Source organism: Azolla caroliniana, unplaced genomic scaffold (assembly GCF_043228905.1).
Source record: "Azolla caroliniana isolate FFs.n. ecotype wild unplaced genomic scaffold, voAzoCaro1.0.p SCAF_7, whole genome shotgun sequence".
NCBI classification, from domain to species: domain Eukaryota; kingdom Viridiplantae; phylum Streptophyta; class Polypodiopsida; order Salviniales; family Salviniaceae; genus Azolla; species Azolla caroliniana.
This window is the reverse complement of record NW_028230442.1, coordinates 7993634-8062741: the sequence shown is the minus strand read 5'-3', so window position 1 is coordinate 8062741 and position 69108 is coordinate 7993634. Positions and strand designations below refer to the sequence as shown.

Sequence of the window (69108 nt, the reverse complement as noted above, 5' to 3'; positions counted from 1 at the left end):
TACATAACGCCCTTCAGCATACGCACATACAGAGGCATATTGATGCTCATACATGGATATGCATACGCATACCGCATACCATATGCATACCGAGGGTTATGGATACTCATACCTGTGTATGCATACTCATACATGGTCTATGCATACTCATGCTCTTTGGATACTCATACATGGTCTATGCATACTCATACTCATAGCACATGCAGAATATTGCATACCACATACAGCATATACATACACACGCATACCACATGCACATTATACACAATGCGTGTGTGTATTGATATGTGTTATGTATAGATAGGATACACATGTATGTAATTTCATGCTCTGAGGTGTTGAATTGTCGATGCATCCATCAGTCAGATGGTTTATTTTCTTTTTTCTTTTGTTTATCAGAGAGAGAGGCACCTGACGGTAGAACAGGACCTGAAGAAGAGGGTCTTGAAATTGGAGTTTTGGTTACAAGAAGCTCGGGCCCAAACACGGAAGCTTCAAAAGGTAATTAAATGCTTAAACATGCTAAACCAGCCCGGGTGTTTTTCAGAATTTAATGGTTCATTAGGTTTTTGAACTAGGATAGAGATTGATATTGTCTAATAATCCATACTCCTTATGCAAGGTATAAATCCTAAATCCTAAGCCCATATGTTTTTCTTTTGTGTTTGATTGCTTATCAGATTGTGGAGAAAAGAGAGAAGGAGATTAAAGATCTTAAAGTTGAGATAGGAAGAAGTAATTCAACATCTCCTAGTGGTATGGCACAGAAGAATGGAGGAAAAGGAGCCATATGGTTAAACCCAAAGTTCAGACTATTAGCTTCTTTATCAGCTGCACTTCTACTCTTTTGTGCGAAAAGGTAGTTTTTATATACATCTTCTACATATACATCTACATATAAATAATTATATATATATATAGATAGATAGATAGATAGATATCCATACATACTCTTGTGTTTTCTTCTTCTGTTCTTTTCTATAGTTTTTTGTTACAAAGATTAAGAGAAACGATATGTAGGGGTAGTAGGTAGATAGGTAGATAGATACTTTAGAGTTATATATGTAATGAAAAAAAACAGTCTCAAAATCTATTTGAGAAGTTGCTACTTGATGAAGACTACAGAATGGCTGTTCTTTAGTTTTCTTTTCTGTCTTCTTCTATAGTTTTTTTGTTACTGGATGAATTGTCTCTGTTATTAGAGACACACTGAAGATGTTTTTATGGATGTATAGCAGCTCATTTTCACTATTGTTTCTCTATATATGTATAGTGCAAAAGCGTTCAACATCAAGCAATATTGTGTCAAAAATTTGATATATAATACAGGCACAATTGTTGTGTTTTTGGATAAATTAAGTACTGAAGCTTGGCCAATCTCCAAAACTCTGATAAATTCTGATTATTTTATGCTTAATTTTCTCTTCATCCTTCATAAAAGTACTTGATGAATTTCCACAATTCAGATGATTAGTTGCTAAAGTGGGAGTTTCCACAACTTTCCCTTGTGACACATTGGCTTTGTGAAGATGCCTCAATTAATTACCCAAGAATCTATGAAGGCACCATGAAAAAAGAGTGTAATGTATCCCAACTTCCAAACCCGAAATCCTAATAGCCCGAAGTGTTATGCCCAACAAACAAGCTTGTGGTTTTGGAAATAGTCAATTGAGAGTTATATTGTATAGTTTATTTAGTCAAGAAATGCTCCATGGTGCTTCTCCCATTTCAATACAAAAACATAGGTCATTGCTCAAACAAATTCTCTAATTTTAGGAAAACATTGTGGCTCTTCCTCATAAAACCTATATTTTGAGGATAAAAGTAAACCCTAAACTCACATAATTTCCCTATTTTTTATCTGCTCACATTATACTATAGATTCTTTATTTCTAACTAAAATAAGACATTGTTTATGCTCATTTGACATACATATGTAATGCAAGAAAAGGTAGGTGACCATACTTAACTAAAAAGAGGCACTAGATTCAATTAGATCAACATCCATCTTGGACATTAATTAAATTGGCTTGCTAATATAAGCTTTATCATTTTTCTCATGCTTCAAACTTGCTCCCTTCACCTCCCTTCTGTTCCCTTGTCTCTTTTGTCACTAACAATTGGATTTGTTTCGTCCACCCTTTTTCCCAAATCCATTCTCCTTCTCATTCGGTTGGATTGTTGACATAAGAAAATGGTTCAAAAGATGGGGTGTGGATGATCTTTTTGAGCTTTTGGGTGATACTATGTATTTTGTAATGATAGAGCAAAGGTTAGTGGAATTATTAAGGATGAAGTGGGAAGATTCTAAGAGAACAAAGCTAGAATACTACATTGCAAATGTCAACCTTAAATATTGGTCTCAATATAAGGCAAGAATGCCTATTGATTGTATCCAACCTTATCTCATTACCAATATTAGTGGTACAGAGCCCTCACACTACTTTGCACTTGATCTCACAAGTTGGCCCGTCACAATAGAGACATGCAGTGGTATCAACGCAGAGTACTAGTCAACGGTTAGTAGCAAATTCGATCAATCTCCATTGGGGAGCTAGAATCTATAGCGGGAGTTGAAGATGAAGTGGAGGATGACATGGGAGTTGGGGCCGTCAACCACGGTAGGTGATTTCGTGTAGTGGCTAACCAAGGTGGATGGATTCGATGAGGACGTTGTCGAGGTTTTCCTCGCGGATGCGTGGAATGAGGCGGGGCCTCGGGGGTCTTGTACCGAAGAGCAAGAGACAAAGGAGAAGGGAAGGGACCCACTACGTGTGGGCGTAGATTCACAGGGGGCACGACCCTTCGACACAAAGACGCGAGTGGGACACCGACGCAGAGAGACACGAATGTACGTTTATATATATTAACAAGGACAAACAACAAGAAGCACGAAGTCGGTTACAACCGAACAGGTCGGCGAACAGATGTCGATGCCTGTTCGTAAACGCTCAGAAGGAAAGGAGTAGGTTGGAGGTGCTGCTGGAAGCACTCGGGCATTCCTTAGAGCAGCGCGAGCCTCCCGAAACCTGCACCGAAAGAAGCTACGGAGTATGGAAGAGAGAGAAGCCTTCCGCCGACAACCCGATAACACTTCGTCCTCTCTAACCGCGATCCCTTTCCTCTTCCCTGTCTCCCTCCTTTTATAGGCAAGAAAGGAGCCATTTTCCATTAACTTCCTACCTACCGAATCTACCTACCTAGGATCTTCTATGTACCTAATTCTCTCTTTGTACAACATAAGACGTACGTGCATGAAGAGCCGGTTCCTACGCTCCGGTGCACCGATTCCGCTTGTGGACGGTTTTCTTCACGACAACGTTCCTCTTGCCGGAACTCAAAGAGACGGTTGTCGCAGTGCATAGCTTAGCCTCATTTAAAGATGTGGGCTCAAGAAAGTTAAGCAAAAGATTTTTTATCTCACGTTGTAATCCTTGATGGAATTGATCGAGGAGGGCTTGTTCGTCCCAATCGACATCGCATGTGAGTTGACAAAATTTAGATGCATAGATTGATGCTGCATGTTCTCCTTGTTGTAACACATATAGTTTGTTGAGTGTGGCTCGTCGTTTGTCGGTCTCCTCAAAAGTTGCCTCAAATTCGGTAAGAAATGCTTGGAAGTAAGTCAAGAGGGGTGAAGAGGTCTCCACCAGAGGAGCAAACCAAGCTTGGGCTTGTCCTATTAGCAACGTGTCGATGAGCCCAACTCGTCAAAAGTCATCAAAATAACGTCGAGGTTGAAGGCAAATAATAAGGCGAATCTAGTTGATGGTGCCTCTTAACTATGACCTTGTTCCATTGAATTTATCTACCAAGTTGACATTGGGGTCTATGGCAGAAAAGTCAACAATTGGGTGAGATATGACCGTTGTGGCCGCCTAAAGTTCTTAGACAGAGTTTTGCAAGTTTGCATTCTCATGTTTGAGTTGTTGTAGGGTCGCCAAAATTTGCTCAAGGTTACTAGATGAATCTGACATGATAGTGTATTGAGAAAGAAGAAAAAGGACGGAGATCAATCTGTTACGAATGAACAATTGGAAGATAGGGAGATGGGGAAGTTGATGACAACGAGTGAGAATATCTATTCCATGATTGGTGCTGATCTCCTTGATGTTAACAAGAGAGATAAACCCTTTTTATACATGAAGTGATGCATGCTAATTATGCTCATACTTGCATGTCAAGTCATACATATTGAGTCTTACATACAAGTTACCCTTTATACAAAGATTAAAGTATAAAGTTTGCCTAGGAGAAATATATATATATATATATATATATATATACAAGGTTCGAGTTGATGTTCATGATAGTTTGAGGCTTGGGAGGTGTATTCACCTTCGTAGTTGGACTGGAGTGTCTTCACTCGGTGTCCTGATCGGTTTTCCACTTCGGCTAACCACCGAGAGAAGACCTTGAGTGCTTCATCTTTGGACTTAATTGAGTAAGCCCCAACCTTCTGTGTACAATCATCTACGAACGTGATGAAGTATCGAGAGCCTCCTAGTGATCGTTCGGGCATTGGCCCATATATGTTCGTCTGGACCAGTTCTAGGGGTTGTTGTATCGTCTCGTCGTGGAGAGAGTGCGGACTTCGGGTTGTTTCTCGTAACGACGATGCTCGCAGAAGTCCATCTTCTATTGGAGTTTTGAGAGGCAACCAATCGCCATCAGCCGGTTCAATCTGACTTGGGACATATGGTTGAGTCAACCATGTCATAAGTTTGAATAAGACGATTCAACTACATTCACTATGCCCTTTGGATTTATTGCCATTAGCGGATACAGGTTATTGTACTTGCATCTGCACCCGATGTTCATGTTTCCTCGACTGATTATCCATGACGACTCACTACTGAGACTGGTTCGGTACCTGGCTTCGGCTAGCATGCCAATGGAGATAAGACTCCTTAGCTCGGGTACGTGTTGGACTCGGTGCAGGGTGATAGTATTGTCGTTCCGCAATTGAATGGGGACCTCGTCGATCCCTACGATTACGCACTCTTGCCCATTGCCAAGTCAGACTTTGCCGCTGGCTCCGGCTAAAGTCTAAAAACCATTCGATGTCGGGGGTTGTTACCCCGTACGAGATGTACGGAGAGTCAAGTGTTATGAGCGAGGGTCGAATGTTATCTATCATGAGGTTGTGTATGTGTAGGGGGTATAAATGTCGTTGTGAGTCTATACGTATGTGAACACATGCACACGTGTGTGCATGTGGATGGATACGAGGAGGTGTGAGTAACTGTCCAGTATGAATGCTCAATGGGGCTTACACCCCAATGTATCTACCCCCTCTTGTACTATTTAACCCCTTATGGGGAATGAATGAAACATGAATAACCATTTCTTTCTCTCTCTCTCTCTCTCTCTCTCTCTCTTTGACATATTTCTCTCTCTCTCTCTCTCCCCTTACGTTGAACCCCCTTGGGAGGGGGGTGGAGCCATTCTAGGCATCCCCCCCCCACCCCGCAATGCTTCTCAATGCACATGATCTCTCTCGCCATCAATCCCATACTCTCCATCATCATCATAACCACCATGTCTATCTTTATCATGATTATCATCGTCCTTAACCCTGACCCTAAAACCACTAAGGCGACCCCCCTTTGGAGACGGAGTCAAAGAATGATACGCGGATGTGCAAGCCATAGCGATTAAGTGCAAGAAATGGCAAAACGTGAAAATGACGGTGAAGATGTTGGAAGAAGTCTATGGAGGAATGCATGAATGGCAACAATGTTTGTGTGAGGTTGCGATTACTGTCCATGTGCGTGTTTCCGAAAGCGGTTAGCAACAATGTGCATGTTCTCAAAAGCGTGGTGCAAGATGCACGGCTGGACAAACAACAACGCAGAGGGAACTGGTGCTAGCACGACCGGAAAGAGAAGCCCACCAGGAGACTGCGGAGAAAGTCGTAGTGTGTGGAGCGGAGACCGGCAAGATGTGCTGAGAATGCACGGGCAATGGTTCCAAAAGAAACAGCGCGGAGAGAGTTGGAACCGGAATCGGAACAAGAACCAGAGTTGGTTAACACCGAAGGACCAAAGAAGACAGAGAAGAGATGCAAACGCAAACCAGACATTGACGACCAAAGAACCAACAGCACCGGACGGACGACGGCCAGAATAGCAACGATGATCAGAAGGTTGCAGAGGCGGCCGAGACACAACCGAACCGTAGCCAGAACGGAGATGAAGATGGCCAGATACACACTAGACAAAGGCGGACAACGGACGGGCTAGACAACAAAGGGACGACCAAACATGCCAAAGGGACACACGACATAGCCAGAAACGGAGAAGTCAGATGAGACGACGTGATGCAGAAAACCACAGACGAGGGCTAGAGAAAAACACATAAACACGATGGAATGGTCCGAATAGAAGAAACGGAAAATAAAAACTGGAATGAACCGGATGGATACAACCGGAAAGACATGGCCGTTCGTGCCGAAAAACAACGAAGATGGAGACGACCGGACAATAGTTCGAGCGGTCGGATAGGCCGGAGAGTGACCGGACAGGAGCAACCGGAGCGACCGAAGTGGTTGGAGAGCGGCCAAAAGGGCCGGAAATCGGTGGAAATATCCGGACAGTGGCTGGAGTAGCCGAAGCGGCCAGAGGGCTGGTCAAGGCCGGGGAAGCAAACATGCCGTCGGGATGACGGACGGGACGCACGACTGGAAATGACGGCTCGTAAGCCAAAAAGACACGACCGAAGAGCAGTCGGAGTGGCCGAACGACGCAAGGACGAAAGCGGCCGGGCTGAGCGACGACTGAAATAACGACAAGACATGGCTGGAACTGTCGCGGTCGGACAAGCGTCCGAACAGAGGCCGGATGAAGATGGACAAGAGATAAAGATAAGCGATGGCAACCGAAACACCGAACAACGACAGAATACAGATGATAGAGATGGAGAGAAAGGCGGCCGGGACAGCTGCCAAACAAGCCAGATAGAGCGCTAGAGAGATGGCCGTAAGGGCTAGATTGACGGATGGCGATGGAGCAATGGCCGAAGTTGCAATGGCCAGACAACAAACAATCAGTGGCCAAGAATAACCAGCAACTGGATCCAACCAGATTGCGACGGCAGAACAGGCGTGGCTGTAAGAATGGCCGAAAATCCTAAAGCAGCGGCGAAGGCCGGACAACCAACGGCCATACTTCCTCGGTTGATTATCCATGACGACTCACTACTGAGACTGGTTCGGTACCTGGCTTCGGCTAGCATGCCAATGGAGATAAGACTCCTTAGCTCGGGTACGTGTTGGACTCGGTGCAGGGTGATAGTATTGTCGTTTCGCAATTGAATGGGGACCTCGTCGATCCCTACGATTACACACTCTTGCCCATTGCCAAGTCAGACTTTGCCGCTGGCTCCGACTAAAGTCTAAAAACCATTCGATGTCGGGGGTCACGTGAAATGTGGCGCTGGAGTCAGGCAACCACGTTCGCACGTCTTGGGCGCTGTAGAGGAGTTCTTCGGTCGAGGCGTTTTCCAAGGAGAGGATTTCTCCGGACTGGGATTCAACAACATTGACTTCATTGTCGGTAGAGAGCGGTTTGAATCGGATTGTCCTTGTGTTCGATCGAATCGTCGATTGTTCTCCTTTCTTTTAATAGACCAGTAGCCGGAAAGTTTCTAGCCGTCCTTTCTACAATGTGTGCAAAAGGCGTTTGACCAATTATTCCTCGACTTTGATTGATGTTGATCTTCCCTCTTCCTCGGTTGACTGGTACTTCAGTTGGTTCCTTTTGCTATCTTGATTGAGTGGTGGGCTTTTACCGATTCATCGATGGTGAGACCCATTGATTTTTGTCGAATATCCTCAGTGAGGACTTGTCCAATTGTTTCGTCCAGATTCAAATTTGGACAACTGTTGGCGAACGTAAGACAGGATACCTCCCAACTCGCCGGCAAGCTCGAAAGGAGGGCAAGGGCTTTAACTTCTTCTTTGAAGTTAATCCCTTGGGAGCTCAAACAACACCCAGCTGAAGGCGTTGATGTGGGAGGTCGTCGGATCCGTAACTCTCATCTTCATATTGAATAACTCTCGAACCAATGAGTTTGGATGAGGAGTTTTTCTCGTACATGGCCTAAAGTTTCTCCTACAAAGAGAATGTTGTTGTCTCCTTTGCCATGTTAAAATAGACATTTTCACCCAGGTGTATTCGGACGATCGATCGTACTATTTCGTCAATCAATTGTCATTTTGTCAACCACGGAGGCCGAATATCGAGGAGTGGCTATCGCGACATGCGAAGCCATATGGCTCAAGAGGCTATTTAAGGATCGACAGATGGAGGTGTCTGATCCGACGACGATCTATTGCGACAACCTCAACATCATCCAGTTGACGAAAAACCCCGTCTTCCACGCCCGAACCAAGCACATTGAGGTGCACTATCATTTTGTTTGCAATTGAGTCCGTTCTAGTGAAGTGGAACTTGTGTATGTTCTGACGAATTGGCAAACTTCCGATATCTTCACGAAACCACTTGGCTTAGACAAGTTGCGGCAATTCTTGGGAGCGCTTGGTTTGCAGCACCTTGACATGCTGATCTTGAGGGGGAGAAGGAGTGGAAGGGTAGAAGAAGACGAAGGGAGTGGAAGAAGAAGTCTGGAAATCCGAATCGGATGAAGAATTCGACTTTGGGACGACTGAAGAAGCTGAGGACACATCTAGGGGGAGCGGCCAAAGGAGCGAGCCTAAGCTGAAGACGACCGAACAAGGGGGAGGTAATGTCAAGAAGGGCAGGAAGGCTAGGACCAATACATGGTTAGATGTGGTTAAGGGCTTTGAAGAAGACGAATCAGAGACAACTGATTAGGAGGAAAGAATGATTGGGATGAGACGGATCCTGTGAAGGCCAGGCAGACAAGAAGGTGGTCGAAGCCGACACCGATACGGAAGAATTGACGGATCAAGGGGCGTGAGTGCCGAGACAACAACGAAGCTAGGAAGAGCTTGGAGAACAGACAAACCGACCATAATGGTCGAGGAGCGAGAAACCGGAGGGGCCAAATAGTGTTGGACCATAGGGGTCAAAATGTGAAAACGGGCCAATCGAGGAGCGCGAGTGAGGCGTGAAGACGCCAGGAGAAGCCGGAAGTAGGGGCTGGCAAAGTCGGACACCATGATCCGAACTCAAGTTGAGCTTGAGAGGGAGTGTTGAGCAGACAAGCTCAACATGATCCAGATCGACTAAATAAGCCAGAGGTGGATCAATGTCCAGAATAGGGAGCTAAATCCGTATGTAACCGGTAGGACGTTAGAGGCCTACGATCCTAGCCTAGTAGATAGGCATATTTTTAGGAGCTAATGTCAGAGCTCAATTATGAGCATTGAAGTACTTGTCAGTACTTCTGTCAGTCCTTTTAAGGACTTGTATAAAAGTGCTATCTGAACACATTCTATGTACAGAGTTTTTTACAAAGCTTTTTGAAATAGAGATTCATTGTCTTGCTCTCTGTGTATCTCCATTGTTTCTCTGTTTCTATCCGGCCGAGCCGATTGTGATATGTTACAGCTTCTACATATTTTCCTTTTCAATTAACTAATATCAAACCTATGCATGCACAATACTTTTGAGGTTCAAGTATTTAATTATGAGTTTACAAATACTCAATGAGGAAACCATGAATCTTGGTGGGAAAATCACATAACTCCTTTTGACCACTCACCATACTAAAAAGGTAGAACAACCCTCCAAATACGCAATCGACAATGAGAACACACACCCTATGTCATGTTCTAGGTTCCCAATAACAATCCCACCAACTATCTTACCCTAGCAATTGTTTCCTTGTAGAGCCTTGGGTCAAATGGGCAAGGAGTCCCACAATATCTAGGTAACAAGATCTATGATAACGAAGATAGTAAACATGAGGATCAAGTGTTACACGTCACATAGAAATAGATTACACCACACAAGTCACATATCAAAGGGGGAGTCATGCAATATCTAGGTCATAGGAACTATGACAAGGAAGATAATGAACACAATGATGAAGTGATCTCATATCATGCAATCTAGGTCATGGTGCTTTAATTGCAAAGACCCCCCACATCGCTAGGTTGTGTCTCACCAAATAGGACTATAGAAGGGCCAATAGATCATTTATGTCATATGGAAACATTGTGCAAGACTTAGTTAGTTGCTTAGTTCCAACGAGAGAGTAAATGCCGTAGTTGTGGTCATTGCCACTCAATACTTTATTACGTTGAAAAGAACGAGGCAAGGGTAAATTTGTTGTCTATTATACCATCTAAAGTAGGCACAGTCTTGAGATCTAAAACAACTCAAAACTTTAAAGGACATTAGAATTTAGTAGGGCACTCAGAAAGGTACATATGAACAATGGCAAAGCAGAGTTCATTGTGGTGAGAAAACACTTATCATAGAATAATAAATAAATAAATTAGACATGTTGCCCATGGCATGATTTACTTCAACAAGTACATTTGATTGTAAATTAACCACAAGAATAACAAGATTCTTATTACTGTTCTATTGTTATTACTGTGATATTTGCTCAATTGACAATATATATATATGTCAGACATTTACAGTAATGAGAGGGAAGTTAATGGATCCACGATTTGGTGGCCTGTACCCTGCTCATGCAGCGCATATAATTGCGAAAGTGGCATATGGTTGTGTGCAAGCTCAGAGCTATGATAGACCTTCAATTAGTGACATTCTCCATGACCTTGAGCTTGCCAATCGCCTTAGCAACCATGATGATGCCTCCCCATCTTGGTCATGTATAGGATCATCCTCGAGTGCATTTGTATAACGTTCAGAAGTAACAAATAAAAAATTGAATAAGACCATATTGTATTGTTAATTGCCAATATGGTTGTGAGAAAACCTCATTTAAATATTTATATATATTTGGTCTCATATTTGAAATGATGGTTTGGGTAACTATTAACTGAATCAGTAATTACTATACTGTGTTACTGTGCAACATAAATTGAACCATACTGTTCCTTTGCTGTGATGCCTGCTGTTCTTGGCATATTCTGAAGTAGATTACAGAATAATCATGTCAGATAATTCAAACATAATATATTACATGAATCAATCAATTTAAACAGAGTTCATATATAAATACAACATATATTATGAGTTCTAATGGTCTACCATTGAGTTCTTAGTGCACAAATGCTTAATCTTTGAGATATCCAGTTTTGCTCAAAATGTCCATCTGTATAAGAAGATGCTTATTTTGCATGTAGTTCTAAGGTACCCATTATGAAATGTACATTTGGATTAAACATGTTGTACAACACTTTCACATACTTGATTAACATATAACATATAAATAAAAAGGAAAAACAATGAAAAGCTCTACTGCAAAAAGCTACTACAAATTGTGACCAAGTAGAAGGAGATAATCTAACTCCATTTTCCATTAGTGAAATCTACACCATTGATCCAGAGGAGAGTACACAATGTACTTGCAGGTTGATTTTTGTACACTGTCAGTTTAATCTATAGACAAGCCACAATTTGTTTAGCAAAATGAAAGAGCTATAAATTTAGAGCATACATAAACCATGTCTGCTTGTACTTATTTAACCTTTGATCCAGGTTCCAAAATGTTGGAATTCTTCTTAACTCATCATCACATAATAACTGCCAATCAAACACACCTGCTTTCATGGAATAAAACAATAACCAGAATCAAGCACATAGTAAATTTCGTCCTGCTTCAAATAGCCGCCTGTTTTAGAAACGTAGTTCTCAAATTTCAGGAACATCAAAGAAAATTATTGCTGAATTTGATTTTTCACGTTTTACATTTTCTTCACTATCATGTTCTAATAGTAGTTTTCCATCCATCAGGAAGTTTCCATCTTTTGTGCCAATGTATAGACACCCTCATAAGGGAAAATTCAAAATTATCATTCAACGGTTCATCAGCTGGACCATCCATTGTAAGAGGAAGCCAAAAATATCTTGAATCCCTCAAATCATGAGAATTCCACCTATCTGCCATGAACAAATATGTATCTTGCAACCCAGGCAAGGGAAGAACAAAGGTACCTTAAGAAAAAAGGGTAGTTTGTCTACAATGTTCGTTACCTCCAATATATGACCACAACTCCTTATATTGGTTCTATAGATGAAATGACCATGATGTATATCAATCATGGTGTATTTATAGATCAATCCTATATACTCGAACATGAATATTCATAAATTTCCTTATCAGGAACAATGTCCATCATTCCGCAAGTGACAAGATACTGAAATGAGATTCATTCCAGAATCCGCATGGTGGCTGCATGCAATTTTGGGTGTTGGTTGAGTGACCTATCTCAGAGCATGAAACACGCAATGGCCTTCACATAGAGTACATAGTAACTAATCTATCTCAGAAGCAAAAACATGAATGCCCTTCATAATATACATAATCAAACCTATTTGAGAAGCAAACACAAATATTGCACATAGTAAGTTGTCCAAGTCGTATTGTATTTCTCCATAGTAGATGCTCCGTATCAAGAATAAACAAGAATGAAAGCCATTCCATAGCGACATTCTTTCTGATGAAGGAAACATGAATGTTGTTCAAAATTTAAATGCAGTACATTCATTAGTTGAGCAAACATAACACCATCCAATAGTGTGTAGATAGATCCTGTACACTATTTATTCCAAAGAATTCATTTAGGATCAAAGTGATACAATTCCTCTTCGAGCAAACACTAATGATGTTTAATAGTGTCATTCTCTACCATCTATATTGACCATTTATTTTCTGGGAAGTAAGTTTACAATGTGGTGTTTGTTTGAGGAAAAATATGTCCAAAAGAATAGAAGTCAAGAAAGAGATCAAGCCATTGATTTAAGTAAACATAATGTGGTGTTTGTTTGAGGAAAAATATGTCCAAAAGAATAGACGTCAAGAAAGAGATCGAGCCATTGATTTAAGTTCTACTCACTGTTGCATGATAGACATGAAGTTTGCATTTGGGAGAGATCTTCTTGAGCAAAAGCTCAACCATTTCAAAGAACTGCACCGGGGCTTCTTTCTTCTCGACAAGGATAGCATGTTCGAGATCTTCATAACTACCTCCATCTCTTGCAACAAAAGCCACCAAGGCGGATTGCAGAGGGGGCAGACCAGGATTATAAGCCACAGATTCCACATAAGACCCACTATATATCTTTCCGTGCTTGGTGAGGAGGGCGACCCCCGCCGGTGAATTCGTATAAGGAGCATGAGATCCATTTGCAGCATTGAGGGCTGCATTCCTTAGGTCTTTGAGTTTGGGTTCATTCGCCGTTGTGATTTGTTCCTTATCATGGGAATTATGATGGGTTTGAAGGTCATTCCTAGCATTATCGAAAGAAGTTCCTTCGGAACATTTATTTGGCCTCATGAGTTGTTCGTTGTGATGGGTATAATCTGCATGAGACCCATCACAAGGAACACCATCGCCAACATGAGATCCATTGGAGGCATCCACATGGAGGGTAGAATCTCTAGGATCTTCTTCAAATTCGGTGGGTCTGTTCACACTCATTAGATGTCCCTTCTCGTGGGTAGCATTATCAACAAGAAGATCACCGGTAGGATCAACTCTTGGATAGTGGCATTCAGGTTTGTCCCCACTCAAAAATTCCCCATTCTCATGGGTATCATCTTGAGCATCACCATCACCATCATCATGGCATGCAATTTTCAACCCATTTGCATGCGGCTCGAGAAGAAGAGGGAAATCGCCTTCAAGAACATCACTAGGTCCAAATCGATGCGGCAAGAAATAAGCAAGTGTTTGTGGCTGAGGGTTATTCACACGGGCGGGGACGGGATCATCAGCAATTAGGATACGAAGCTCAGGGGCTCCCCTAAGTTCTTGAAGGAATTGTCGACAGTGTCCACAAGGGGCGGCCGATACAGCCAAAACCCTAAGTTGTTGTTCGCCATGTTGGGCAGCGTTGATGACAAGAAATTGCTCCGCGTGAACAGAGTTATTAAGTGGGAGGCCCGGGAACTCGAGGTTTACACCTCGAAAGACACGTCCACTCGCACCCAAGGCGACCGCTCCTACGAAGAAACCAGAGATAAGGGGTCGCGCTAGGGTTCTTGTCGGCCACACCAAATTGTTTAATAAGGTGTCCATTGATTGCCCTGATTTGGTTTGCATATCTTCCAGATCTTTTGATTCGATAACAAAGGATGAGGGCGATGAGAGTTTCATCTCCATGGCTGATTTGGCTTGCATATCTTCAAGATCTTTTGATTCGATAACAAAGGATGAGGGTGATGAGTGTTTCATCTCCATGGCTGGTTTTGCTTTAACTCGCCTCTTGCGAACTAACTGTTTTAGATTGGTCGAAGTGTTTATCATTTGGTAGGCTGATACAAAAGTTGATCAATGGTAGAAATAACCTTTTTTTTTAGTAGCGGCACAATTTTTTTGCCATCATTATTCGAAGGCGTGGAGGGGAGTGAGAGAAAGAAAAACATGTAGAGGCCAAAATCAACCTAGGAGAAAAGTCACAATTAGAGAGAGCGTGCAAGCTCAATTGGTTAGAATATTTTGCCAATAACATTAAAAAGTCATCAATTAAAAACCTAATTGGGCTACATAGAGAGAGACACCCCCATTGGCCATGCCACAATTCCTTGTTCTCATTTGTTTTGAGGGTCCATGGAGAATCATGCAGGGAGGTTAGTTTTGTTGAAACATATGTGTGCACCTAATAAACGTTTGGCTATATTGTAGGAGGCGGGTACAATGGATGACAATGGTGGGGAACGTTTTCTTAACTGCAATATATGCAAATGACATCATATATATATATATATATATATATAACGTCCACAAGAGACCAATTGCAATCTTAGATAGGCCTAGCCCATGGCGAGGATCGAACCTGGTTCCTATAGAAAAGAAAGAAAGAAAGATATATTAACATCTTTTAAGAGGCCAAAATGGCCTATAACACCAAATAAGAGATTACATCGTAAGTGTTGTCTCGTCTTTGAGAACAAATCAAAATAAACTAAATATTACACTGTAAATATAAAAGTAAATAATATGAAAAGAAAAGAAATATAAGAGAGAGAGAGAGTCCATTGTTTATGAGACAATTTCTTTTTTCTAGGTGGAGGGCAAAATGGAGCATAATGCCCTAGTCATGTGCCAATGCCACTTTTATGCATCCTTTTTGTGGGTATAATATACTGCTATATATAGAAAAATGGAAAAAAGCGAAATGGGTGTAGGTTGGTTTAGAAAGATTCTTCAAAGAATAGTGACACACACCTATTGACATAGATTGGGTATGAAATCTTCAACGGGTTCTTTAAATCATGACTTGTCATAGTTCCCAACCACATATATTCTGAATTTCCAATAAATAAATGGTTGCTTTGGTTTTCCAATGGCCTAGCCCAAGACTTAGTTACAATTTAAATATTGTTTCATTAATCATAATTAATCCCCATGTTTAGCCCTCAGCGCTAATTTATTACATGTGACAAGTCTTTTTTGCAAATGCTACTATACTGCAATACAAGAGCCTTGGATCTCTTGAGTTACACAGTAAGTAGAGAAGGAAGTGTCCTTGAGAGTTTACCCATGACAGGACCATTAATGTCGATAGTTTTCTAGTGGGACTTCTGGGGGAGAAACATTTGGAATCTGGGTACCCTAGAGCAAAAGAAATTGAGATAATCTGTAGGACTTTCCTGTCCTAACACACCCTTCTGCTCCAATGAATTAGCTATATCATTTTGTACATCATCTCCATGGTTAAACGCTGGCAATACAAGATATTCTGGACAGCTTCGCTCTCTAGCACACCTCAGGCTCACTATCTTTTGTGTGACCTCCATTGGAATGAGCTGAATTGCACCAGAATCTCGATGTGAGCTCCACGAAGTCGAGCTCCCGATGAAGCACTGATTTTCCATGTAGATGAACACTATTTACTTATCATGATTTGCTAAAGAATATTTCAATAGAAAACAAGAATAAGAAACTAAAAATTTTTAAAACGAGGTTTTTGTCGCGGATGTTAGGTGATGACCAACACATGATATGAGTTATAGATAATATAGGACAGAAAAGACAGACATGTAGAAACAATCGCAATGGCAAGGAAGTTGATATTAGATTCAGATAGAACCCAATACACTCAATAACTAGTTTTGGCCTTCTGGAGAACTAAAGTATGCAAAAGATGGGCCATGATTGTTAAGAAATATAAACTCTAATATATAGATGTCTAACATCATGTCGTTGTGATATCCTCTCCTTTATTGCCAACTTCTAGATGGAGGGGGATTATGGGGTGAAAATCATGAACCAAGTCGGAAACACATTGCAAAGGTGGTTGCCGAGGTTCCAAGTATTTGGGGTTTATGATGTAGAATAACCCTTCCATGCCTAGGTTTATGTCATAGGCCCAAGACTCTTTGAGAGTGTAAGTTTAGTGTACCTCAAAATGTTTCTAAGGACAAAGAGGCTACAACAAGTTAGCACTTGAGTGGCACACACAACTCAATACAAACCCATACATGCTACATACAATTGTATCTGCACCCACACACAGATATATCCATTGTCACACGCACACGCACACAATTAATTAACAATATGACAAAATGCTTTTTATTCTATAAATTGAATACAATGATTCATCAAAGGTGTGATTACATTCAGTGTGCACAGATTGCTAGATCAAATCATTAACTCAATATACCCAATAACTTATATCAGCCCAATACACTCAACGTACACAAGTCGCTAGATATAGATTGAACTCAATACACACAACAATTGATATCAATCTTCTAAAGGACAACTAAGGTGGGCATGAAAGATTGTCACCTCTCTATGCAGAACATGCAACAAACTTTATCTATGCATCCAAGGCACCTTGCCTTTGTTATTTTACCCCCTATATGTATATCCCAAGTATGCAAAAGGTAGAGCATGAAAGACTGCCACCTCTCTATGCAAAACATGTACAAACATTGTCTATGCATCCAACTAAGCCTCTACTATGTATGTCCCTTTCAAACTTTGGAGGGTCTAAAGATTTACAATGGTAATCTCTCTCTCTCTCTCTCTGGGCTTGCTTCTTAATACGAGACATTTAGCTTATACTTAACAATTGAGAGGTTTATGGAGGTGGAGAATTGAAGGGGATTGTGAAGGGGGTCTTAATTCATGAACATACATTTGTTTTTGGTCTATCTTGGTCTGAGCTTCATATTCAAAAGTTTGATAGGAAAAAAAGAGTCATCAAAGAACAACTTTTTCGAGATGTTAAAATCTTAGAGCAATGCTACTCCTGAGTCATGCACCTTGATAATTTGTTCATATACGAAATCTCATTTGGTCTCAACTACTTTGCTAGAGAGAGGACATAAAGAAGACAAAAAAAAGAAGGAAATGTCTATGAATGATGAGCCTTTGGAAAAAGAAGGATCAATAGACAACATGAAACATTAGTAGGGGACTCTTTAGACGCATGAAAAATTACGGCCCGTTGAAGCTCTACTTACCCTAATTAGCCTATATAGCCTAATCACCTCTTTCCTCTTTCTCTCTCTCTCTTTCATCTCTCTGTCTCCTCTCTATCTCTCCTCTCTCTCTCTCTTTCTCCTCTCTGTAATTTCTAGATAGTGCACATCATATCACGATAGTGCAAAAAAACAAATCTACATCTAGACAAAATCAAAGAATTCACATAATAAAGTGAAGAATGGCATAACAACAAATGAAATGGAAGGGTCTTTGAGAAAGAACGATAACAGAGTACTAACCTCTCAGGAAGAGTAACTTCTTGATCCTTTTGATGGGATCTCAATATGTAGATGGCCATTGCAAGCTCTTATCTTCAGCTCTATGGCATAAAAATATTGACGAAATAAATATGAATTCCAACGGATTCTTAGAAATGTGTATAGAAACCAAAGAGATGAACTACCTTGATGATGACGATGGGTTACGTTGTTTCTTTATATCTTCACTAACAGACGAGAATTGGTGTTGTTTAGAGCTACGAAATTTGAGGATTCCTTTTCTTTGAGGCTCTGTGTCAACAATGCCATGTCTTCTTCCTCTGTCCATCTGTTTATGAATAAGATACAGAGAAAGAGAGGGAGGGGGATTGTATTGTATTGTAAACAAAAGATATGGTAGAGGAAGACAGAGATTGAAGAAGAAGAAAAATTATACAGAGAGAGAGAGAGAGAGATCAGTAGAGGAACAGAGAAAAAGCAGGGATGAGAAGGGTCTCTTTTCGCGCGCTTTTGTTTTAATAGAAGGCGGGAAAATGCTGGGGGTGTCCAAATGAAGGTAGAGGTGATGAGGCTATATGTATGTATATAGGCTTAATTAGGGTAAGTAGAGCTTCAACCGTCACAAACAAGAAAAGAAACGTTCATTCCTTTTTTAACTTGAGAGGGTTTGCCCAATTAAGGTGATGAAACCCTAGTTAGTTTTCAAGCATCTAAAGAGACCCTAATCTCCAAGTGTTCGAAGAGACCCTATTTCCAAGCGTCTGAAGAGTTTCTTGTTGATGCTTTACATGGCCTCCTAAGAGATGTATGTTGTTTACTGATCAGTCGGTCACTTTATGTAAAGGATCCTTCTTTTTCCAAGGCTCATCCGGCAAACTCATGTCCAGATCCGGCTAGAACGAATTCAGGTGAGCTAATCGGTTGCACCCTTCCATTGTTCGTAGTCAATTCTGGATAGAACCTCCCAAGGCCAACACAGATGGCATCAACATGCGGCTCATCAGAGATGAGTCTAAGGAAGTTCAATGGATCGAACTTCAACTTCTGGAAGGAGCATATGCAGGACTATCTATATAGTCAAGGGTCAGATCGATCCAATCGAGACTGAAAACGCTTTAGAAGGATACAAGCTGAATGAGTGGTAGAAGCTTGACAGAATCGTCCGCGTCACAATTCGGATGCACTTGTCGGAGACAGAATACTTCACATTGCAATCGTGTTTGACTGCCTTTCGGATACCTATGAAAAGAAGGTTGCCGCCACAAGGATATATTTGATTCGACACATTTACAACCTTTAGATGAAAGACTCTCACTCGGTCCAAACACACCTAAACGAGTGGGACGATGATGGAGGATTAGCTAAAAGTTATGCTTTTAATGAGCAGTCTCCCCCCTTCGTGGGAAACTTTCGTTACAACAATGTGCAAAGCGTCGATTGCCACCATGAAATACTTCAAAGTCACATCATACATGGGTCAATCCTGACAGAAGCTGCTCGGAGGAAATCGTTTACAAACGATTCAACCATTGACGCCTACGTAGTACAAGGTTCGACTGATCGATCGAACAACCGAGGAAGAAGTTCTTCCTGATCGCTGAGCAATACGTGAAGCCGGAGCAAGTCCCAGGATAATCGAACATGCAATTATTGCAAGAAACCCAAACACATCAAGGCCGGTTGTGGCGCCCTCAAAGCAAAGAATGATAAACCTCAACGAGTTGATCAGAAGGGTGGCCAGCATGAGGAGGTCAACTACGTCGGCTCATCAGCCGAAGTATTGACAAACAACCCAAACATCCTCTTCATAAAGAACTCAATTGAATCAGAAGTTATGCTTACGACTGAAGAGTCGAGCACATGGCTCTTGGATTCAGGCGCATCCTACCACGTGACCCCTCATTGATCGCAGTTTCAACAATATTCAGCCTGGCACAATTGGCATTGTAGAGCTCAACCTTCCAAGTGGCTCTACATTAGTACTACACAATGTCTGACACGTCCTAGAGCTCTCCAGACCACTTATTTCGGTTGGACAAGTTGACGAAGACGACATTCGTGTTGGCTTCTCTCCAGGAGGGTGGACACTCCACAAAGGGAACCTCCTGCTTGCTCAAGGTCCGAAAGTACATTCCTTCTACCCCCTATATGTCACACTCAAAGAGCATGACTTGTTCCTTGTCGACATTCTTATGTCATCACTATGACATGGACGACTCAAACACCTCCTCAAGGTCGGCATAACACATCTATCTAGAGTCGGATACATCCCCAAGCTATCATTCTCCGACCACCAGTTCTGTGAGCATTACCAATACGACAAATAGAAAGTCACCTCACACCCGACTAGAGAGTTGAGAGAGTCGAGTCCCCTCAACTTGGTCCATTCAGACGTTTGTGCCCCGATACCACATCAGTCTCTCAACAGGTCTAGCAATGGGCCCGGTTTCGGCTTAAACCGAACCAAACTGTTAAACCATGGTTTAAAGGTTTATAAGTTCCAAAATAATTAAATGGTTTGGTTTGGCTTTAATTAATAATAAACGGTTCGGTTTCAATTCAGTTTGGTTTTGAAACTAGGGTTTATAGGTTTTTGGGCTATCTTTTTTTATCCATTAAATGTTTATGTAATTTAATGGTTTAATTAATGTTTTCCATTGATTTAATTCACTTAACATAAATGTCTTAACTTAATGGTTTAACTTAATTGTTTATTTAATCTAATGGCTCAATTAATCTTATTTATTTATTTTAACATAAATGCTTATTTAATTTTGTGTATTTTTATTTAATTAATTTTTTAATTAGCTCGACTTAAATGTGGTTAGGTTTAAACTCTTTATTAAATGGTTCGGTTTGGTTTTAACTTTTCCCTAAAATGTTTTGGTTTAAATGGTTTAGTTAACCTTTTTTTAAAATGGTTTGGTTTAAATGTTCGAATGTTCATAAATGGTTTGGTTTGGTTTTTGTTTTATATAAAGGGTTAGGTTTGGTTTCAAGGCACCGAAACCGAACTGGGCCCATTGCTAAATAGGTCCTCATACTTCATCACGTTCATTGACGACTCGACAAGAAAAGTGTGGGTGTATCTAATAAGAACCAAAGATCGGGTGCTCACAATCTTTCAACAGTGGCTTGCAATGGTCGAAAACCAATCAAGTCGAACGCTAAAATGCTTAAGATCGGATAATGGTGGAGAATTCCAATCGGACGAATTCGTAAAATATTGCCGACAACACGACATCAGATGAGAGTCGACAACTTCATATAGTTTGGAACAAAAAGACATTGCAGAAAGAATGAATTGGATAATTCAGGAGCGAATTGTCGCCATGATGTAACATGTCGGACTAACGAATGGTTTCTAGATCAAGGTGCCACTCATTGTAGTGGACATAATCAACATGTCACCGAGTAGGCCCCGAGGACTTCAAATCCCTGCAGAGCTTTGGACCGATTCACACTTTTGCCTAAGGATGATCGCCGAAAGCTTGAGCCACGATCCCAGAAATGTATTTTCCTTGGTTATGGATCAAAAGGAGAATTCAGCTACCGAATCTGGGATTCAGAAAATAGACAAATCATCCGAAGTTCGGACGTCGTTTTCAATGAGTCGAAAATGCACAAGCTGGCTGAAAGGCCGATTGAAGTAAGAAGAGTCACATTTTCAAACGCCTTGACTCTGTCATGATATGGCAAGACTCAAACCCATGACCCTATGTTACATGGGTCGAGCTCTTGACCATTACACTATCTATTATAATACATAGGATATTATTTTTATTTACGTTTTACTATAGAAAATTAATGTATATTTCAGATTTCTCTGGAACATTCTAGAAGCTTCAGGATTACTCTTGAGAACACTATAAAAGGAGGCACAAGGCATTATTTCAAACCAAATCGGTTCAACGTCAGTCTTAGGCCTCTTAGCCTTCATTTTATATTCTTATCACATAATATATCGTTGTCATCATCATTTTCTCTCCCTCGATCTCTCACTCACTCTCTCTCTCTCTCTCTCTCTCTCTCTCTCCTTCTCTCGAGTGTTCTACACCCTCTATTCCTCTTAGTACTAATATTCCTCTCTTAGTACTAATTTCTTCTCTGTCTCAGTACTATTCCTGACAGACTCCTCCTGATGGCCCAACACTCCACACTCGAGCAGCAACACGGCAAGGCGCCTCCTCCCCAAGACCCGCTAACTCAGAGAGCAGCCTATGTTGCGATCCACATAGTGGATCAATTACCCAAGAGATGATCCTCAACGATGATCCAACGAGCCTAGTCGTCCCTAGACAGTCTGAATGATTGTCTCAACCACCGGAGAGATACTCTCCCATAATCTTCTTCACGGACGCCGGCAAGCCCACGTCATACGAAGAAGCTGACGGGATTCAATCCTTATGATTCGTGAGAAAGACCAACTAGGAAATATGCAACAATTTGGAAAAACAAAAAATGCACATAGAATACACAGTGTTTACGTGGAAACCCTAAACAAGGAAAAAACCATGGGAGAACATATCTTCCACTATACACAAAAGAGTACAAAGAACGGTTACAACTCTTCTCTGAATCTCAGAGAATAACCACTTAGGGTTCTTGGCAAGTTCGTTAAACTCTGTTGCCGCTCTCTCTCACGCACTCACTAACCTCTCTCTCTATAACTATATTTTGCTACAAGAACTCTACACTTTTAGTTCTGCTACACTCTGCTCTACATCTAAAGTTGTGCCTTAAGTGTATTTATACTTATACACCTTATGGGCTATTTACAAATGTAGTCCCTACTACTCTCACTTCAATTATTATACTAATATTAATAGCAGGGTTTTTTCTCCAAAAAAATATTCTTCATTAGTAGAAATTCTACATACATGACAAAATGATTAGTTTGACAACGTTGTAGCCATGATAGGCCAATAAACAAACTCAAAGACTCAAAGTAGAAAACATATAGGAATCTTCTTTCCATCTCATGTGCTCCTTGGCATAAAAGATGAACTGTAGTTTCTCATTGTTTATCCATGTAGTTTTCCATCTAATAATAATAGTACTTGATCAACCGACAAATTGACTAGTCGACTTTAGTGTCGACTGTCTAGTCGGCATGATTAGTCCGCCTTGTCGTCGACACTCTGGTCGGCCCGACTAGTCGGTCTTGTCTTCGACTTGGATCGTTTGTAGTCGACTCTTTATGACATCGATTGTTGGTTCTCAACCACTCCTTGTTTTCGATTGTCGGCTCTCGGTCCAACTCGTCGGCTCCTCCCATAGGAGGGACATATTCCTAACAGAAACATCGACATGCGCCGATTCCGCCACCTGGCACTTAACGATGGCGTCAGAGATTAACTCCATCTAGCACAAAAAAATATGGGACTTAGTCGAACTACCGAACAACCGACGTGCTCTTCTGTGCAAATGGGTCTATCGACTCAAAGAGACGTCGTATTCTGTTTGTCCCAAGTATAAGGCCATATTAGTCGTGAAGGTTTTTTGATAGCAATATGGCGTCGACTTTGATGACATTTTTTCACTAGTGATGAAAATAACCACCTTTAGATTCCTACTCATCGTAATGGCAGCGGAGGACTTGGAGCTTATATAGTTAGATGTGAAGACGACCTTCCTCCATGGCGACCTAGAAGAGGAAATTTACATGGAGCAACCGAAAGGCTTCGTTGCAGTTGGCCAAGAGCATCTAGTCTGTCGACTTAGAAAGAGTCTTTATGGCCTAAATTAGGCACCCCGACAGTGGTATAAGAAGTTCGACGATTTTATCCAATCAATCAGCTTCTCAAAGAGCGATGAGGATAACTACCTCTTCACGAAAACAACTCAAGATGGGTCTCCTATCTTCCTCATCTTATATGTGGATGACATGCTACTCTCTGCCTGTCATGCCTGCGAGCTTGTCGATCTTGTTCGGCAACTGTAGTTGAAGTTCGCAATGAAGGACCTAGGTTCCCCTCAACACATACTCAAAATGAAGATCAGTCGGCTCCGGAATCAACTCTCAAGCCGACTACATCAAACGTGTATTGGGGCGCTTCAACATGCAATCGGCCAAATATGCTTCGACCACACTCCCATCAACCTTCGGCTATCTCAGTGAGACTGTCTGACATCTAGTCAGGGGGGAAGATATGAAATTGGTACCGTATGCACCGGCAATTGGCTCCTTGATGTATGCGATGGTTGCGACACAGCCTGACATTGCTCACGCAATAGGAGTCATCAACAAATTCATGCACACCCAGGCCAATCGCATTGGAATACAGTCAAGAATGTACTCGGATACCTAGTGGGCACACAAGACCTTGGCATCCTCTTCAGTTCGAACAATAACCTAGGCGTAGTCGGTTACACCAACTCAGACTTTGTCGGTTGTGTGGATATTCAAAAGTCAACAACCGAATATTGCTTCAAATTCGGCAATGGAGCAATTTCGTGGAAGTCGAAACTTCAAGAGTGAACGACGACTTCAAAGACCGAGGTTGAATACGTAGCCGCGTCCAATGTGGTGAAAGAGGCTCTATGGGTCGGTCGGTCGGTGTGTACGTTTCGACAAGTCGACCCCGATTCGGCTCCAATTTTCTAAAGTGACAGTCAGGGTGTTGTTGCTTTGTCGAAGAATCCGATTCATCACAAAGCCTCCAAGAATACCCACATTCAGTATCACTTTGTTCGAGATTGTGTAACTTTAGGGAATCTCGGCCTTGAGAAGATCTCCACGATCGACAACGTGTCATACAGGGTGACCAAGTGTCTCAGTTACTTGGTCACCAGATGGACTTAAGGAGTATTCAATCTGATCGAGTTGGCCAACAGAGATAGCTTCGAGCACTCGGTCTTGACAACTGAATCAGCTTCTGCACTTGAACCAACTGATTCAGTCTGTGTTTTTCTCTCGATCGTCATCGATTCGGCTACATGTTGATCCACTCAAGCATCTCTTTGTATAACCTGAACATCTTATTTTATATTACAGGTTTCTCCATAATGTATACACTCGTTACGGGGGGGTGTCGAATACGGGTGTATAATGGTCGTTTTCACACAGTCTCGTGGACAAACTAGGTTTAGGACAACTCTGTAAATATGTCAAAGGGTAGTTTCCCTAGCCCAATTAGTATATAATTGGCTTTGTAACCTAACCTAAGGTGGCTGTCTCCATTTTATTGTAACTCTAAGTTCCATATCGTGTGTTATTGTTGTCTCTCTCTCTCTCTCTCTCTCTCTCTCCTTGATCTTCCTCTACCATGCTAACTTGGTGATCTTCTAAGCATAGATGTTCTTGTTTCCGCACTGACGGTCTCAAACGCCAACAAAAGCTTGACCTGAAATCAGGAAAATGCATTCGCGTGGCGTACTCACTTGAGCAAAAGGGGTAACAAGTGATTCAACCCCTCCACCCGAAAGGTTTGTGTGAGTCGGGATGTTGTATTTGACAAAACAACATATGGTATGAACCCATCTCAGCTCCATCCGAACCGATTGAGGAAGCGGTGGACATACACTCGGAGGATGACATTCGGCCAAGTTTGATACTGTTAATAACTAGGTAATTAAGCAAGGGTTAATTAGTACCTAATTATGTGATTAAGTTAAGCGGAAGATTATGTGTATGTGTGTGTATGTGTGTGTGTGTGTGTGTGTGTGTGTGTGTGTGTGTGTGTGTGTGTGTGAGAGAGAGAGAGAGAGAGAGAGAGATACACTTATGAACAACAGAAGATGGGGGATGAGTAACTATATTAAATTAGCATTATCATCATCAAATACAAAAATACCCACAATGAGGTATATATAGATCTCATGTGCAAGTGTGCACATGTGTGAGGAGAATATAGGTACAATGGTGTAAGTCCTGTATTAAATGTACTTGGGAGTGGAGGATCTAGAATATCTCACTTAAGTACAAGGTCTTATTTAAGGCGTTATAGTCAACACTTCTAACTAGATTCTATCTAGGTAACTACGAAGTTACATGGTTGACTAAATAACTAAACTAAGTTGAGCTTGATCTCTCAATAGATACCAAAGGAAAGTGTTATCTCAACCATGTCGAGTGGACCACAAGAGCCTCTGAGCAACCAAAGCACATTTCGAACAAGTACTGCATCGAATAGAGGAAAGGCTAAGCTGCCAAAATATGAGGTTGACCACTCCAACGAGAGTGATGCGGATGGCTCGACACACTTAGTCAAGCATGACTTTGGTGTCCCTATCATGAGGACACCCAAAGTAAAGAAAGCTCTTGTATCAACAAATGAGAAACTCTAATGCTCGAGTAGAGAAAAGAACTTAGTCACTTGGTTCGGCTACAACGGTTACATGGCAATACTATTATGCCTTTATGATGAAAATAGCAACCGTACGTGAGCCATAAAGCTTTGTTGAAGCTGCTCAAAATCCATGATGGATAGAAGCGATGAACGAGGAAATGCAAGCCCTCAGCAAGAACAAAACCTGGGACCTTGTTCCACCCTCACCTCGAAAGAAAGCATAGGCTACCAATGGATGTACAAGGTGACATACAATGCCCACGATACGGTCAATCGGTACAAAGCCTAACTTGTAGCAAAAGTCTACGCATAGACACATGGTGTCGAATATGAGGAGACATTTGCTCCCATGGCAAAGATGACAACTATTTGGACTATACTTGCACTTGCAACGATGAAAGGATGGCATCTCCATCAAATGGACGTGAAGAATGTGTTCCTTAAGGCGAGCTAGAAAAGGAGGTCTACATGGTACAACCACCCGGATTCAAGTCGAGCACACATCCACATGTGGTATGCCGACTCAAAGAACCTCTCTACAGCCTTAAGCAAGCGCCATGAGCTTGGCATTCGAAGATAACACAATATATTCACTGAATAGGCTTTCAGATGTTCAAAGTTCGACAATTCCTTAGTCATCTGAAGCGACTCAAGTGGTCAAATATTCATCATCATCTATGTCAATGACTTGGTGATTGGAGGAGAACATTTAACCGACATCAACAACATCAAGATCCTCCTCTCCGGCAATTTCGAGATGAAGGACATGAAAGAGCTTCATTATTTCCTGGGTGTTGAAGTGATTCGGACTCCTAACGACATCATGATCTCCCAATGATACTACATCCTAAACCTATTATTCAAGTTCAAATGACCGAATGCAAGCATGTGTTGACCCATCTCGATCAAAAATTGAAATTGGATGTTGACTACGACACCTCAAAATGTGAGCCGACAAGCTATCGACAACTAGTAGGAAGCCTAATCTACCTCAATATCACCCAACCCGATCTCAACTAGATCCGGTCCGCCTCCTTAGTCAATTCATGCAAATGTCACACGATATTCATATTCTAGATTGTGCTAAGCGAGTATTACGATAATTGAGTGGCACTATGGATTACGACATTCTCTACACGTCAGCGATGCTGATTTGGCTCAAAGGGTACACCGATGTGGACTAGGCCAACTACAATGTGGACCAACACTCCACCTCGGGGTTCGCGGTCTCTCTTAGAAGTGGAGCCATATCATGGAGCAGTAAGAAGTAGTTGGTTGTTGCATTGTCAAGCACATAGGCTGAATATTGGGGGGCCGACCATTGTTGCATGTGAAGCCGTATGGCTTAAGATGATCTTGAAAGATCTAGATGTTTCAATCAACGATCCAATCTTGATTTACTGTGACAATCTCATCAATATCCACCTTGCTCGAAACCCGGTCTCCCATGCTCAGACAAAGCACATGGATGTGCACTACCACTTCATCCGGGAACGTGTCATTGCGAGGGATGTCGACCTTCAACATTTCAGTACGAATCTTCAAACGATGTCGACCTAGTGTGTGAACACACTCTAAAGATATAGAAGTGTGTGAACACACCACCTTATTGAGTTAAGTTAAGTTTCCCCCTTTTCCGGAGAGGTGGTTTTAGTGAGAGAATGTAGAGAGAGGGTGATCTTATAAGCACCCTCCTCTCTCTCTTTGTAATGTTGGTGGTCATTCTTGTTCTTGTGAATATACAATTTAAGTTGTTTTTTTTTACCTCATCGATACATTCTGAGAATCAAGGTATTGTTACAACATTAAGATGCTTTAAAAACCACTGGGGTGACATAAAATGTCTTTACAATACATGATCTCTATTTTGAATATTCATAGCAAATCCCTAAGGCTTAACCATGTTGTCATCTTGGAGGCATTGTTTGCAAATACAAATACACGAATGAAATGCAATCATTGTGCCCACAAAAGTGGTTTTCACTCTTAAATTCCCCAAATGAAACCCAAATCACATTTACCCATTGAAAACAATATTAGACTAGATTGTCATAGGTTATTGTCATATATCGACTATACATCATGATGTATTGAGTCTATACTTACATGTGTAATATGGTAGTCTACGGGACCATATATATAGCTGAATGGGATAAGGTGTTTTTAAGCCTATGTGATTGTAGTTGCGAATAACAATCAACGTGAAACCAAACGGCTTAACGGTTTAAATTGTTCGGTTTAGGGTTTATGACCAAGAATGTCATGAAATATGTTCGGCAAAAGTTGAGTATTACATCAGAGTGAACCTGTAAGATAGATCAACCAAATTCGAATAGGGATTTACCACATATGTGTAATAAATTGAAAAAAATCATATGGTTTAACATGATACATGTTTACAGAGTTCGCGAAATGTGTCTTGATAATAAAAGAAATTTGTTTCCCCAACATCCATGTCCGAGCTCATGTGATTCTTCTTCCCATTCCATTCCATGGGAGTGGATCATGGTGATGATGATGATGATGATCTCCTGCATTATTCCTGCTGCTGTGACAACAACAATCTTAGGGATTTCATGAACCTGCAGTCAGTCGTCGGTGGGAAATCTCCTCCTGTTTGTTTGTTTGTTTGTTTGTTGTTACTGCTGCCATGGAAGCTGCCGTCTCCACTTCTCCTCCTCCTCCTTCTGCAGACGCCGTGGAAGCCTCGACTCCGTCTATATACTTCTGGCGCCTCTTCTCTCTCTATATTCACAACCTTGTCTCTGCACCATCCTCCTCTGCCGAAGTCACGAGTTCCATTGTTGAGCCACACATCTTGCCTCTACTCCATCGCTTCGGCTTCATCTCTCGCTGCAGAGACGTTCCTTCCCTCCGTTCCATTCTCCTCACGCTTAGAGATTCCGGTTTTGAGCTTCCTCTCCGTACCACCAGATTCTTTCTCTCTTCCGATCTCATCCTCCACTCTCTCTTACCGTCTGATCTTTCTCCGGATTTGGAAGATGTGGAGAATAAAATGATGTCCTCCGAGCTTTTAGCTGTTCGTTCTGCCTTTGAATTCGCTAAAGAATCATTGGAACATAGCTTTCACCTCCTCAGAAACGCCATAGATGAAGCTATGAAGAAGCTTTTTGCCTGTAATATACGCTGTAACAATCATGAGATGGATCAGAATTCCTGTATACAGGCGAAGGTTTGTGTGTTGGAACAAGAGATTTGCTGGAATATTTGCGATGAAAAACATCTCTTAGAGGTATGGTGATTAAGCGTTGATGATGCAATACTCGAATGGGAGAATTATACATCATTTCTCTGCAAGTTTTCCAGAAATCAGATGTGTTTTATATATTCTTCTTGGCTAACTGGGGTTTTGCTGCATTTACTGCACATTTAATGTTAGAAAAGCAAAACTCTTTGAGGCGTGGCTATAAATTACGTTTATATGATTTCCTATAATTCTGGAATCGGAGACCTTTCCTCTGGAAGTTCTTCATGGGATACGATCCTGGAGAATGATGGTGTACTTACATCTTTGAGTATTCTTCTTCATCTGAGATGTGTTGTTGCATCTCCTGCACATTTGATCTATTCTTCCTGATACGCTAGATTTGTCTGCACGTTATTTGTCAAATCAAGACAAGTCCTTTATTTATTGAGATAATGTTGCAAAACCTGCACGTTTGAGAGGAACAGAAGCTTTCTTGATCCATTGAATAGACTTTTAGAGATACGTTGGAGAATTTTCTGCACCGTCATTCATAAAATCATGCTGAGCTCATTTTCTTCTTGATCTTTTGAGATCAAATGTTGCATATCCTGCACGTTCACTGTGGGAAAAAAACTCTCTTGATCAGATAATGCACATTCTTGATTGATCAGTATTTTCAGTGTGCAATTGAGAAAATGAAACGGAAATCATGCTCACTTAGATAACGGAAGAAAGAGAATGCAAAAAAATAAAAGAGAAATAAGCCTCGAGACAAATGGTCAACACATTTATTGGAAAAGTAAGCTTAAATAACGCTGAGGTTACAAAAAATAAGCACTGAATAAGACCTTACAGTTCCTGTAGCGATGACAGAAACATTTAATGGGAAATTTAAGCTTACATAGTTTTCTCAGATTACAGAAATGTTTGAGAAAAATGGTGCACAGTCTATGCTTCATAATAGAGAACAAAGATGAGTTGAGAACAATATCTCAAGTATTTTGCAGAGAATGCAGTTCAGCAATATATGATCCTCATAGAAAACCAAGATGAGGCATGTCGTTTAGTAGTTCACACGATGAAGGGCTATCAATGCAATCTATTTAGAATATGAACAGTTATTTTACCTCAGACAATTTGAATTTGCAAAAATAAAGCTGAGATGGTATGTTCTTGATCTGTTGAAATACATACTGAAGGATGCTCTATTTAAGATATCAACAGTTTTTTGTATTTCTGAAGATTTATAGAAGCGGACGTGCATATGTTTTTTATTTGTTAGGATACAACACTTGATTAGGCTAAGATATGAACAGTTCTTTTATCTCACAAAATTAATTAGGAAAATTAGGCTACTGATATATGGACTCCAGTTTTTAGATTAATTTAGTCTAACAGGTTTCTTGACCCAGCAGTATATACTAGAAGGAGCAAACAACCATATGGATTCTAATGGACAAGATAATGCGGAAGAAAGCAGATTGTCTTGTTTCATAAGAAGAGGTCTACAATCTCCCACTAAAGAGGCTCGTCTTCAAGCTCTCAAACTTGCCGTAGCTTGTAGCTTCCATTCTCACTATGTCTTTTCCAAGCTCTTTCAGCTCTTCGAGACATCACTCTACCTTGAAGATTTCAGCTTTAGAGAGTATATGCTTTCAGCTTTAATGGATATGATCTATATGCATCATGATAAGATCACATTCGGGAATGTTTCACACCTCATCTTTCCATTCTTGTATGCTCCTACTGTGAACCTGCAACTAGCAGCTATCATAGGTTGCGGTAAGGTTGGAAAGATCAAACTCATATTTTAGTTTTTGGCCTCAAAGCTCTAAGGATTTCATGTCTAAGTCTAATGGGAACTTCTCATAGTTCATTTTTTACTTCAATTTTATTGAGTTCAAGAAGATCTTGTTAGTTAATGACTATTCAATTTGATACAGGGAGATTTCTTCTCTTTAACTGCTTTCCTGAAGAGGTAGAATGCCTCTTAAGTGCTATGCTGGACCGTTTTGTGTATGAGTCTATCTCTATTAGTGATTCAATACAACCTAAAGCATGGTTTGTATCTTCATTTAATCCCACTGTAACATGAGCCACTCGCATAGATAGAATAAGTTAATAGATAGCTGATTTTCTTTTGCAGCACAACAATCAAGAATCCAAAGCATAATACCGTGTTGAATGTGATGTCAAGGTTCTTTTATGAATACTCTGGAGAGAATGGAGGTCAACATCAGGACGAGATTGCAAACACAATGGTTTATATGTGTCTCGAAAGAATAGACGAAGGAGTGGTATTGATTGTAGAAAGCGGTAAAATATATATGCATAATGAGCATGAAGACCGATATCATCATCAGCAATGCCTCTCACAGGTGGACGATCAAACACCTGATAGCTTCTCATCACTTCGAAAAAATGCCATTCTTCAAGATAACCCCGAGAGAGCCCATGAGGTGAGAAGCCTTCACTTGGCTCTCCAATTAGGACTGAGTATGAGCCATACCATAGATGCTGTTCTGGATAGCCTAGTTCTCAACATCAATGAACAGAGACAACTGACTAATAACAGTAACCCAATATTAGTTACTAGGGATGCATGCCAGAACTGGATTCTTGGCACTAAGAACAAGATTTGGCTTCCCCACTGAGTGCAAGAATTCAACCAGTTCACCTAGTGCAGGAATATGGTTTCTTGGCACCACTTCCCGTTTGCCCAACTGCAATAATGTAGCGTTACTTTTTTCTTAAGTGCAACATTTGAAAGATTTTGCTGCGGTTGGGAAAGGACTTTCAGTTGAAGAGTTTAGAGTTTTTTTGTGATCTTCCTAGAGTGCTTGGGCTACTTTCTGCATGCATTACTGAAAATTTGCAGAAGGGCTTTATAAATTTGGGCTTTTGGCAGTGTTGTTAGATCACATAAATAGAGTGAAATGATAAATGCAGTATAAATTTGTACAAAAATTGCATGCGTATAGTTTCCTAAAGCTATACAGCAAGAACAACAATCTCCACATAAACAGAAGAATTTCTTTTGTTATGTTCTATCATGATTTTTTTTTCCCAAAAAAGTTACTATCATGATTGACATAGTGTGCATAGTGTGCAATGTTATTAAATGATAAACGGCACCACAGTAGACTCATTCGGGGTATAGAATAATCCATACAAAAAACTTGCTCTTTGCAACAAAACTGAAAAATTACATTTATATCACAAAACATCAATTATACATAACATTTACATTGAATGCATACAAAGAAGTTCTTTGTATCACAAAAACAAAATCCTGATTAGAAGTATTTACATACATATGCATATATAGTTGTCATAAATATTAACTGATTCGTAAGAAAGTTTAATCTGTGTTCGCCAGTGATTGCCCTCCTATATCTCACATTTTGATGACAAAAACCCAAGCAGCGTCTGCTGTTTGCCGGCATTCTTTATTTTCTTGCTGGACAACTTATTGGACAGATTGGTGCTGACCTTGCGCTTGAGAGCATCGAGATTTACCTGCAAGAATGAGAGGAAACAAGTTCAATGTGTAGTATACGCTTTAATTAGCATAAAATATGGTTTCAAAACAGACCCCCTGGTCTTTGAAAACATGGACTTGCTCTAGCATTTCATTACCTTCAGGAGTGGGGAATCAATTCCTTGCTGCATATTCAAGCATGCTGTTGCAGACAGTAAGGGTTTCATCTTTTTTGCAGCTGAAGGTGATGATACCATATGAAATGTATTTCGCCCATATTCAACTTCCTTCATAGTCCTAGCTGATAATACATTGTCATTTTCTTTTCCTCTAGCCCATACCACATCATGCTTGGACATGTGAATGGAGTTATTAGTACAATGATCATAACTTTCCTGTGGCTTTAAAACAAAAACAAAAAAATAACCACATATTACATTAGATCATTTGCAAAACACCATATTAGGTCATTTGCAAGACTCAAATAAAAATGTAAAAAATTATAGTTCAAAATAGCCGTTCATAGCATTTTGCTGATAAACATTTGAGATATGTTGTGAAGTTCAGCAATCTCTAGCACTAAAACAAACATTTACCTTGTCTTGCATAGACACATCATGTTTCATGGCAGAAGCAACTGAAGATTTGTGCTTCTTCGGTATTCTGCTATGGATAAGCTCATTCTCACTGTCAGAGCTAGAGTTGGGAACATCATCGACCTTGGGCCATTTGTGTCCATGACTTTTTGATGCCATACGGGTGTGATTTAGACCAGTTTTTGAGAAAACATCAGACTCCAAAGATGGGTTAAATTCATTGTTTTGGTTCAACTCAGTCAATGGTGTTCCTGGTACTGGTATAAGCTCTTGAGTTGACAAATATGGTAGTACGACAGCTTCTCCATAATCTTGTTTCAAACAATTTTGTCGAAGCACTGTACTACTTAATCTGCAAACAAAAAAATTGTGGGAAAGGTCAAGAATTTCAGAGTAGCGCTCAAACAACAAACATTTCAACTTCAGACAGAATTGTTATCAGAAACCAACATTTCATGTTTGGATCTGGGAAATACTTATAAAAAACAAGGATATCATCTTACTTCAGCTCAGGATGAGGTAATTCAGAATAAGATACTGGCACATGTTCCTTTGGAATGTCTGTCCGTGTTTGGAGAGCATGTAGACCTTGAATAAGTTTTTTCAATCGTGATGCTAGAATAGTATCATTTGGCCATGCATTTACATCTTCTGCATTTCCTATTTGACATTCAACCTCAGTCAGTGGACATTCTTCTTGGATTGCATTTCTGGTTGTTTCATTTCCCTGTGGAAGATGTACAATATTCTGCACACATAACAATCAACCCATTAGCATCATTACAATAAAAATAGCACGCTCAATCTAAACCTAAAATTCTGAAACTGCAAATCAAGATCACAAAAACTTAAGGATGCTATTAATTAAATTTAAGTATGAAAAATCAGTCAACCCATTCTAATAATCAATCAAGTTATTATGGTAATTATTTAATTTCTCATATTTCAGGAAGGAGTGGAATCATGCTTTAAAAAGGCATGGCATTTTGATGACATAATGGTAAGAAAAGGTAAATGTCCTCCACAACAGATCAAGACACATAATAGTAAATGATAAACCTACCTTCAGACTTTCCAATCTCTTTGAAAAGCAGAGGGTGGAATCATTCCTGTGTAGTAGACAAACGGCAACGTTCATCAAAAAAGATTTAATTGTAACAATTAATCAGACAATACAATTCAAAAAGCCAGAACTATATGTGTTGACCTAATTTTATCAAAATCACGGTGCCCATGTTTGTGTGCACCCAAAAGCAAGTCAGCATCCTCTATATCACTCCACCAAATTGGTAACTTCTTTTGTCTGGGAAAATCATCATATTTGTCAATCTTCTCAAACCATGCATTAGGGTGCATCAAAGGACTGCATAAGTTAAAATTAGGTTACTTACCTTCGAACAGATAATGGAACAATTTTTCCATCTAGCACAATTCTTGCCAGCATGTCACGTTCTTGTAGTATTTGTAAGTTCCTGATTGACACAACAATAAAAAAGAAATCTTTCTTATAGTGAACTGAATCTAAATACAAATCTTCCAGCTGTGCATTGGCTTTTCATAAAACGAGAAATTTCAGTGCATGTGTATGTATGTTCAGAAACCTTGAAAAAAACTTTATTTCTTTACCTTATAGCCCTCTTTTCGAGCTTATTCATGAAAGATTCCGAGCAGATGACTTTCTGTGCATATTTAGGAATAATAGGCATTTCACATGCAGATGCTGGGAACTGTTTTTGAGTAGTAGTATTAAACACCATTATCTGATCTATATCAACTGGGATAGTCTGCATTTTATCAGACGCACTTGCAATAATACCATTTGGATGTTGGTTCTTAAAAGTGCCCAAATCCCATCCATTATTCTTACAATGGGAAGAATCATCCTCTAACTTCAGAGTAGAACTGTTCTTTATTTGGTGAGTTCCAGAGCCGACATTCGTGTCTTCAATAACCATATTCTTCAGTATAACAGAACTTTTGCTCTGGAAATACTGGCATAACTGAATCAATACATCACATAGGCATTGCACTTCTTCCATGTTATGATGACCTACCCCAGCCTCTACCATGATTTGTTCTGTCAACCAAAAATAAGACAAACTCCAACACATCAATGCTTTTCTTTATTTCCTAAACCATTTAAAGATTTCTTCGATAGCACACACAACAGAAAAATCAGATCAATTGACTGTTTAATAGCACATACAATTGCTTTTTCTGCTTTTTGTTTTGGGGGGAGGGGGGAGGTGGTGACAAAGGGCACTTGGAAAAATAATGAACTGGGCACCTCTCGGGAAATGAAGAAACAGTCAAAAGTATTAGGGGTCTAAAAGATTACCAAACAATGATGGAACAAATCAGTAGTCTTACCATATCGATTTCTACCTAGACGAAGCAAACAGTTCTCAAGCTGACGTAGTTCTTTCTCAGTCCAGTGCTTGATTCCATCATCCACAATTTGCTCTTGATGATCTGTCTTTGCTGTCGGCCGTCTTCCCTTACAGTTTTCATAGTCATCATCAGAAGATTCATGATCTGATGTTCCTTTTCTCTCTCTGTAGTTTACTCTCAATCTTTTACGTGGACCACAAGGTAAAGCTTCTTGCTTCTCAGCATTCAGTGCATTTGAACAAGCTTCAGGAAGCAAATCTTGCCAGGATTGTGTAGGATTTTCATCCTCATCAGGATTCTCTGAGCCAGCATCAGGATTAGAAATGAATGTGGCAACTGAAAATGAATTGTTTCCTCTCCTGTGCATTCAAACAAGCCATGAGATTCTTAATGATGGGAAAGTTTTAGAGCAAGGTTTAACTCATTCTTTTATCATATTACCCTCCAATTAACCGTTTCTCTGTTCGACTTTCAAGAATTTGTTCTATATTTTGAGCACAAAAGGCGGCAGACTCAGCTTCTCCATCTTCCTGCAAGATAATAAGTTCAAAATATTACAGTTGTTTCACATTCTTCTACCAAAATAGGGTTGATGTAGTATATACCTTCAATAAGCAATAAGCCCCTTTCTTCAAGAGATTTTCAATGTTTTCATTGTATTCACTACCATGATTTATTTCCTGCATACTACCAAGTATCGCTTCATCAAGACCATACTTTCTGGAAGAGCACTGGAAGAGATGTTGTTCATATGTGTTTCTAGTAATAAGTCGGTAAATTCGGACGTCCTTTTTCTGACCAATCCTGCAGATCAGTGATATTCCAAAATATAAATAAAACCAAAAACACTGAAATATTTTCCGCTTTTGTACATATATATTTATACACACATATATATACATATACATATATATATATATATATATATATATATATGTATGTATATATATATATGTATGTATATCGAGATAAGAATGCATTGTTTATATAGGGGAAATTTGACAAATATTGACGAGGAAATAATGGAAACTTACGAGCATTAACGTTCATAGAAAGAAATTGCATGTAATGTATACGAGTTAAGAGTTGGAAGTAGAAAATGTATCATTACTGAGGAAAAATGAGCTAGCAACTTCACCTGTGGCAACGAGCCATGGCTTGAAGATCATTTTGAGGATTCCAGTCTGAGTCATAGATGATACATGTATCAGCCTGAAAACACAAAAATTAAGATTATGTCAAATCATTGATAAATGAAGAAGTCTCGATTTATGCTTAGAAACTCACAGCAGTTAAAGTTATCCCTAGTCCACCGGCGCGAGTACTGAGCAGAAATATAAATGTGTCACTATCTTTTTCTGAATATCGATCTATGGCAGCCTGAAAAAAATGCTCAGCATCTGTTAGATCAACAGAATTTTATGGCGCAACTCGTGTCACTAGAAATATATTGAAGAAAAAAACCTGTCGATCAGAGCCACGAACAGATCCATCAATTCTCTCGTATGAATGATTTTTCAAAAGAAGATAGTCCTCTAATATATCCAACATTATAGCAAACTGTTTTGAACACATGAAAGATATATAAAAACAGAGAGAACCACACCTTAAAAAGCATACTACAAGAAATAAAAAGCCAGTAACCCAATATTGCATGTAAGATTATTTCAAACACATAAGCAGACATCAAATCCTAAGGATAACGAGGCATTTCAACTAGAAGGTGCAAGAACTCAAAACTAACCTGGGAAAATATCAAAACCCTGTGACCAGAGCTCTTTAGCATTGGCAAAAGCTTGTCTAGCAGTAGCATTTTTCCAGAAGCCAAACAAAGTGCATTGGAGGTGTCTTCTTCTTTTTCCTGTTAACCATTATTCATAAAGTTGGAGACTAAGAAAGGAACAATCTCTAGAAGGAAGAGATCTGAAATTTTCAACTAACCTGATCAAGGATCTTCTTGTTGTGATGCAACCTTGAGTCTAAGTCCTCCTTCAGACCATTGCAGAGAAAAGGATGATTGCATAGCTTTCTAAGCTCCATTGCCTGTATAACGCCCAGAATTTATTCATTTGTAATACCAAATCAATGGCTTAAACAGCTGAATTCAAGCACAATCCAACAACTTACAACATTCCGAAGATTAGGCATATTGCTTGATTGTGAACCTTTCAAGAGATCTGAAATTCTGTTCTCCATTATTGCTTTGTAATAGCAGCGTTGCTCCTTAGTAAGTTCAACCCAAATGATAGTCTACAATCCAGAGACATTCGACAATCTCAAGCGCTTAATTTAAAATATTTCAAAGTTAAAAACCACTCAACTTGACACCAAGGACCTACCTCTTCTTTAAGAGGAATACTCTTCTCAACGTCCTCTTTCAAGCGTCTAAGAAGTCGAGGTTTCAATATATTCTCTTGCAAGTCCCTTACCTGTCAACCGTGTTATTCCCAAATTGCATGAAGTGAGAGATAAAAAATTACACCTGTTCTGAGGAAGTTACCTGTGATGCATCCTTTAGATCCCCATACTTGGAGAGAAAGTTGCTTTCTGAATCAAACTGATCAGAATCTAACACGTTTAGAAGTCCACTGCAGAAGTAGATATTGCATAGTTTAACAGGAAGATTAGCATAGCCCTATCATCTCATTTCATTCACAGCTCTCCTAAATGAAATACGAATATTAACTGCCACCTCTTATTTGGGTCATTTGGGCCTCTTAGAGACATTAATAAATTTCTATTTCTCGGACATTACAAGGAACGATAATATCGATACCTGCATTATAACTGTAATTGCATTTTTAATGTTCGGATGTACCAAAAAGCACCTCTTCTAAGTGGATTACATTTATTGATGCATAACCTTGCCTTGGACAATACATTCTCTCTCCAAGAAATGCTGAATCCATAGGATAGGTGCACATGATGTGACTCAATTCTTTGATTTATATATATTCAAGAACTCTCTGTATGAAATGTTATAATAGAGATGGTGGATGGTGGACTTAAATCTTCACTATCAAACATCTTTGTTACCCCATATATCACATTTAAACAGTTGAGATAGTCCATCTCAACTATCGTTTTTTCAGTTTAAATTTCTACTTTTACATATCTTTGTTCCACCTTATAACACTTTAAACAAATGGCAGCCATCTGAAATATGACCTCTGAGTTTAGATTTTCAAATATATCACTTTCAAAGAGCTAACATAGCCATCTTAGCCATGGCCTCCTGGGTTTAAACCTTCACTTACCCCATATATCTCTTTAAAACAATTTGCACAGCCATGTCAAGCTACACTTAACTGGCCCTCTCTTTTTATAGTATTGCATAATATAAAACAAAAATGATACACAGATTGTTACTCTTGCCTCTCTTCCAATAGACTTACAAGATTTCTTTCATATTGTTCTGGACAGGGGTTCCTGTTAGAAGCAGCAATCCACCTTTCCTGATTGTGAGTTGCTTTAGAGATCGTGTTGTTTTGGAGTCTTTCGACTTTAATCTACCATGACAATACAAAATTTTCTTTATTCCAACTGTTATGACAACAAAATGTGAGCGCAGATTATAAACTGTAATCAAAGGAAAGCTAAGATCACATCCAACCTGTGTGCTTCATCAACAACAACATAATCCCATTCATGTTTACATAAGAATGTCTGATCCTTCATCAAAATCTCAAAACTTGTAAGCAATACCTGAGAGATAAAAAACGGTCATTAAAAACTAGAGAGCCATATTATAAAAGTGGGCTTATTGTCTTAACTTCCTTACGTGAAATTTGACCCTCTTAGTATTGGGATAGTAGAACTCATATTCTTTTATTATATCTCGATCTTCTGCACTCCCAGCAAAGACAACACAATTCATATCCGTCAATGTTTCTACTTCTCTTTGCCAATGCCCCAGAGTTGAAACCGGAGCTATGACTAAGAAAGGGCCTTTGATTCTCCTCTTAATACGAAGGTTTTGCAGCATTGAAACAGCCTGACACAAAATATACAAAGAATCAGACAACTGGAAGCTACAAATCCATCTTTGATATGTTACCAATAAAGTTAATATGGTGCTTAGAGTCTAAGTTTAGGATTAATGGTTGAGATGTTATGTCCTAATTCTCTATGATTTTAGGATTGTGGTTGAGGGAGATGGATGGGATTATTTTCTCATTCTCTCATTACATTGAAATTTCTGGTTCAAACAAATAGTGTGTCCTCTCATTACTTTGAAGATTGTGGTTGAGTGATTGATTTCCTTCTCTTCATCATACTCCGGTTTGGGTTTGGAATAAAGGGTTTTTGGTCCATCAAGAGGTTGAGGTAGCAATATACGATTGCTCAATCTACTTATGCACAATGCTTTGAACACTGGGACATGGTATGCTAACCTGCATTGTTTTCCCAAGCCCCATTTCATCTGCAAGGATACAATTAAGGCGATTCTGGAAATTGTGATCCATCCATTCCAGTCCTTTCTCCTGATAATCTCTGAGAACTCGACCATCTCTGAAGGTCAGTTTCGCAAATGAAAGAGGCACATTCATTCGAGAATAGCCAGAGTTAATGGCTGAGAAGCGAGATATGGCGTCCTCATCACCATCAAAGATCAGGTCTTCTTTCGCTTCCCATGTGGATTCACTATAAGCTAATCCAGACCATTTCACAAGGTAATACTTTCTACCACTCTTCCTTTCTTCTTCGGCATAGATTCTAGCTATTTTTAAATACGATGGATCAAAGGCATGCCCATTTTCTCTTTCTCCTGCATTTCCATCTGATCTCCCTAGTTCATCCAACTTCCTGAAGAAATTTCTTAGTAATTGAGGACATTTCTCACGCAGAAGCTTCTCTTTAACTAGAACAACATTTCTGTAGCATTTTCCATATTCTTTCACACAAAGCAATGCAGACTCAGTGCCTCGCTTTTGAACAGAAAGAATCTTTTCAACTTCACCAATCCGTTTTACAAGACGATCACTAGATGAGCCATCAGATGTCCGTAATCCATACTTATCCACTTCAACAATAGCAGCAGAAATTCCATGAGTCTTGAGGGATCCAGATTCAAGCAATTCTTCATCTTTCTCTATTTCAATCTCCGAAAGAGCAATTTCATTGGGAATTTGAGAAGTTTTGGATTCGAACAATTTCTTATTTTTCTTATCAGATATAGGCTCTTTCCTATCAACTGTCTTTTTAGAGCAACAGACAACAGGTTGAGCTTCATCAGAATACGAATCAAAGTCATCTTCTTCGCCCGAGCTCTCGTCTCTTAAACATCTTACGGGTTCTTTTCTCTCAGCCAGCCTTCTTGATTGCCGACAAGGTATGGCATTATTAACCGTCTCTTTCATTCCTACTCTATATTCTTCTTCTTCTTCTTCCTGACATTGACGTAATATGCCGTCCTTTTCATTGTTTATCTTAGATTTCTCCGAAGAAGAATATGGACCTTTCAGCACTCTCCTCCTGTAAGGAATGCCGACCGCCACTTGTATTTTCTTCGTCTCATACATTTTATTAGTCTCTTGGAGTTCCATTCTCCCTTGCTTAAAAGAGAAAATAGAAAGGTCGGGTGGAGTTTCTGAACGCTTCTGAGAAGAAACAGAGAAACCCACTGCTTCATCTTCGTTACATTCGGGTAGAGTTTTTGCGCTCTTCTGAACAGGACGATCAGATAGCGCTGTTCCTTCATCTTCACTCCCATCATCGCTAGAAACTTCCTTATAGCTTTTCTTCGGGCCCAAACGACCTCGTTTAACTCTCCTGACTTCGACAGTAGTCTTTTCTCCTTTCACTTCTTGGTTAGTACTCTCTTCGTTCTTCTTACAGATACTGTTTCTTGTTTCCATGAAATCTTCATCGCTGTCTTCAACCACTGAATCGATGCCTAGATTATCCAGAGGAGTAATAACGCATACATCTCTGTTTGTATTCTTCACGTTAGGTTGAGTGTAACGCAAGAGAGAACCAGCCATATCCATCACATTCTTCTCATTCTTCTTCGTCTTCTTCGTCTCAGAATCGGGGCTTATGGCAAGCTCATCAGTTGTTCGACGAACCTGAACCTTCCTTCTCCTGTGGTTAACTACCACGACGCTCTGACCATCAGAAGAAATGTGATGTCGGGGTGATCGTTGGGAGGAGTCGTCGTCTTCTTCTTCGGTTTCTTCTTCTTCCTCCTCCTTGTTTTCTTCTTCAACTTCGTCGCCGTTTACTTCTTCTTCTTCTTCTACTCCTTCTTCTACTACTCCTTCTTCTTCTTCTTCTTCTTCTTCAGAATCAGAGACATACCTGACAGGCGATGCATCATCTAGGGGGGATGATCGTGATCGTTCGCGAAGCTTCATGGATGGAGGTGAAGAAGGAAGAACCGGAGACTCGCCTCGGTAAGAGGAGGGGAATGGGAGCAGAGAGAGATAAGTGAAGAGCGAATGCTGCTCTCTCTCTCTCTCTCTCTCTGATCTGATCTCTGATCTCTTCTCTGATCTCTGATCAGGCAGTCTGGCAGCAAAAGAAGAAGGAGAAGCAGGAGAAGGAGAAGGGGAGTGGAAGCGTCAACAAATGGCGGGGTTTTGGCGCCATTTTGAAAACGTGCCTCTTTTTTTTGGCGCCAAAAAAGAAGAAGAAGAAGAAGGCCTCCACATTTTTGTTTTGATCCTTGTATGTACGTATGTATGTATGCATTACTTTGGGTTGGCCTGCTCGTGTGTGTCGATCTGCTGCCAAATATGAAGGGTAGTACGGTGATGTGTGTGCAAAGGTAAGTTTCGAGTAGCAGCAACATGCTTGCTTGCTTCAGGATCCATGTTAAATGTGCACCATCGGATCAATGTAGATCTGGAAGGAAAAAAAAATTGGCAATTCATAGGCTTGCCGCTTAGTGTCCATTATGCAAGCTCTCTCTCTATCCTTCTCTCTCTCGTCACTCAACAGTATGTTGCATGTGGTTTCTTGTCAGTCTCTCTGTCAACTTTCAATTTCTAATGTCTAACTTCTAACTGTCTGATTTCTAACTTTCTAAACCCTAATTCTTAAATGGTGAAATTTTCAGCATTTTCATCAAGTTTTCAAGAACATGTGATTCTAGTATCAAGGTGTTTTGTGAAATGGCAAAAAAGGCCCCAAAATCAGACTGAATATTCCTTATCCTTCTATTTGTGTGCGATCCTTCCACTTGTGAACACGAACATGTGTTATCAAGAACATGTGATTGAAGCTAATATTGTTTAATTGGGCTAACACTTTCACATTCTCCTCCCCACCATCTGCTATGCATATCTTAAAGTCGTATACCTCCTTTAAGTGGAGCACATTCAGACGTGGCGTATATGCATCACAAATGACATCAAATAACTTCGGTAATGTGAAAGCATCATATTGAGACAACTGCCTAGAGAATGTCATTTGATCAATATGGTCATGTGTGTGACCAACCATAAGGAAGTTAACTTTAACTTTCCTAAACACTCCCCTTTTAACCAACATGCTCAAATATCCGAAGACAGATGACTTTTTGTTCTCCCGAGCAGTGTTGTCCAATTGCATGTAGAGAATAGGGGGCAATGGATGCCCCCCATTCATTAGAATCCTTTGAATCACAGTAATTGTTAGGTTGGGGTCGTTGTGGACATTCGGGTAAGTAATGAAGACGTGAGGTTTAACTGTCCCATTATAAGCCAAACAACCCACCAAGTGCATCTGAACAAGACATTCGTCATTGACGTCTTTTGGAAGCCTCCTAAGGCGAGGTAGATACATATTCTTCTGGTCCCTACCATCAACCATTAGACACGTATATTGTTCTGGTTTCTTCAATGACTTCTCTTTGTGGTGCATTGTTTTTTTCCGCTCTAGTGCTTGCGCTTCTCAATGGTCCTATAACAATTGTTTATTGATGTCCTTCTCCTTTGTTGTTTTAACACCTTTATTCATGCTCTTCAAGTTTCCACAAATAGAACAATACCCACTGCGTACTTTCCAAGGTATGACGACATTAGTGAATTGTGTTGACCACAATCTTGTGAATTGACTATAGGTGAAATGTTTATCACTTGACGTTAACATATCCAATTTGTAGGCATCATATACTTCTCGTCGTGTGTAATTATCTGAAAGATGCAACCTACCGGTAGTTGGCATTACTTCACAATTAAGGTCGAAGTAGTTCTTCATCCAACGGATTGCATTTCTTCTGGATGCACCCTTCATACTTGGAACATCTCCGCCATTGACATTGAGATCACCATTGAGGTTGTTGCACTCTATGTAATCTCATGTTGCTAACATGTAACGAAATCTTGAATGCCAGTCTACAACATTGTAGTCCATAGAAGATATAATATTCAGATCTTAATGTCTAATAATATGTTCGTTGCCATTTACATCTCCGTTGCAAGATAAGTGTCTTGCTCATCACCAGTGAGTGAGAAATAATATCGCCTTAATGATCGTAACTTATCCTTTCCAATAGTAGACATGCGCCCATGTGCACAACAATCTTTGCCGATATCTACTCTAAGTTGGTTCTCAGATGTCACAAGGGCAAACATATCTCAATTGTTTCAACGTGGAACCCTCATTAAATGCATAGGTCTTGCTAACTGGATTTCTTCTACACATACATTTGTTGGCTCATTTTGTTCATTTACTTCGGAATGTGCAACACCAGCCACACTTGCGGCAGCATGATTGTCATTCTCATCATAGGTTAGATCCTCATTGTAGTTGTACTCATCAATCAAGAACTCATGACTTAGGGCAATAGTTGATGGTGATTGAGTATCTGGTGTCCACTCGCAATATTCTTCGACAAAAAAGGTGATCCTATCGACATAGGATATTCATCCACTAAAACTGGTGAGTTTTGGCTCATTCTCTCAAACTCGAAAGATCCTCTCAAACGACTCACTATTGTTCAAATGAGGTGCTCTTGTACAATATAAGAGAGCATATAACAAATGACTGAAGCTAAACACATACCTATAAATAACAATTGGCAATGGTTCGGTTTGAGAGGGTCAAAACTGAACTGTTAAACCATTAAAACCGTGATTTTGTGGTTCGGTTTCGGTTTTCAGCTTAGGTCAAATTTTTAATTTTTAATATTTCATTATTTTTAAAATTTTAAAATTTAAAGATTTTCCTAAAATGTGAGAATAAGGTCTACAAATGAAAAGATTGTTTAAAATTTAAAAAAAAATAAAAAACCACTAAATTGTTTGTTAAGAATTAGGTAAGTAATCAAGGGTTAATTAATACCTAATTATGTGATTAAGTTAAGCGGAAGATCAAGTGATATGTGTGTGAGAGGAAGAGAGAGAGGAAGTTACACTTATGAACACAAAGACAAGATGGGGGATGATAAACTAGAGTGTATATTATAAAACATCATCATCAAAATAAAAAAATACCATCAATGAGGTATATATAGATCTCATGTGCAAAGGTGCACATGTGTGAGTAGAATATAGGTACAAAAGTGTAAGTCCTATATTAAATGTACTTGGGAGTGGAGGGTCTAGAATATCCCACTTAAGTACAAGGTCCTATTTAAGGCATTATAGTCAACACTTCTAACTAGATTCTATCTAGGTAACTACGAAGTTACATGGTTGACTAACTAACTAAACTAAGTTGAGCTTGATCTATCAACATGCCCCCTCAAGCTCAAGTACGGGGCATCCGATGTCCGCTTTAGCTTTCGACGTTCAAATCTTCGATTCGGTTGAATCGGCTTCGGCTTTGGATGACTGATATTGTTTCTTTTGGCGTCGACGTTTTTGTGGTAGTTTCGGTTCCTCCCCCTCAAGCCTGTGATGAAGGCTTGTCGTGCCCACTAGGCCTTGCCGTAATCGGACTTTCTTTGAACATGTGTTCAAAGCGATCTCCATCTTCTACCTCTTGTTCGGCGGATTCCGGGTCGAGCGGAGTTGGAGTCGAAGTTGTCTCTAGTGCATACCAAGATGCAGACTCGTCGAAGACTACGTCTTGACTTACCCGAACCGCTCGGGTAGAAGGGTTGTAGCACTTGTATGCCTTCTTCTTGGATGAGTATCCTATGAGGATACATTCCTCTGACTTCGGTCGGGCTTCTGTTGTTGTTCGTTCGGGATGCGTACATTCGCAATGCTTCCAAACACCTTGAGGTGCGACAGGATCGGCTTCCTTTCGACGAGGAGCTCGTAGGGAGTTGGCTCATGGACTCCATTGGTGGTGCACTGGTTCATGAGATAGACGGTTATGGATGCCACGTCGGCCTAATAGAAGTTCGACATGTGCTTCTCATGCATCATGACACGTGCTACCTCGAGTATTTGCCGATTCTTCCTTTCGGCTACTCCATTTTGTTGGGGTGTGTGTCGACACGAGAATTCTCTCCGAATGCCTTCACTTTGGAGGTAGGAGGTGAATTCATCAGAGAAGTACTCCTTGCCTCCATCCGATCGTAGGCATCGAATGTGCCGACTGGTTTCTTTTTCGACTTGGCCCTTGAGCTTTTGGAAGTGGGAGAACACTTCACTCTTCTTCTTCATCGGGAAGATCCATGCGTAGCGCGAATAGTCGTCGATGAAGGTGACGCAGAATCGGCATCCACCGATCGTCGGCGTTTCAGCCGGTCCCCATACATCCGAGTGTATGATGTCGAGGAGGCCTTTGCTCATGTGGCTCTCCTTCGGGAATGGGAGTCGATGTTGTTTGCCGAGTTGACACGCTTCGCATACTCAATCGACTCGTTTCGACTCGAATGTCGGAAGTCGGATGATGACTCCCTTTGATTGCATAGCTCGGAGCCGTTGGAGGTTTATATGGGCGATTCTCTCGTGCCACAACTTGATGCTTGTCTCGGTTTTGAGACCTTTAGCGTACATTGTCGATTTCACCTTGTTCGAATCGAGGATGAACATTCGACTATCTCTCCGCCCCTTAGTTATGAGTCAGCCATCTTTCTAAAACTCTTAGTGCCCATTTCCTGAGTCTCCCTATTTTATTATGTCATCAGGTCTACGGATCCTAAGGATGAGTGCCCTATGAAGATCATTTGACCAAAATATCAAAGCTCTCCAATAGAAACGTCCAAAGTCCCCCTTCTCACGTTGTCGAGGTTTTCCTCGCGGATGCGTGGAATGAGGCGGGACCTCAGGGGTCCTGTACCGAAGAGCAAGAGAGAAAGGACAAGAGACCCACTACGTGCGAACGTAGATTCACAGGGACACGGCCCTTTGACACAAAGACGCGAGTGGGACAACGACACAGAGAGACACGAATGTATGTGTGTATTAACAAGGACAACAACAAGAACACGGAAGCAACAAAACACGAAGTCGGTTACAACCGAACAGGCCGGCGAACAGATGCCGATGCCTGTTCGTAAACGCACAAAAAGACAGGAGCAGGTTGGAGGTGCTGCCGGAAGCACTCGGGCATTCCTCAGAGCAGCGCGAGCCTCCCGAAACCTGCGCAGAAGGAAGCTATGGAGTTTGCGAACTAGAGAGAGAGAGAGAAGCCTTCACACGTAAACCGACAGCACTTCCTCCTCGACTCTCCGCGATCCCCTCCCCCTTCTCGTCTCCCTCCTTTTTATAGGCAAGGAAGGAGCCGTTTTCCCCTTTACTTCCTACCCACTAAATCTACCTGCCTAGGATCTTCTATGGACAACATTCGAGAAGAGCCGGTTCCTACGCTCCTGTGCACCGATTCCGCTTGTGGACGGTTTTCTTCACGACATCCGCCCCCACCTAACCGCGCATCCACCGGCATGCGCCAAATTGAGTCGGGACGGAGAAAACCGGTCCAGCCTTCATTCCCCCCCGTCGGTTCTTCCTCGGTTTCGGATCGTTCGTCGTCGCGGTCCAAGCCAACCGGATCCGGCTTGTCGTCGTGACGCTTCTTGAACGCTTTGATCCGCTTCCCCGCTACCGGTATCGCCATTCTCGTACCGTCGAGTTCCGCCAGATGGTACGTCCCGTTGTCGTTGGCGCTTTGTACCACGTAAGGCCCGAACCACCTTCTTGCGAACTTCCGTGTCGCTCGGTGCTGGTTGTCAAGGCTGCTGTCATAGACTAGCACCCAGTCGCCTTCCTCGATCTTCTTTGGTCGGAGCCGGTGCGTTCGGTCGAACCGGGCTTTGTTCCTCATCCTTGCTTCCCGAAGCTTTTCCGCAGCCTGCTCCACGTCCTCCGGTCTTCGCTCGAGCTGTCGTATACGCGCCGCCAGTAGCTCCTCCCGGCTCATCTCGTCTCTCCAGTCCACGGTTGCCCACGAGGAGATCGTACGTTCCATCGGCATGACCGGCTTCTGCCCAAACATGAGTTCTGCCGGCATGAATCCGGTTACCGAACTGTGCGTAGTTCGGTCCGCCCACAACGCGTAAGGCAACAGCCGCGGCCAGTTCCCGACTTGACCTCCGCATGCCCGAACTAACGCCTTGACGATCGGTCCGTGTCCGCGCTCCACCTTCCCATTAGCCTCCGGATTGTACGCAATGGTAAGCGAGAGCTTGACTCCTAGCCGGTTAAACAGCTCCTCGGCCTCTTCGGCGTCCAACTCCCTGCGATCAGCCACGATCTTCCCGACGCACCCGTACTGGCATATCACGTCCTCGATCAGGAACCGACATACGAACGCGGTCGTTTTGTTCTGAAGGGCTCGGCCTTCCACCTGGTTCGTCAGATCTTCCCGAGCCAGGACCAGATACCGCATCTGTCCTACGCCCATCGGCATCGTCACCAGATCTACCATCCATTTGAAGTGGATGGTCGGAGGGTACGTAGGGTGAAGCTCGTCCCGATGCCGGACTATGGAGTGCATCTGACAGCTCTCGCAAGTTGTCACGAACCGATGCACGTCCCGGTACAGTCCCGACCACCAGTACTTCCCCTTTATCTTCTCGAACGTGGCCCACGTTCCACGGTGTCCGGCCCAAGGGCTGTCGTGGTAGCCTGTCAGCAGCTCCTCCTGTTCTTCCTTCATCGCCACCACCCGGAGCGGGACGCCGTTCCTCTTCTTCGGGTGCTTCCATAAGTATCCGTCCCGGAGAAAGAATCGGTAAGCTTTCTTTCGGATCCGGTTGGCCTCGTCCTTCGTCCACGACGCATCCGGCGTCATCGTCCTCAAAAATCCACCGATCTGGAGCCACTCGCCGTCGACTTGCTCTCGTCGAAGTCGTTAAGTGCCGGAGTGCTCGTCCCATCGTCGTCACCTACGCTGCCTCGAAGAAGTCCACGCCGACTTCTTCGTCCTCCGAAACCATGCCCGCCCTCGTCATCAAACCTCGCCCTCGAAAGCATGTCGGCCATGGCGTTGTCCTTTCCGGAAATGTGCCGTATTTCCGGGTCCAGGGACTTGATGTACGCTATCCACCGGAGCATCGCCAGGTCCGGTGTCGCGCATCCGGAAACCATGCCGAGAATCGGCAGGCAATCCGTCTCTATAACCACTTCTGTCCCGATCAAGTAGTCTTTGTCGGCCTTTTCTGCCGAAACGATACCCCAGAGTTCGCGTTTAACTTGGGCGTACCCTCGCTGTCGTTCACTGAGAACCTTCGCGCCGAATCGGATCGGGAACCGAATGCCGTTCTTGTCCTCTTGGTTGACGACCCATCCGATCCCGGTCGGACTCGTATCCACTGTTATGTATACCGGGGTACCCTTCCCGTAGACAGCCTTCCGGAGCGCCGATGCTGCCGCAAGAGCTTCCTTCAGCTTCCGGACCGACTCCGTGTGCTCATCTCGCCACTCGAATTTTCGCCCTTTCTTCAGCAACCCGTATAGCGGCTCCGCAACGTGGGCGTAATGCGGGATCCATATGTGGTAGAATGCGCATGCCCCCAGGAACCTCCGAACTTCCGTAACCGAGCTACAATCGGTCTTCATCACGGAGATGGCTTCTACCTTTGCCGGAGACGGCTTCCGGCCATAAGGTCCACATAGGTGTCCGACCACTAGGATTTCCGATTGCCCGAAGGCCGATTTCTCCCCGGAGAAGGTGAGCCTCGCATCCTCTAGCCTCTGTAGCACCTTCTCGCAGTCGTCGATGTGTGTCGCCACGAATCGCCGGCATCCGTCCGGCCCGACTGTCTCGTCCTTCTCCTTCACCGGGCACCCCTTTATCGGGATGTCGTCTAGAAACGGCATGGTGATGTCCGGGATGCAATCCCTCAGTACCTTGTTCATCGCATTCACCATGTGGGCTACCGAGTTGGTCCCTCCTTGTGGCAGGGTACACATTCGCACTAGGCCGAGGGGGGTTCGCATCGTCGTAATGTCTCTGCTCTCCACGGCTAGCTGGAACTGGTCGTACCCCGAGTACAGATCACTGACCGAGTAAATCGACCTTCCGGCGAAGGCCTTTGCGAACTCGTCTATGGTTGGTCCGATTCCTGCGTTCCGAATGGTCACTTTGTTGACCGGCTGCAGGTCCTGAATGAAGCGCAATGTTCCGTTTTTCTTTGGTACGGTAAACCATCGGTTCGAGTATGGGGCACTCGACGGTTCGAGAATGCCCATATCGACTTTTTGCCTCAATAGCTCCATCAACCTCGGGATGTGGGCTCTCGGTACTGGAATCGGCTTGAGGTTCCACGGCACATGTGGTACCGTGAATATCACCATCGGCTCCACAATCGTCGGGTCTACGCACCCGATCTCTTCCGGTGAAAATGCGAAGGCTTTCCCGTGCCTTCCGAGCATTCTCCGAAACCGGTTTTCCTCCGCCGGTTGTTACCGGCCGGCAAGGAGTCCAAAATACGGAGTGAAGGAATTAATTAAGTATGGTTGTAAATAAGCATAGTGTGGACGGACGGACTGGAAACGGTATGCCGTTCCAGATCCGGACGGATCCCGAATAGGTGCGATAGGCACCGTTTTGTACTACGGGCCGGAAACCTATTTAAAGGCCCGGACCCCATTGTAATCGCAGCGGATAATTAATAGAGCGTATGGTGTTTATACTTCTGTGTTGATTTCCGTTCTGTACTTACTGTTATATCTTACGCGTGTAATTAACCAAAGCACTCTAATCGTGTAACCTACGTAAGTCGGTGTAATCGTTGAATCTTAATCCTATGCCGTAATCACCCTTTGGTGAAGTGTCTCCGTGACACCTTGTGTTAGGCCTTGTCCGGTCAGAGAATAACACAGTTTTGGCGACCACGATTCCTGCTTTCTCGCAGCGAACGACGGCTTAATGGATGACGAGACCAACGCACGACCTGGTTACAGACCGAGCTCGACGCCTCGCCGAACGGCAAAGACGGCGTGAGACTTTCCAGCAAGCAGCGCAGGAAATTCGCTCGGATCGTTCGTTCTCCAACGAGATCCGAAGAGTCGCGGAGGAATCTCTTCGGTTACAGCAAACTCGCGACCAGGACGGCGGAAGCAGTCTAAGTAGTCTCCGGGAAACCGAACGCCTCCTCGAGGCGCTGGCAAGCGGAGAGAACGAGGCAGAAGCCTTTTCAGCCTACGAATCGGATTCCGAAGGGGGATACAGCGTGCACACGAACTACCGGAGCAGCAACGATACCCCCGGCGGCCCGGAGGACGACGGGTCGGATACCGTCCCGACTCCAGAACCGGAACCGCTCGACCAGGGCTATCCGGAACCGCAAACGGAAGCCGTCAACCCACCAACACCGGAAGTGGAAGAAGCAAAGCCACCGACACCAACGAAAGAGCCGGTGAAGGAACCGGAAGAGGAACCAGAAAAAGCACCGGCAAAAGAACCGGAAGTGGAACCGGAGAGAGAACCGAAAAGATATCAACAAACGCCACTAAACCGCGGCCTAATACTGGACGACGACATGCCGTTCCAATACTCAAAGTATCGCGATGATCCGGACGCGGAAGCGCATGTTCATGCCTTCGAGCAGACATGGGAAGCAAATCACACGTCCCAGCGAATGACACCGGAGGAAGAAGAACGCTCGAAGATAGCGGAATTCGGGGTCACGTTGGAAGGACCAGCGACACGATGGCGGCGGACGCAGGACCCGGCGACCATCACAACCTTTGCAGAATTAAAAGCAAAATTCTTGCATTTTTTCCACAAGGAGGTCGACCAGACGACAATGGTGGGCCTGTTTTATACGATCCGACAGGAGGCAGGGGAAAGCATTCCCCAATTCGTCATCCGTTTCCAACGAATGCATAGCCAGCTTGCCCGTGCACCCCCGGAGGAGGAATTACGGACGATATTTTTAAACGCACTCCGGGAACCGTTACGCACGGTGTGTACGGTGATCGACTTTCGAGGAAGCACCATTGACCAGGTCATTGACCGGGTCAGAGAAATGGAAAAGTCAAGCTCATGGCTTACACTGGGAGCACTGCAACGAGCGTTACCCACAGATGAAGATCTCCGGTTCCGGCAGACAATTCAATGCACAATCTGCTTGAATGCCGGACACTCGGCAGTGGAGTGCACCATGCAAACCCAGAGTGTGATTTGTCAATCCAAGAGTCATACAACGGACCAGTGCGAGTATAACCTGTTAAACTGACAAGCACCACCCGTCCGACGGATCGAGCCAAGAAGCAGCCGAGACGAAGATGACGATCGTTGGCAAAGAATGAACCGGTACCGACCGGCACAGGATGTCCGGTACGGAGACAGACAAGAGAATGATGGCCGGTACGGGAATCGGCATGATAACTACGACCGGTATGAGCGATCGGACCGTTATCGGGAGTCCAACAGACGACACGAGCAATACGACAGAGACCATTCCCCTGGTTACCGAAGGCACCAGGAGGACTACGGCCGATTTTACGATCCACCACGACCGGACTACCGAAATAAAAATAAGAATAATAAGAAACGTAATTTCAAGAAAGGTGGTCACACTAGGGACCCGGAACATGGAACCCCAAGGAGTCAACCGGCACAGAACGCACCACTCACTACGGGACCGACTCCGGATACCAGCAATGCTGAATCCAGCAATACCCGTAAAGAGTACTGCTATTACTGCAGGCAGGAAGGCCACTACAGTAACCAGTGCCCGGCAAAGAGCTACGATAAACGACCAGCAGTTAATATGGTGGTTCCGGAAGTGGCGAATTTACAGCAAGTAACCACACGGTCGAAAGGCATGGCCAAAGAGTGGGAAACACAAGAGGCCATACGAAAACAGGTGACGGAATGGGTGAAGGAAGCCAATGAAAGGAACGTCGCAGACGCGGAACGACAAAAGGCGAATACCATAGGGAGTGCCGGCGGTAGCCACCCAGAAAACGAGACATGGCAAGCACTGCAAGAATGTCAGATCACGTTGCCATTAGGAAGACTCTTGCAGCTCGTGCCGCGATTTACGGAAGGACTAAAAACGGTCATGACAGACGGTATAACCCCACCGGCACCAGTCCTCTTCTCGAATCCGGAGGAGGGACCGACGGTGGTGGACACTAGTAGTCCGGTGATTACAGCTTTTGTCAAAGGGCACGAACTTCCCGGCACAGTAATCGATGGAGGTTCCGGGGTGAACGTAATAAGCCTCCGCACGTGTGATGCCTTGGGTATACATGAATGGGAGCCATGTCCGTTCTGGCTACGAATGGCGGATACGAGCTCTGTACGGCCGACGGGCTTAATACGGAAATTGGAAGTCACCATAGGAGGTCACACATTTCACATCTCGGCTGTCGTGCTGCAGCTACAGGCGCAAGGCGCGTACCCACTGTTGCTGGGCAGACCATGGTTGAAAACAGCACACATCAAGCAAAATTGGCGGAAAAATATGATTACCTTCCGGCGCGGAAAAGCCAAGGTCTGGGTACCGACACAACCACGGACGAGCAACGGTAAGGAATGCACACCGCTGTATGCGGAATGTGTGAACATGCTTGAAGGGTTGGCAAACGACGAAGAAGCCCAGTACTTGGAGGAACACCCGAAGATCGTACCACTCTTCGAGATTGACGTAGCTGAAGCCGTAGCGCCATACTTGCCACAGCGGGACGAAACCGAAGCCGAACCAGACAAAGATTCGATTCGGGAATTACGGCAAGCACAGGAAGCATTGGAACGGGAAATGGCCGTTTCCCAACGGGTAAAAACATCCCAGCTCGACGAAGTGAACCTAGGAAGCAAGGACGAATCAAAGCCGGTACACATCGCCAAAGAAATGAAGCCGGAAGATAAAGCGGCGATGATCAAACTTCTCACGGAGTTTCGCGACGTATTCGCATGGTCATACGAAGACATGCAAGGGTTGGACCCTCAATTATATCAGCATCAGATCCACTTAGGCAAGGACGCGAAACCAGTGGCACAAAGACGTTACCGAATGAACCCCAACTACGCCGCCAAAGTGAAGGAGGAAATCGACAAACTCCTAAGAGTGGGCTTCATCCGGCCGGTAAAGAAAGCGATGTGGCTGAGCCCCATCGTCGTCGTCCCAAAGAAGAACGGTAAAATCCGCGTGTGTGTAGATTACAGGAAACTAAATGCAGCCACAATTACGGATGCATTCCCTCTTCCGTTCACGGATGGAGTACTGGATGCCGTCGCCGGCCATGAAGTTTATAGTTTTTTAGACGGGTTCAGCGGATACAATCAAATCCGGATGCACCCTGACGACCAGGAGAAGACAGCGTTCGTCACCGAATGGGGGGTGTTTGTGGCCGAAGTAATGATGTTCGGCCTAAAAACGGCACCAGCAACGTTCCAGCAAATCATCATGGAGATCTTCGGCGAATACATTCCTGCCTTCATGCAGGTTTTCCTGGATGATTTTGCAGTCTATAGCCGGGGAAAAGACCATTTGCAGCACCTACGGTTATGCCTTGAAAAGTGTAGGTTATACCGACTAAGCTTAAACCCAGCAAAATGCATCTTTGGGGTTTCAAGTGGAATCTTACTGGGACACATTGTAAGTAAGGAGGGCATTGCGGTCGACCCGGACAAAGTAAACGCGATACTAGGGGCACCGGCGCCGAAAACGGCCAAAGCACTAAGCCGATTCTTAGGACAGATCCGGTGGCACAGCCGGATGCTCCGTCACTTGGCTGACTTGGCTACACCATTACACACCGCGGTACATCGGACACCGTTCCAATGGACGGATACAGAGGATAAGGCATAGAATGCCCTGAAGGTACTTTTGTCGCAAGCACCCGTCGTGCAGCCTCCAGATTGGAGCAAGGAATTTCATGTGTTCGTTGACGCTTCCGACATCGCTATCGGCAGCGCCTTAATGCAACTGACGGAGCCAAAATGGTACCGGCCGGTATATTACGCCAGCCGGAAGCTGTCCCAAGCGGAGAAGAACTATTCGACGACGGATCTAAAGTGTCACAAAGTTTCGTCATTACCTATTGGGAAGGAAGTTCTCCTTTCATGTGGATCACTCGGCGCTCCTGTACTTAGTGTCCAAGGCGTCCCTGACCGGTAAGTTGGCCCGTTGGACCTTGCTGTTGCAGGAGTTTGAATTCGAGATCTTCCACCGGCCCGGTATCCAGCATGCCGTAGCAGACTACCTGAGCCGGTTAGAGTCCGGAGAATCAGGCAACGGAGTATCGGATGAATTCCCGGACGCAGAGTTATTCCGTATCACCCCGGAAACGGCAGCGGACGACACGGTGGCATCAGAAGATAGGTGGCTGACAAACATGCACCAGTTCCTAAGCACAGGCCTGCCACCGGAGGAAATGAACCGGGACGAGAGGAAACGACTGGCAGTGCAGAGCCGCAATTTCTGTCTGTTACGGGACACTCTCTACCACAAGGGAGCGGATGGAATATGGAGACGGGCAGTCCGTAGTGACGAGAAACAAGTCATCTTACGAGAAGCACACTGTGGGGTTGCCGGAGGACACTATGCCGGGGAAGCGACGACAAGGAAAGTATGGCAGAGCAGCTTATGGTGGCCCACGACGTTAAAAGACGCCGTCAAGTACGCTAAGGAATGTGACCTATGCCAATGAATGGGCCAGCCTACGGAGCAAGCACGGATGCCACACCAACCGGTACTTCCACTAGAGCCATTCCAGAAGTGGGGGTTGGATTTTGTCGGACCGTTCAAGCCACCGGCAATGAGAACGGGTAATCGTTATGTCATCGTGGCAACAGATTATTGCACTAAATGGGTGGAGGCTAAGGCCTTGAGAGACAACATCGCGTCATCCACAGCAAAATTCCTGTACGAGAACATTTGGTGCCGATATGGATGTCCGATTGAATTAATCAGCGACCAAGGAGGGCACTTCCTCGGCCAGGTAGTTGAAAGCTTAACAACGTTCTATGCCGTGGTCCATAAACGGAGCACACCGTACTACCCACAAGCGAACGGGTTAGCAGAGTCAACCAACAAAACGCTCCAGAACATTCTCCGCAAAATCGTCAATGAAAACCGAACGGACTGGGATACAAAGCTCCATAGCGCGCTATGGGCGTACCGAACGGCATACAAAACAAGTATCCGGACAACGCCGTTCCGGTTAGCGTTCGGCTTAGAGGCGGTCATGCCGGTGGAATTTCAGGTACCAAGCTTACGGATCCAACTACGGGAACGACTGAATGAAAAGGAGTCGGAGGAAATGCGGCTAGCAGCACTATGCGAATTGGAGGAGCAACGGCTGGCCAACATCCTACACATGGAACTGGAGCAACGACGACGGAAAGCATTCGTTGACCGTCACCGGAAAGGTAATGAGAAGATGTTCGAAATCGGAAAGCCGATGCTAGTATTCCAAATGAGGATGGGCAAGATGCCGGGTAAACTCCGGTTTAGATGGACATGCCCGTATTGGCTGACACGGGAATACAACGGGTCCTATCAGTTAGGGACACTTGCCGGTGAAGTGCTAGGCAAGTGGGTCAACGGATTTAGACTAAAGCCCTATAAAGGACCGATGCCAAGTAACCCGTTTATGCAGCCCACCGGCACTATACCGGGAACGGTACGGATGGAAGAAAAAGACGACGGGGAACCCGTAGCAGAGGCGAAGGAAGACACGGCAACCCGTAAGGAAAACGGTAAGGGTCCAAAGGGACCTACGGATGTGTAAGATCACATACCGTCATTAAAAAGAGAAAAGAAAAAAAAATTAAAAAATTAAAAAAAAAATCATTAAAAATCGAGGTATGAACGGACGTGAAAGCAAGGAGCGAAAAGGTACGTAGTGGGCATTTAAGAGCCGCCACATTACTTAATACTAAATTGGTACACGACGTGCGCATGCTCGAAAAAGGCGCCAAGACGCACAGAGAAAAAGAAGAACGCATGGAGACCTTTTTTTTTCGCGAGCCAAGAAGCACAGAAGCACCAAGGCAGTGGAAGCTTAGCAAACGCGAACCTGCACTCAGAGAACCCTCACGTTCGGAACGCTCTCTCTCTCGCTCTCACTCTCATCACCACTCTACCTCGCCATCTTTCCTCGACCTCGAAGCAGACATGGAACCACAAACGCTGTCGGAAGCGGCCAGGAAATGGCTCAGGCAACACGGACTGGATGGGTTCCTGACCATCATGGAGGCACCACCGCACAAAGAAGCCGACTGGGTCATCAAGGAGCTCGACACAGAAGTCATCACCGAGGAAGCGATCCGTGCGCTAACAGGCCTTCCGGAGGGAGGTATTTTTCAGATTGATAACCCAACCTCGGAGCAACTCATCCGACATTTCGGTGAGTACTCTGTAGCCGGCAAAGGCTATCGAACGCAGGGCGGCGAAGATCTGCTATTCAGGGAGATGGCTCGAGTGCTCCATGAGTACGGCCACGTGTACCCCCGACCCCCTGTCATGCCAAAAAATCGGGCAGGGATGATCATAGCCACCTATGAAGGGATCAGGGTGGACTGGCCGGTGTTGATTGCAGACGGTTTGTGCGCGGCAATCGACATGGTACGAGGAAAGGACGGCAAGGAGGGCCGGAAGCTGTGGCATGCCATAGCTCAGTGGATAACATTGCTCGTGCCGCCGGTCGAGACCGTTCAGCCAAAGAAGCGGCCAAGATTATCGGAAGGAAGCACCTCGAAGCCGGCGTCCAAACGACAGCAGCTGCTGGCGTCGAAGGCGATGAAAGGGAAGAAACGGCTCCCAGAACCGGAGGAGGTGTCACCGGTCCCACCCGTTAAGATAACCATACGGCGACCGGGACAGAAGGAACCGGAACCCTTGACGGCACAGATACATGCCGTTACCCAGGAAGAGGAAACGGAGGAGCCAGTAGAGCACCTCCAACGACGGTCAAGAAGTAGGACCGCCGGGACAGCGGGGGAGTGTTCGGACCCGCAAAAGGAAGAAACGCCCTCAACTCAACCTGAGCAAACCGCAAGGGAGGAACCGGAACCGGTGCGTATAGAACCGGCCTTGTCGACTTCTATACAAGAAGTCATTCCAACGGCTCTGGAGACGGCGAGAACTGGAACCCAACAGCCGGCGAGCCCAGCCAGCACACACGGCGGCCAAGGAGTAGAACCAGAACGGCAGATACAGGCACTCAGGCCAGACAATTCCACAGTGAACGAGCCGACCCAACCAGTACAGCAGCAAGGCACCAGTAGCATGTGGCTACGGTGGGTAGGCGAGCAAATCGCCGGAGCGGTCGAGTACATAGAGGCGGAGGAGAGAGCGCACCACGAACGGTTGCTCGTCACAACCGTAGATCTAGAGACGGCCCGGTCCAGAATCCGGAGCCTTGAACAAGACTTGGACAGGGTCACAAGGGAAATGGCTCAATTGGCTTTGACAACACAAGTCCAAGCACCGGTGACTCCGGGCAATGTACAGAATAAAGCGTCAGATCAACCTGTACATAGCAATCAGACCCCGGCAACGGAAACCGTTCCGGAGAGAAATGCGGCACAAGCCCAAGAGCTTGCGGACTTAAAGGATGAGCTAGCTGCCCAAGAAGCGCTGAGGAGCCGCGAAAGAGAGTTGAAGACGGCAGCGGAGGCAGAACTCAAAAAGACTGCTGAGAATCTACGCTGGGCCGAGGAGAGCTTACGAAAAGGCCACCAAGCGTACGACCGGCTCAAGGAGGAGAAGGAGAAAATGTTGCAAGAGAAGGACAGGCTCTGGAGAAACGCCGAAACAGAAGTAGAGCGCCTGAAAGAGGAACTCCGGCAGCTAAAGGACCGGGAGGACCGGAACCATCGCCAGATCAACGGCAAGCTCAAACAAAAAACGGAGGAATTTGAGCACTTGCACTGGGAGTATAAACGGTTGCAAACGGAGCACAAGGAACGGACATATGAGCTCCGGCAAGCAGTTGATCGGACCGCAACGGCATACGCTAAGGAACAAGCGGAAACCAGAAGACGGTTGGAAGAGGCGGAGAAGGTTCGGACAGAGCTCCTCAGGCAACAGCAGGCGGAAAAAGAAAGAGCGGCGGAGGTATTGCAGAGGCTGCAAACAACATATCAAGGGCAGCTGACGCGCTACAGAGAGCAGGCGGAGGATACGGCTAATCTCATCAAGCAGTTGAAGGAGGAACGACAAGTTGTGGAAAGTAGAGCGCAAATGGGAGCAAGTCGCATCCAGGATATCATGCGGGCCTGGTTGAACCAGACCAAGAGCTTGATTGACAACGGTTCCGTCAAATGGTGGACCAAGTGGGCCACGAACGCGGCGGAACTCCAATTGCTCCGGGCCGACGTAGAGAACCGGCGGAAGGAGGGAGATGATTGCTATATGCTGACTTCCGAAGACTTCACCGGCATAAGAGATGAGCTGGCCAAAGACTTTCAAGCCTTGGCAGAGGACCAACTAGGGCAAGTCCGGCAACTTGTAGCTCAGCTGGACGACGACAGGCTGGAGGCGCAGATCCAGTTTGAAAGCTACGAGAGGTCCCGGATCCGGGAAGAGAAAGCACGAGAACCAGTAACGGTCAACCTCAGTGATGAGGAACCGTTACTGGAAGGAGACCGGACCGGAAGCAGTCAAACGGGGATGCCGGAGTCAGAGAAACAAACGGAGCAGCCGCCTATAGAGCAGCCGGAGCAGTCTCAGCCCCAACCGCAACCACAACAGCAGCAGCAAGCACAGTCGCAACAACCACAACCGGAAGAACAATTGGAAACTCTGGAACAAAGTATTTTGGACAAGTTGGGTGAACAATGAAGGGGCCGAGAAGGGTTCGACGTACAAGGTACTGTCCCACAGGCGTGCCATGTGTTACCGGCCGGCAAGGAGTCCAAAATACGGAGTGAAGGAATTAATTAAGTATGGTTGTAAATAAGCATAGTGTGGACGGACGGACTGGAAACGGTATGCCGTTCCAGATCCGGACGGATCCCGAATAGGTGCGATAGGCACCGTTTTGTACTACGGGCCGGAAACCTATTTAAAGGCCCGGACCCCATTGTAATCGCAGCGGATAATTAATAGAGCGTATGGTGTTTATACTTCTGTGTTGATTTCCGTTCTGTACTTACTGTTATATCTTACGCGTGTAATTAACCAAAGCACTCTAATCGTGTAACCTACGTAAGTCGGTGTAATCGTTGAATCTTAATCCTATGCCGTAATCACCCTTTGGTGAAGTGTCTCCGTGACACCTTGTGTTAGGCCTTGTCCGGTCAGAGAATAACACCGGTAGTAGGAACCCGCCCCCACCGATCTTGAGCTCCTAGAGCGTCCCGTCGGTGAAGGTGTGTCCTATGCAGGCCGGATCTCGTAAACTGGGGTCCGATGCAACCCCTCTGATTCGGGACTCGCTGCCCTCCGGTAAGGGTGCCGCGACGGGCCTTACCTTCCGGTCCACAGTCTTGTACTTCGTGCTAACCCGGGCCATCCGATCCGACCCGAGCCCCCGACTGAAGTTTGCGATGACTTTGTACATCTGTTCGGAACATACCGGAATCGTCCGGTCTTCATTAAGGTCTTCTCCAGCTACCTCCCCCAGCATTCCCAAGGTGTCGTCGAAGGAGACCGCCTCCACGGCTCCGCTGATTTCCTCGTCCGGGCCGAGAACTCCGCACGCTCGAAGTCGCACTTCCGCCCTTGTCTTTTCTCGGCCGACGATGCCGACTATCATGCACCCTCCGTTGTTGGAGAAGCAGAATTTCCTACTTATCGTACAAGGTTCCTTCGGTTTCGGTTCTATCGTACAGTCGTGGGGTCTTTCCCGAGTGTCCGGGCTGTCTCGGCCCCACGCCTTGGCAGCCCTCTCTAAAAATCCTCCCGGTTCCCGCCACCGAGGGATTCGGGGTTTCTCTCGTGGTTCGGCCGCACCGTCAGTAATTGAACTGAATGGCGCCCGTCCTGGCTTTTGACCCTCGCGTAGGCCGAACCGTTGTCCAGCACCTTGGTCTCCATTCACGCCGCCGTGATGTACGGTTCCCCTAATATGACCGGGTGCGAGGACGTCTCCTATACGAAGAAGTGCTGGTCAATCTTGACGCCGCCGATCTTGCGTTCGGGCAGGCCCCATGCAGTTCCTCGATGGCGCGCGTCGCCGCCCGTATCTTCCACCCGTGCTTGGTGTTGATCGACCACTTTCCCTTCTTATAGAAGTCCATTGACATCAGGTTTATTTCCGAACCGTGGTCCACCAATGCCACCACCGGCTCCTGAACATCTCCGATCTTCACCGGGGTCTCCGTGGTTGCGCGGGCCCAGTGCGGCCTTGAATAGTGGCTCTCCGCCCACTCATCTTCCAGCGCCATGTCGTCGATGTGCATCGTCCGCACCTCCACCGGTCTTTCCGGTTCCGTCTCCGTCGACAGCCTCTTCCGTGTCACCAGGTCTACAATGGAGTCGTGGAACTCCTTCTTGGCGATCCCTAACACCTCTCGCAATGACAGCTCCACTTTGCTGTCGAGGATCCGTTCTTCTAGGACCTTTCGTAGGTCCGTAGTCCTTTCTATCTCCGTCCCCAGTCGGTATCCGCCCTTCCTGGGGTTATCTTGCGAGCTGGACCCGCCGGCATCGTTCCTCGTTGCCCGAATCGGGTCTCGTACCGTTGTGAGGGCCCGACCGCTTCGGCTTTCCCCACTCGTTTGTCTTCTACCAGAGCCTCGTAGTTCCGGCAGGCGGCTTCTACAAAGCCCGTCTTCTCTTGGACCGGATCGCTCCACCTGGTTATTTCCCGGACCCGTCTCTCAGCGGGGTCCGTTTCGTCTTTCCTTAGCCGTGCGCCGGCAAGACCTTCCAGCATTGCCGACCAGAATCAGTCTTTGCCCTCTGTTCGGGCCTCGCTACCCCCGACCCGAATTCCGGCCGACGCCGAGTAGTGGATGGCCTCTACGTGTCGGGCCGTTGCCTCTTCCATCAGTCTCTTCATACCTCCTTGCCCGTCGTTTCGGTTCAGGGCCCTCATGGTGTCGCCGGCGTGCACCCGGCCTTCCCACAGGTACACCACCCGGTTCCTCAACGCCTCTGCGAAATCGCCGCAGTCCTTCCGAATGTGGCCGACCTCGTTGCACCACATGCACCTGTTCCCCGCTGCCGGCCGTCGGTCACGAGCCGGTTCGCCGCCTTCCCTTCGAGTCTGGGCGATCTGGAGATCCTTTATCGCCCGCGTCAATTCCTCCAGCACTGCTCCTCCGGACGAGCTATTGACCATGCCGGTCGAAGCCGGACCGGTTTCGGGCCATTCCCGGGTTTCTTCCCTTCGCACTTGCAGTGCCGGTTCAAGCCTCCTTGCTGTGACAGAGCCCGCACCGGCCGCCCCGTTGTCAGCCCATTCTCGCCATTTGTCGAAACGGCCATAGACTCTCTTAACCGCAGCCCAGTCGGTTGTCAGCCCGTCTTCGGTTTCCAGCAAGGAGCCGACTTGATCTCTGTCCTGCTCGTCCACCGACTTGATGAACAATAGGACCCGGCTCGTATCCAGAACGGTTCGGTCAAGCGCCGAAAGGCGTGCAAAGCGTTCTTCGAACTCCCGGAGGAGTGCCGACGCGTTTCTTCCCTTACCGGGGGACTCCACCCATTCCATGAAGTCCCGTTTCGAAAGCCGGAGCGCGTCGTCCAGCCCGTACTTTTCTAGGAGTCGGCCTTTGAACTCCTCCCAGGTACGGCTCTCCGCCCGCACCTCGAGCACCTCCGCATGGATGCTCGGCATCGCCACTCGAGGAAACCCGGCAAGACGCCTCTCTTCCGGAATGTCCCGCATCAACATTTCTGCTCCGTAGGACGCCAAATACTTCGTGGCATCCTTTCCGCTGAACCGGCCGATCGTACCGACGACCGCCTCAATGGCTCTGTCGAGGGCGTCGGTGCCCTCACGTGCACTCAATATCCGATCCACGGCCGAAGCCATGGCCTCTGCAGGATCCGACCCCTTCATCTTCTGCTCTTCTGCCGCCTCCTTCACGTCGGGTTCACCAAGATGTCGAGGTTTTCCTCGCGGATGCGTGGAATGAGGTGGGACCTCAGGGGTCCTGTACCGAAGAGCAAGAGAGAAAGGACAAGAGACCCACTACGTGCAAACGTAGATTCACAGGGACACGGCCCTTCGACACAAAGACGCGAGTGGGACAACGACACAGAGAGACACGAATGTATGTGTGTATTAACAAGGACAACAACAAGAACACGGAAGCAACAAAACACGAAGTCGGTTACAACCGAACAGGCCGGCGAACAGATGCCGATGCATGTTCGTAAACGCACAGAAAGACAGGAGCAGGTTGGAGGTGCTACCGGAAGCACTCGGGCATTCCTCAGAGCAGCGCGAGCCTCCCGAAACCTGCGCAGAAGGAAGCTATGGAGTTTGCGAACTAGAGAGAGAGAGAGAAGCCTTCGCACGTAAACCGACAACACTTCCTCCTCGACTCTCCGCGATCCCCTCCCCCTTCTCGTCTCCCTCCTTTTTATAGGCAAGGAAGGAGCCGTTTTCCCATTTACTTCCTACCCACTAAATCTACCTGCCTAGGATCTTCTATGGACAACATTCGAGAAGAGCCGGTTCCTACGCTCCTGTGCACCGATTCCGCTTGTGGACGGTTTTCTTCACGACAACGTTAAAGCAGAAATGGAAGAAATTATATTTGAAGATGACCTTGTTAGGCAGCCATCTGACAAAGTGAGTCAAGAAAAGATGGTGGCTACTAATGGAGGGGTGTTTACAATCAAACTCAACATAGCATAACGTGTGAACACACCTTTTGAGAATCTACGATTACTCAAAGGTCACGAGTCACACCACTACTCTCTACACATTAACTATGTGTCATAGAATCATATTCTATGACACATAACTAACAAGTTACATATTCCCCGTGACTATGAGTCTTCACATTCCCCAAGAGAGAGACTGGTTGTTGTAAGTTAATGAAGAGAGAGGGTGACTCTATATAAAGCACCCTCCTCATACTTCATACTAAGTCGGTTGTGACTCCTTGTAATGCTACATTTTCATTTATCATATTCTCCTTGTTAATATACATCTCCTTCTTCTTGAGTACTTCATTTTGTCTCTTATCCATCTTGTGTTTCTCTCCTCTCCTCTTTCCTCTCACACATACACATAACACATATCTCTTCCGCTACACAAGAATCATACCTGATTCTTTACAAGGGGAAGCCTTGGCCAATAGAGACATAATTGAACACGAGTGGGCCATGTAGTATGTCGACTCAAATAAGAAGGATGTACTCATAATGTCTCGTAAAAAGGTCAAGGGCCGTTATCCAAGGACCGACCCTTTGGTTATGACCGAATATTGAGATTGGACTATGAAGACCCCGACTCCGAAAACCTAGTTCTTATAATTGAATGGTCAAAGGGAGTTTGCAAGATGTGGGTGTGCGAAGACTTATTAGTGAAGGACTCGTGCGGTCCTGAATCATTCAGATTAGCGATTGACCAATCCAATAATTTGATCACAACACTATGACCATACATACAGGGCCATGTCTCGTTAAAGGAGCGCTTACCTTCCCCGATAAAGGCGGCGCCTAAAAAGGTGCATGTGCACTCAAGGCCGAGTCTTAAACTCAATTGAAAACAAAACAGAAATGGAGATTAATACACTTACACAGACAACAGAGAGGACACGTGATGTTTACGTGGAAAACCCTAATAGGGAAAAAACCACGGGAGCCCACAAACTCCAACTATCACTATAAGAGATAGGGGTACAATAGGAGATTTAGAGGCAACGACCTTGAGCTTTATAACTTCGCCAACCGGCGGTTACAACAGAAAGACTTTATGTTTCTCTCTGACACACTCTCTTTATAATATATGTACAGAAAATAATAACAATGATAACATAACTAATTATTCGAAAGTGATTGCCCTAAGTCATATTTATACTTATATGACTTTAGGACTATTTACAAATATGGCCATGACAGGCACACTAGAAACATATTTGTAGATATGTCCCTGGATCCGGTTCACACTGGATCCATCTGGATACTTTCCAGATCCGTTCGATCCGACTCCTCTGATTCTCATCCGGAGGGACCGAATTTCCAACAAACTTCCCCTTCACTCCGGCATGGGATGTCTCGTTAGTCTGATCCATCTTTGGAACACGTCCAACTTGTCGGCTGACAACACCTTGGTCAGCATGTTTGACCCGTTCTCCTCCATATGGGTCTTAGTCAGCAAGAACTCTTTATCTTCTACCTTTTCCTGGTGCCAATGATATCTCCTCTGGATGTGCTTGGTCGGGGAATAGTAGGTCGCGTTCTTCGCGAGGTGGATGACATTTTGAATGTCCCAATAGAGACAGAATTCCTCCAGCCGGATCCCGAGCTCTTTGATGAAGTTCTTCATCCAGGTTACTTCTTTGTTGGCTTCCACGACTGCCATATACTCCGCTTCCGATAGTGCAACGAACTTCTGCATCCTTGACTGCCACGATACGGCTCCCCCTGCATATGTCATGATGTATCCGAACGTGGACCGGCTGGTATCTACATCAACCGACATGTCTTAATCCATAAAGCCTTCCAATAGGGGTTTACTGGAGCCGAATTGGAGGCACATGCTCGAGGTGCCTTTCAAGTACCAGAGTATTCACTTGACGACAATCCGGTGTTGTCTTCCCAGATTGCTCATGAACTGGTTGACCACTCCGACAACATATCCGATATTCGGTCGGGTACACACCATTGCGTACATTAAGCTTCTGACGGTAGAGGCATATGGTATCTTCATTATCTCTAACTTCTCCGTCTTGGTCTTCAGACTCTGCTTCCCAGACAACTTGTAATTTGCCGAAAGTGTCGACCCGACCGACATAGTATCCGACATGTTGAACCGTTGAAGCACCTTTGTCACGTACTTCTCATGTGATAGCCACAACAGCTTCTTCGTTCGGTCCTAGACTATGTGCATCCCCAATATCTGTCACGCTACACCTAGATCTTTCATTGAGAATGTCTGATTCAAGGCCTTCTTCATATTTCCGATTTTCATCCGGTCCGGTCCGAGGATCAACATATTGTCTACGTATAGCAGCAATTTCAGGAAGTTTCCTCCGTCGAAGTTCTTCACAAATACACAATGATCAACTTGTGTCTTGTGGTATCTCTGGTCGGTCATGAAGGAGTTGAACTTCCAGAATCATTGTCAGGGCTTGCTTTAGTCCGTATAAGCTCTTCTTCAACCGGCATACCAGGTGCTCTGTCCCTTTCTTAACAAATCCCTCTGACAGTTCCTCCTCGGACCGCCCGTCGTCGCCGTCCATGCTTTCCAGATCTGGCTCGCACTCGTGTCGTTTCTTAAACGTTTTGACCCTCTTCCCCGCTACCGGTATTGCCATCCTTGTACCGTCGAGCTCCGCAAGATGGTAGGTCCCGTTGCCGTCAGCGCCTGTCACCACGTAAGGCCCGAACCACCTCCTCGCAAACTTCCGCGTTGCCCTGTGCTGGTTGTCGAGGCTATTGTCATACACTAGGACCCAGTCGCCTTCCTCGATTTTCTTCGGTTGTAGTCGGTGAGTCCGGTCAAACCGCCCTTTGTTCTTCAACCTTGCCAACCGAAGCTTCTCCGAGGCTCGATCCACGTCCTCCGGCCTTCGCTCGAGCTGTCGAATCCATGCCGCTAGCAACTCGTCCTGGCTCATCTCATCTCTCCAGTCCACCGTGGCCCATGAGGAGATGGTTCGCTCTGTTGGCATGATCGGCCTCTGTTCGTACATAAGATCTACCCGCATGAACCCGGTTAACACACAGAAGGTACGCAAAAGAGACATAGAAAGAGCAGAAACAACTTAAATCTATTATCAACAACTCTATAAAATTCTCTATATATACAACGTGCTCAACAACACTATTTATACAAGTCCTAAGAGGATTGATAGAAGTACAATGTACTTCAATGCTCACACGAGCGTCTGAAACTAACTACGAGACATTAACTACCTAGTAGTCTAGGCTGCTACTAGGCTTCCGATCACTGCTTGATCCGGCTAACCGGCTCCCCATCTCACCGGCTCACTTGCTCACTTGCTCACTATCTCATTTATCCGGCTCATCCTTTTGGATGCCGATCCAGCTCAGCTTATTCAGCCGATCCGGATCTGGTTGAGCTTGCCGCTCAACACTCCCCCTCAATCTCAACTTGAGGTTGGATCGTAGTGTCAGTCTCCATTGCATGCGGTTCTTCCACCCGGCTCCTTCTGGCGTCACTCCGCCTCACTCCCGCTCCTCGTCCAGTCCGATCCCGTTTGCCGCGACCCTTCTGATTCTACGCACCTCGACCTCCTCGATCGGCTTGTTTGCTCAACATGTCCAATTCAGCTCCCTTGCTATTGTGACTTCGGCGCTTGGTGATTCGTCGATTCCTTCGTGTTGACGTCGACTTTCGCTGCCTTCTCATCCTCTTGGCCTTGAATTGATCCGGATCTTCTGAATCCGTCTGTTTAACCAAATCGGTTGTATCTGATTCGTTCCAGCTCTTGTTTGAATCGGTCGCTCCCGATTCGTCTTCCGGTTCCAGGCCCTTCACCACATCGGACCATGTCCGGGTCTTGGCCTTCTTCTACCCTAAACCGTAAACCCTGCTTCGACCTTCGTCTAGGCCGGTTCATCTTCTGTCTATCTCGACCAACCAGCTTCTGGCTTGGTCTGCCTTCATCCAAATTCGCATTCGGTCGAATCAGACTCAGACGATCGACTTTCGTCCGAGTTAGTTTACATCCGGTTTTCGGTTGGGTCGGCCCTGGTTGATCAACTCTCGTTCGGGTAAGCTTCCATTCGAGTCAGAATACCAACCGCGTCATCTTTCATTTGGATTGTATTCCGGTTCTTCTTTTCTTGCCTCTATTTGGCTCTTCATTGAACTCTATTATAGCTTTGTTTTTGGTGTCCTTAATCGCCACCATTCCTCCCTATGCGTTGGCTTCAACCCTCATCTCCTCGCCACCACCTTCCATCTCTCCGGTCTTATGTTCGCTCTTGGGCACAACTGCCGAAGTCTCTAGAACCAGTGTGGAGGAATTCCTTCGTCTGTGGTCATCCTCCTCATCATCGTTTCGCTCCTTCGATTTCCAGCCGCCACCTTCCGTCTCTTGGGTCTTACATCGGTTCTCGGACGCAATTGCTCAAGTCTCTGGAACAAGTGTGGAGAAAAATATGCCGTCGTCATTGGCGGTATTATCTTGGTCCTTCTCTTTTTCGCCACCATCCGTCTCTTGGGTCTCACGTTGGTTCTCAGACGCAACTGCCCAAGTCTCTAGATGAGGTGTTGGGAAAGTCTCCACATGACCATCCGCCATCCACTCGTTCGTAGCTATCTCCGACTTGATGTCGTTTTTCGTGGCTATCTCTTCAACCTCATGGGCCTCGTACCCATTGACCCTCTTGATCGAACAAGCTTCGATCATGCTTCTCTCTTCGTCGCATGTATTCGTTTCGACCTTCGGCTCCTTGCTGACACCTTCCGTGTCTTGGGTCTCACGTTGGTTCTTTGACGCAACTGCCCAAGTCTCTGGAGCATGTGTGGAGAAAATTCGGCCATGGTCGTTGTCGACGTTTGTGGTCTTGTTCATAGTCACCTCCTCTATGTCATCTTTAGCGGCTAGATCCTCAATTACACTAGCCTCACACTCTTTATGTCCATTGATGCAAGCTTCTATTTGGCTTGTTCCATCATACGTTGTTGCAAACAGGACGCATGTTCCAAAACATTCGACCTCCTTTGAAATGGCTTTCATCGCCCTCGAGTCATCATCAATCTTCTTTTCATGTTGGATGCGTTGTTTAGGCGTCTCAACTTCTTTAGATGGTTTTGCTTTTTCTACGCTTGGTCTTACCAAGTCAATATCATGGAGCCATCGGTGATGCATGTCAATCTTGTTGCATGCTTGCTTCACCGCAACCTAGTCTGCCACAAGACCGTTCGCTTGGGTATCATCTTCGAGGAGAGTCCCCAACTCTCGTCTATCCTTCATGTCCACGTCTTTCAAGAAGTACAAAGTCTTGTCCTCCTCAAGTAGCACTTGGTC

At 44.4% G+C, this 69108-nt stretch overlaps 4 protein-coding genes across 5 annotated transcripts; 2 read left to right on the top strand and 2 right to left on the bottom strand.

Annotated features, from left to right (window-relative positions):
* Positions 1-344: 344 nt before the first annotated feature.
* LOC147861796 (myosin heavy chain, cardiac protein) lies at positions 345-1251 on the top strand. Its single transcript, XM_087322592.1, has 2 exons — positions 345-501; positions 681-1251. The coding sequence occupies exons 1-2, from the start codon at positions 367-369 to the stop codon at positions 861-863; spliced, it is 318 nt and encodes a 105-aa protein (XP_087178718.1). The 5' UTR covers positions 345-366; the 3' UTR covers positions 864-1251.
* Positions 1252-12643: 11392 nt separating this feature from the next.
* Positions 12644-14311, bottom strand: LOC147861795 (cytidine deaminase 1-like). Its single transcript, XM_087322441.1, has one exon. The coding sequence runs from the start codon at positions 14309-14311 to the stop codon at positions 12950-12952; it is 1362 nt and encodes a 453-aa protein (XP_087178567.1). The 3' UTR covers positions 12644-12949.
* Positions 14312-28584: 14273 nt separating this feature from the next.
* Positions 28585-32178, top strand: LOC147861794 (uncharacterized). Its single transcript, XM_087322562.1, has 4 exons — positions 28585-29331; positions 30702-31068; positions 31230-31347; positions 31433-32178. The coding sequence occupies exons 1-4, from the start codon at positions 28729-28731 to the stop codon at positions 31938-31940; spliced, it is 1596 nt and encodes a 531-aa protein (XP_087178688.1). The 5' UTR covers positions 28585-28728; the 3' UTR covers positions 31941-32178.
* A 316-nt stretch (positions 32179-32494) lies between these two features.
* LOC147861793 (uncharacterized) lies at positions 32495-42125 on the bottom strand. Of its 2 annotated transcripts, none has more exons than XM_087322138.1 (23): positions 40149-42125; positions 39536-39748; positions 39368-39459; positions 39150-39263; positions 38255-38342; positions 38094-38183; positions 37882-38004; positions 37696-37797; positions 37499-37615; positions 37219-37314; positions 37042-37134; positions 36893-36966; positions 36360-36558; positions 36196-36284; positions 35734-36113; positions 34990-35440; positions 34755-34835; positions 34571-34666; positions 34427-34472; positions 33867-34111; positions 33364-33715; positions 32926-33168; positions 32495-32805 (listed from the first exon to the last, which is right to left on the bottom strand). In XM_087322138.1, the coding sequence occupies exons 1-23, from the start codon at positions 42108-42110 to the stop codon at positions 32677-32679; spliced, it is 5475 nt and encodes a 1824-aa protein (XP_087178264.1). In that variant the 5' UTR covers positions 42111-42125; the 3' UTR covers positions 32495-32676. The 2 variants fall into 2 exon arrangements, with proteins under 2 accessions (XP_087178264.1, XP_087178265.1); XM_087322139.1 differs by having other exon boundaries at positions 32926-33162.
* Between the last annotated feature and the right edge of the window lie 26983 nt (positions 42126-69108).

Coding starts and splice junctions, on each gene's coding strand:
- LOC147861794 (XM_087322562.1), top strand. CDS start 28,729: ATGGAAGCTGCCGTCTCCACTTCTCCTCCTCCTCCTTCTGCAGACGCC. Junction 29,332..30,701: donor ATGAAAAACATCTCTTAGAG/GTATGGTGATTA, acceptor TTGACCCAGCAG/TATATACTAGAAGGAGCAAA. Junction 31,348..31,432: donor TCAATACAACCTAAAGCATG/GTTTGTATCTTC, acceptor TTTCTTTTGCAG/CACAACAATCAAGAATCCAA.
- LOC147861793 (XM_087322138.1), bottom strand. CDS start 42,110: ATGAAGCTTCGCGAACGATCACGATCATCCCCCCTAGATGATGCATCG. Junction 37,135..37,218: donor TTCGTGGCTCTGATCGACAG/GTTTTTTTCTTC, acceptor CATTTTTTTCAG/GCTGCCATAGATCGATATTC. Junction 35,441..35,733: donor TCTAGGTAGAAATCGATATG/GTAAGACTACTG, acceptor TTTGGTTGACAG/AACAAATCATGGTAGAGGCT.
- LOC147861795 (XM_087322441.1), bottom strand. CDS start 14,311: ATGGAGATGAAACACTCATCACCCTCATCCTTTGTTATCGAATCAAAA.
- LOC147861796 (XM_087322592.1), top strand. CDS start 367: ATGGTTTATTTTCTTTTTTCTTTTGTTTATCAGAGAGAGAGGCACCTG. Junction 502..680: donor AAACACGGAAGCTTCAAAAG/GTAATTAAATGC, acceptor ATTGCTTATCAG/ATTGTGGAGAAAAGAGAGAA.